The sequence below is a fragment of the Scardinius erythrophthalmus genome, assembly GCF_964197995.2.
Source record: "Scardinius erythrophthalmus genome assembly, chromosome: 9".
Lineage (NCBI taxonomy): Eukaryota > Metazoa > Chordata > Actinopteri > Cypriniformes > Leuciscidae > Scardinius > Scardinius erythrophthalmus.
The window spans coordinates 16,346,038-16,418,126 of record NC_138229.1 but is presented as its reverse complement, the minus strand read 5'-3'; the positions used below and the strand labels follow the sequence as shown (position 1 = coordinate 16,418,126).

The following is a 72,089-nucleotide window of genomic DNA, read 5'->3' as shown; positions in this document are numbered from 1 at the left end:
CAACATTCCCTTTCCACTGCATTGATATTTATTGAGAGTTAATCTCCTGTGATGAGCGTTCACACATGTTTAAGACATCCCACTCTCAGATATTTTACACTTTCATAAGTTTTATGCACAAAGGTATGATGCAAATGAAGAAATGCACTAACAATGCACAATATTTTGACCCAAGAAAGAAAGTACTCTTTTAGCAGCTGCTTCTATCCAAAGTGATTTCAGCATATAGTGGGGTGCAAAAATTTTATTTTGTATTTTTCTAATTTAATACACCAAATTATAATATCAACATGACAATTTGGTCAAAACTTTACAATTTGAAACTGATAAAAGAAACACCTTTTTTAAGGTTGTCGTGGATTTCTTGGATCAAATTAAGTATCTGTGCTGGGAAAAATGTCTGTCCAAAAAAAAAAAAAAAACCTTCAAGGCATTTGATACGACAAAACTTCAGAGACCATTTTAAACTTTTTAAAATATTTTTTCTATTTATGCATTTATGAAAGAATTTTAGACAGATTTAGACTGATACTTTTTTTTTATTTAAATTATACATTTAATGAGACTGTGATATGAGAACAATCTAAGGAAATATTTATTTTCATATTTCTCTTAAAATTTCATCATGTAATTGAGACATATTGAGAAAGTCAATAATTGATCAATTAAAATAAAACTACACTTTTTTTATTTTTATGAAATTCCCAATGTACTAACAATCCTATTCAAAGGTTTTGGGTCAGAAAGATTTTTTAAAAGATATTAATACTTTTATTCAGCAAGGATGAATTAAATTGATCAAAAGTAACAACAAATAAGTAATAATGTCACAAAAGATTTCCATTTTGAACCCTGAAAAAAAATATCATGATTTCCACAAATATATTAAGCAGCACAACTAATAATAAGAACTGCTTCTTGAGCACCAAATCAGAATGATTTCTGAAGGATCATGCGACACTTAGGAATGGAGTAATGACGCTGAAAATTCAGCTTTGCCATTGCTGGAACAAGTTACATATTACATACAACATATTAAAATACATTAAATAGAAAACAGTTTGTTTTAAATTCTAAGAATATTTCAAATAAATGCAGCATTGGCAAGCATAAACTTCTTTCAACAAAAGAAAAATCTTACTGACCCCAAACTTTTGTGTGTAACTGAAATTAATCCATTTAAATAATTTAGTGTTGCAATGAAAGTTAAAATAATGTCACATCAACTGTCCAAGTATTTCTGCTTCATTTTATTGTAAATGCTTCATCTAAATAAATAAAAATCTAAATCCAAAAACTTCCAGGTTTAAATGGAAATTTCTGATTTTAAATGTGGTCTCAGACATCTATTCTCCAGTGTACTTATTATATTATAGGGTACAATATTGAAAGCTCATGGATCGCCCCTTGTTGGGTTTGATCCTACAGCCTACTGGTTACTAGCCTAGATCTTTAACCTCTAAATTACACCACACCTAGGAAAAGCAAATACAGTTTCTGTGACTAGTTTCGAACTACATTTAACCCAATAGTGATCACAAAAAAACACACACAAAAAAAGGATGTTATTCAACTTACCGCCCCATTCCATCTACACAACAACTCTCACACATGTCCCTTAGCAGGCCCATGAATGCCAGTTAGGGTTGAAAAAGGGTTCTGACATCATGTGTTTGTGGAGTTAGTGGTCTCTGGCCACTGGGCTTTCAGCAGGAGAAATGAGGCACTCTGTGGAGTTGGACCCATCAGTGCGGGGCAGCACGGATCAAAGATCCCCCTGTGGAACACAGCATCTGCCCCTCACATCATTCCACTGACCCCAGGCAAGCTCACAGGGGAGACAGGTGAGGCGGTGTACACTTGCCAGGCTTTTACACGCTTCTGGGTACACGCTCATGCTTACATGGACTTGCATGCCCATGCTGCAATTATGTTTCTTCCATTTAGTCACCGTGCTATGCTCTGAGCATAATGATTTACAGTGATGAAAATTCATCACATCATTGTGTTGCTAACTCTTTTATGACCCTCCTTCATCACTGAGCACTCCTCAACATGTCAAATCAGTTGCTACATCAGTACTGGCTACAAACCAGATTACAAATATTATCTAGGCAGTTCTTTGAAGCAGTAACATGCTAAATTTCATCAGTAGATAATATCTTTATAACGTTCAACATTGTTTTACAGTCTAAATATAAGGTATAAATTATGATCACAACAAGGAACAAAATAGCTTTCCAGAGCTTTCACACTCACTGTCCCATGATGGTGGAACAATCTTTTAAAATACAAACCTGAAAAGTTCTCACAATCTTCCAGAAACACCTTAGGGTGTAGAGTGCCTTGAAAAGGGAATTTCACTGCTGGCTAGATGGGCTTTTATATAACTTGGCTGTCTATGCAGTAGATAAGCGAAACATTTATTGAAACAGTGCTAGATGACTAGAGAAAACAAGAGAAAAAGGGCTATGGTGTTCCCTTTTGCCAAAAACGTCAACACCGTTAATGCACTTTTGATTTTGGCACCGCCCCCGTTGATCTGACTGTACATGGGCAGGAATACAAAAATATGGATGTTCGATCTGCAGTTTTAACAAAAGCTCTGGAGCTGTCAAATAAACAGGGATATCTGGGTGCAGGTAACATGGTGAAAGAGTATACATTGTTAATTTACATCGACTTCTGACATTGTAACAATACAAAGCTGGTTGAAAATCTTATCCTTTAATTGTGCTTTCTCCAGAAAGGAAAAAAGCTCCACAATCTCAATTATACTTAAAAAATTCTAGGATCAACATCCTTGAGGATAATTCCAATCACAGGATTCCTACACACAACATATAGTATACATATTGTATACAGTATAGTATACAGTACAGTCATCTGTAAATATTTTTTTTCATTAGATTTATCACTTTGAGAAAATGCACTTAAATCATGATGAGAAACCTAAAATGCTTTATAACCTGCATATATTCACCTCTGACACATCAGTTTGATACTTTAAATGTGGTTTGATGTTGTACGATCACCAAACAGTAGGGGTGTAACGAAACCCCCATGTCATGATTCGATACACATCACGATATTCGCGATATGATGTTATTGCAATTCTCCAAGACATATGATAAAAGGTTAACAAAAAAGGTACTGTTGATTAAAATGCTAAATTTGATATTACATCCATTGTGGGTGTTAATGAATAAGCTTGGACTTGGTGCTGATAACCCAATGCACAGGACAATGGTGACACCAGAATAAAAATATTCATGATTTTGAAGCTGAAAATACAGAATTATTATGCTTGCACTCTGTCACTCACTAGATATATTTAAAATAATGTAGGCCACTTTTTACTGGTAAAATAAGACATTTGACATTATCAGGACCCACAAATATTCCCCCATTGCATTATTATACGTTATATTCAACATTATATATAGTAGTTTAATGTAGCACTGACACTAAAACTCTGAAAACGTGATTTTTTTTCTCACACAGTAATTTTTATTCTGGGTGAACTATACACAATAAATTTTGTCACTATCTACGATACATATTGTTGCATATTTGTATTGCGATATATTGTAACACGACATATTGTTACACCCCTACCAAACAGCAAAGCACAGTCTGATTTAGATGATTGTTTGCTCCTTAATCAGTTGCTGATTTAAGTAAATATTCTTTTAGTGAACAGTTTTGTATAATGAAAATAAGCGTCTTGAATTCATTAATTCATGTTCAACAATCACTAAATGATCGCTAAACTTTTTCCATGAAAACACACGCTTGTATGATACATTAATTTTTACTTAGAAATGCTTAATTTTATATTTTAGAAAACTGAATAGGTGCAATAGCCTGGAAAAACTATTTTTTCCCCCATAATTACCCAAATCTGGAAATTACTGAAAACAAATTCCAGGGATGGGCAAGAGTATTCGAGTACTCGTTTGTGACACCGACGATCGATCATGAATATGACGATAGCCCTGACTTAAAAAAAAAAAAAACTTTTTTATTCCTGATTGGTTATTGCGGCATTTGGGGCAGTTCCTGAGGTCTGATTTGTTAGCGTTATACAGCACGCCTTCCAGACCAGCAAAATAAAGTAAAAATGGATTTGAAAGTGTGCCCTGCAGTAATGCCTGGAATTGCTTTGATCACGAAATGCAGTTAAGTGAAAGATGTGGAGCGCCTATCTATCATATGCATAACATTATGAGAACACGACTGTAATAGAAAGAATGTTGTAAATTCTCTGTGCTTTAGTTTTTCAGTGCACCGTTAAAGGAAGAGCGCGTTCACGAGTTACACATCAGACTAGCACGGTAAAGTTCATGTGCGCATTTGCTTCCTTTTGTGCAGATGTAAGTTGCAAGATTTCTTTTATGTTGTCTTTATCTGATTAATCTCAAATATAAAACGCGTTTGGTTGAGTTTATAACCAGCTAGCAAAACGCTGCAGTTTACCGACAGTTCATTCACTCTTCAGTTTCTGCTCAAATGCAATGTCCAACATTACTGACTATGATTGGGTTCTTTGGGTCATATTCCATTTAGATAGGCTATTTATTTTTTTAAATCATTGATATTAATAATGCAGCCTTTTGTTCCCATTTTTTAACAGTAAAGCTGTTTTATTTAAAGTTGTTTCTCGGTATGGCTTCGAAAATGCGCAGTGATGACTGAAATCAAATTAAGTGCAAAATGTGCATCGCCAATATACACACCATATAGAATTACAATGAGAACAGGATTGTGATAGAATATTGTAAATTCTCTGTATCCTCTGCTTACTTAGCAAAATCACATAGCTTGCACTTCTCAATTTTGGAATTATGCATTGTAGCACTTCTCATGTTACTGTCTGGTGTGGAGACACGATCGCAATGACACAGTCAATGTGGAAGAATGTTTAAAACACGAATCCCATAATTTTAGTTGTGATAACGATTGGAACTTTTTAGATAATCTATCACATATGAATAACCTAGCATGAAACTTAGCTAGTTTTAAACACATTTAATGTTTATCTCCTCCCTCCCCTTTAAGAAGAAGTCTTAATCTTCTTGACTGCATCCAGTTATTGTATCCAGTTAATTCTTGCCCTATTTTCTATCCCATTTTTGGAAAGTCAATGTAATAGTCAATGTAAGAAATGTTATACCTCAGTGTTATCTTATGATATTGACACTTGACGCACCTTGATCTTTTGCTGGATGTGTCGAAGGGCATCTGCAGTGCCCATGTCAGCTTCCTCCTGAATACACACCACATCCAACCTCATCTTCACGTCCGTCTTCAGCCGTTGATCGGTGCTCAGGGCCTTTTGAACCTCTTTAGTAGTGATGACAATCACCTCTGGAAAAAAAAAAACATACCGATAACACTTAGGTGAATTAAGGATCAAATCAGAAGCATAATTCATGTTTTTTATGTACACTACTGTTGAGAAATTTGGGGTCAGACTCAGTAAGATTTTTTTTCAGCAAGAATGTTTTTGAAAACAAATCTCTTTTCAACATTGATATATATATATATATATATATATATATATATATATATATATATATATATATATATATATATATATATATATATATATATATATATATATATATATATATATATGAAATGTTTCTTGTGCTGCCTTATTGTGGAAACCATTAAAAAGAAATTCAGGATTCTTCGATGAATAGAACGTTTAAAAGAATATCATTTATTTGAAACAGAAATCTTTTGTAACAGTATGAATGCATTTACTGACTCTTTTGATCAATTTAATGCGTCCTTACTGAATAAAAAGTATTTATTTCTTTAAAAATAAAATCTTACTGACCCCAAACTTTTGATCAGTAGTGTAATTAATAAAAATTAGCTTAAAGATAATTTATTGTCATTCTAGCCGTATACAGTGTGACAAAATGTTCTTTCACTAGGAGTCAGGGCCGGATTAACAATTTCCTGTGCCCTGGGCAACAAGACTCAAGGCCCCCTGTAGTTAGGGGGGTTCGGGGGCATGCTCCCCCGAGAAAATTTGGATTTCTCTGACCTACATATGTGCAATTTAGGACTTTTGAAGGCCAAAAAATTATAAGAAATAGGCTAGCTTTAAAACCTTGTCATTAGATTATTTGTCTGCTCTCTCCTCATCTTCATATTTCTTATTCTCTCAGTATTCTTATACTGGCCTATTTCTACCTCTCCTAAAGCTGAACTTTGACTGATAGTCTTTTCATTTTCGTCTGTGTCAGTGACGAAAGTAAACATAGGCTCAACTGATATTTATACGTTTTATGAATCATTTTCTTAGACATGTTAATTTACTCAAGGCTACCAGGAAAGCTGTAGCCTAAGTCAGTATTGCCAATAGGAACCTTCTGCAAGCTTTGGGATTTGAAAACGTCTGTTTTTAAATGTTAAAAGTAATTTTAAATAATACAAATTATAGACTACGTTTAACGCAGTTGGTGGAATTGGCAGACGTTCCCTTAAGCATCGTGCGCTGTGGAAACGCGTCAAAGCATTCTCAGGTATAATTATGCAGCATTAATGCACGAATGATTTTGAACGAATATTTCATCATGTCGATATACAATGGTCACATAATGTTAAAACTAATCTTGCTATTTATATCTTTGTTAGACTACCAACCCTATAGAACAAATGTCCGACTAATATCGAAACTGAAACGAACTTTACCGCGCTCAACCAGCGGGAGTGCATTTCACGAATTAGTAATCGCTGGCGTTCAGCGGGGAGGGAGGAAAGTCACGTGAACCCGCGTAGATGCACTTTATGCAGTGAAGAAGATCGTAAAGAGTTTGATAACTTTATTAAATTTCTGTGTATTTCCTACCTGTCAGGGCCCCCTAGATGTCATGGGCCCCTGGGCAAGTGCCCAGTTGCCCTAATGGTTAATCCGGCCCTGCTAGGAGTGCAGCGCAGTTTACAAAAATGACAATAACATTATAAGGACACGGTGAGTGATACAATTACTTCACTGTAAAAAAAGCACTGTAAATGGTTTTGACATGATCATTCCATTTTGTGGGAAATGGAAGAGATCTTTTTCCTTCATGACACCATTGGTTAAGAACAGCACACATTTTACATGTGACTCCTCTGACTTGTACAAATATATTAGACAAGACACCTTCAATCGAGTCTTTGTGAGTTATTTGCCGTTACCCTGTGAGACAGACTTTCGGCCAACTGGATGAAGTTTGTCCCAGAATCCTGCTTTACTGCATAAATATTTTCTAACGAAGCAGCTTACTTACCATAGTTTGTGCTAAAACTTGTAAAAGCTAATTGCAGGGCCTTGTTGGCTGGCACTCTGGCTGTTAACAGGATAGAATGTGCCACACATAAAGGTGCATACTGTACTGCTGGGCAGGCAAAGGGCCATAGCCACAAACTCCATACCAGCTGGATCTCAAGGTTAGTCAATACAGCTAGGTGTGAACAATAAACATTTCATTATCATGAAGACATTAAACACAGATACTCAAGAAGGTACACCACCTCTACTGGCTCTCAAATGTGCTAAAGCAATGAAGTGAACAAAGGGTTCTAAGTTATCAGTTTTGGATTTATTTCCACACTAATATTTTAAGGGAATGACCCTCATCCATTCCTTTAAACTATTGAAATAAGGTTTTAACAAGGTTTTTTTTTTGTGGAAATAAATCCCAAACTGATAACTTAGAACCCTTTGTTCACTTCATTGCTTCATTTTATTTTTCTTGTATTCTAGCATAAAATTCTATAAATTCCGATATATGTGGCTTTAGGTCTATGACTGATGGAGGATCAGGACTGACACTTAATAATTCAAACATAAAAATGGAAATAAATCCCTTTCTAAATGTACAGATTAACAGACATTTAAAACTGTATAAATAAAAATAAATTGGTCAAACCTTTGATTAGGGTCCAATTCTCACTGATAACTAACTACTAACTACGACTTTTGTCTCAATAAACTTAATGATTATTAATAGTTAGTAAAGTAGTTGTTAAGTTTAGGTACTGGGTAGGGTTAAGGGATGTAGAATATGGTCATGCAGAATAAGGCATTAATATGTGCTTTATAAGTACTAATAAACAGCCAATAGCCTAGTAATATACATAATAACAAGCAACAAGTCAATAGTGAGAATTGGACTTAAAACTTGTTATTGAAATTTTTATATTCCCATTTTAAAGACACAGTATGGAATTTTTCGCCACTAGGGGTCGCTTTACAATAACAAAGGCGTAGTTTGATGACGCAACACATGCTAAGAATTATGGATGTTGTCGTCAACGTCAAGCCGACCGATCTAATAATGTTTATGGATGACTGAATACATCGATGCTTTTATCATGACTGTGATATGAAGCAGTTCGGGATTGCTAAGAGACAGCTATCAGCTCCACACGCGACGCGAGCTCCCCCGGATATAAAAGGAATGGACATTTCATTCTACCGAACTACACGCAAGAGCAGAATTACAACTCACAGGTCAGTTTATTAGACAAATTAAACTTGTGAGGTAACGCAAACGCAGCGCTGTTTCATTGGTCTAACATTAGCCTACACTATCACACTAAACTGCATTTGAATGTGTTGAAATGTATGTGTTAGTCTGTCTGTATGAGACTAGCAGTAAGCTAGATCAACATTAGAATAACATACAGATCATATTCTAACATTTTATCATTGTTGAACTATATAACATTGATTAGTTTTATGTAAATGTGCTCACCTGTTTAATAAAGTACATGTAGGAGCGATCGAAGTCTCGGACGTGGAGCTCTCGTTTATATATTGTCTATGGGAGCTCTCGGCATCTCGAAAACACCGCGCTGATATTGATTCTCGTTTTAGTTCTCCTTTTTTATCCAAAGTCTGCTTGCCATGGTCCGTAATGTTTGAACGAAACAACAACAGCGTGCAAATAGACATTGCGAACTCCACAGTTGTCTGCGTCTGTCGCTTTGGTTAATCAGAGGGCTCTGCTCATAGCTCTGGTTACCATGGCAGTACGAGCGGAAATCATAGGCGGAAACCAGGGACAACGCGGATATGACGCCATTGACTGCGACAAACCGGAAATAAAGAAACGTGCCGTGTCTAAAAATTAAATTAAAATTTCTCCTGGTTTGAAAGTTGTTGGAAACAGTCGGGATAATGTAAGTACACAACTAAAAAAAATATATAACATAGATATAGTGATTTTTGCTAATTTTAAAGCAAAAAAGTTACATATTGTGCCTTTAAATGACAAAAATGACTAGCCTAAATTACCAGTTGCCTTTCTTTGTCCATTTGGCAATTCCTTTTCATGTTGTCTAATGCTTTTCTTTCTTTCTTTGTCAATTAAACAAATGCCATTGGAGAGTTCACTTGCGGGGGGCAATCAATAATTTTCTTTCTTTTTTTTCAACGTAAAATGATTTATCAATTTATTATTTTATTATTTATACATTAAAATGAATTAAAACGTTTTAAATGTCTATTCTTTTTGTCCATTTAAAATGTGATTTATTTCCATTTTATAACTTACAAGCACTATTAAAATTGCTCCATGCTATGTTAGCCCAAAACAGTTTTATGCTGCTGAAGGTCACCTATTGCTAAGCTATGTGGAGGAAAGTACTAGGCTACAGTTGATTATTGCAGAGTTGAAATGATCCAACATTAGTTGTCTGGAGAGCATTTGACTCTGTGTAATTGTATCTTGTCATTCAGTGTCCTTCCAGCCTAAAGCAGTTGTGTAGATTGAAAAGTAACTTGGCTTAATTTCATTCGTCTTTTACCAGTTTAGTTGTATAAATAGTGTAAACTAGGCAATACATCCACGTTTACAAACAGTTTCCATTTAAGCGTATGAATTTAGGGCACATAAAACGTTAAAATTTAGGACTTATAAAACAAAATATGCTGCCAAAAAAAACCCAGGAAAATCTAATTGGTTTTATCAAGCTCCTGTCCCTGACAAAAAGAGTCTTGATACTAAAAATGAGAAGCAACATGGGCGATGGTCTGTGCGAGTGGGTGTAACGTGAAACCATGCCATTATAGTATGCCAATTTTTAAAATGGCCCTACCTTTCCCATTTAGGAAATAAGGACTTTATTAGTTCAATTAAAGCAGCTTGCGAAAATTATTACCACCTGCAGCTAAAGTGTGTAATAAGCAATTTCAGCATTTTGTTAACTTCCACCACACACACTCATCAAAACCCGCCCCAAAACATGTCATCCAATCCGATGTCAGCTAACCTATGCAAAGCAATTCACAAGCATAGAGTTACTGTTTCTGGTAAAGCAATAGTCAGTCCTTTTTCTTTCTTTTTTTTCACAGAGTCCAGGACAGTCAGGACACTGAAAGTTAATTATTATGAATTATTTAATAATTCAAAAATAATAATTAGGCTAATACTAAAATCATACTAGAAATGCAGCTCAAAATACTTTCCAATAAGAAAGTAAAATTTAAACCATGTAATAATAAAAGTAGGACTGTCAAAAGATTAATCGCGATTAATCGCATCCAAAATAAAAGTTTGTGTTTACATAATATATGAGTGTGTACTGTGTATAATTATTTTGTATATATAAATACACACACATGCATGTATATATTTAAGAAATATTTGCATACATATACTGTATATATTTATATATAATTTATATTATATATAAATATAATTTTTTTATATAAATTACACATTTTTCTTAAATATATACAAGCATGTGTGTGTATTTATATATACAAATTTAATTATACACAGCACACACTCATATATTATGTAAACACAAACTTTTATTTTGGATGCGATTAATCGCGATTAATCTTTTGACAGCCCTAAATAAAAGACAAAGTAATGTAGACCAGATACTTCAGAAACTATAGCCTACTAACTGACATCATGTATGCTATGAAACTGCATTTTGTATGATTATTTAATTAAAGATTATAGATTTTATTGTCCGTGTTACTAAGAAAACCTATTTCTACTCCCATTTGGCAATGTGGGCCTTAAATGAAATGAAATGAAATGACATACAATATCTAAAGAATTCCTTATAAAAGAAACATTTAAAGTAATTTCAAGCCACGATGTCTTATTCATTATTCTTAGCAGATCTGTCAAACAATCTTCTGCAATGTTAGAAGAATCTACCCATAAATCTCTATAACAGGAATACAGGATATATCCTAAAACTATACTAACAGATTACAATGTCACTTTAAATGAACTTTGTTTTCTGATATGACAGTATATTTACCTTCAAAGCCCACTCTCTCCAGCAGGTTGAGGGGGTACCATATGAGGGGTCTGTTTCCCACAGGTAGCAGAGGTTTAGGGGTGTTATAGGTGAGATCCATCATCCTGGAGCCTCCACCTGCTGCCATCAACACCGCCTGCAGCTCCATCCCTAACACCTGCAAAACAAACAACACATTCAGTCTTCCTACAGCAGCACTCAGCAAACACTGAATCAGACTGACAGATGGAGCTTTCTTTGATTTAACATGATTTTCAAGATATTACTCCAGACATGCCTCTTGTTTCATCATCTACACTACACTACATTAACTGAGACGTTCTGCAAACAAATAACCGCTTCTGACGTTATTATTTATTGACGTTTAAAAAGGTTTAGAAACACACAGTCGACTTGCCTCTATTGGTCGTCCGAATGATTATGATTTGTAAAGTATCGAGTCCGTGCACGTGAAAATCTGCAGCACTGTAGCAGACGCTCGTGTAGAGCGGTCTGTCACCAAACTCGCTATCTTCAAACACTTACTGCTAAAACCGATATAATCGCAGTATTTTAACACAATGAATACGAATAACTAAAAATCATCTGAATATTTTATATGTAGTAGTCTACAATAACTAACGACATTTCGAGATAATGACATAAGACAACTTTTAAATAGGTCGTACAGAAACCACTACCAGAAACTTTGGTTCCGCAGAGAGATCAGTTCCTCTTTTGACAAAAAATGAGAGGAGAGCGTTTGATTTGTTGATTTTAATTTGTATATATTCAAAGATTATTTGAATTGATATTTGGATTTATATAATGATGTATTTTGTGGTTGTTGTTTTTTTATTTTATAGCCTACAGTAAATAACACTAGTCTTGTTTGCCTATATGTAAAAGCAAAAGGGCGTTTACAGCATAATATTATGGTAAAAATATTTTTGTTTTAGTGTATGCGTTATGCAATTAATGATTTTTTTTTTATTATTACATTTTTAAAAATTTTTTTTTTTTTTTTTTGCATAATTTAACCAGGTAAAGGATTTTGAGAAGTGGTAGCCTAATACGTAAATGCTATTTAGCCTATGTTTAAATTAAAAGGAAAACAATTGCTGACATTTAAAAATACGGATTATAACAATAGAATACTTTTACACATAATGCAGTAGCCTATGTCATGTTTACTATTATTTAACCATTAAATTTCCAGTTTCATAGCATCCAACACTCCTTTAAACAATTATACTGTTTATACCACTTTATATACCACTATAACAACATAAATTGTTAAAAAGAAAATTGAATGCTTTGGAGTGTTTAAATGTCAAATATTAATTTATTATGGTTTACAGCAATAACAACAACTGTAGCTATATATGTAGGCAGAATATTACAATGGTACATTTTTGTAGTAGATTTTTCCTTCCCACATCAACAATACTCCCTTTTCTTAAAGTTCACTGGGAACCTAAGTGTAGCCTATTAAGAAAACGTCCAGTTTCATAGTCAAAATTTAAAGTCTTCTCTCAAGCCCATTCCTCCACCCAGATCCCCTCAGTCAACAGACATGGCCCAAACCCCAATTCACAGACCTCCGATGTAACAGCAAATTGAACTCTGGGAATGTGGCTTAGCTTTGTTTTCTCTGGATAGGAGATGAGCTTCATTGGTCGCTGCCTGCAGAAGAAACATTGGAATAACAGGGCAGGCTGCCTCCATTAGAAAAAAAAGCAGAAAGAAAAGTTAAAGCAAAGGAAATATTGATGTTAAAGCTCTGAGTGTTTGTGTGCTGAATTCACACCTTTGCTATGTCCCCTAACACCAACTGTTTGTGATTCACACACTCCAAAAACTTTGGCCACCATATCTTTTCTTCTTTTGTAAAGTGAAGCAATATTTTTAAAGGATAACCCAAGAAATCTCATATGGATTACATGACCCAAGTTTAACATCTGGTGTACTGCCTGAACGGACCGCTGCGATTTCTGTGCGGGTCATCATGTTAAATGATCACAAACAGAGAGCTAAACAAACACTCTCATTTACATTTTTATGTCTAGCTAAACAAGCAAATCTGCTTTTTGTTTGGGCTTTGTGAGGAAAATGATATGTTGGTGATGTGCATCATTGAAACTAGATTGGTTAAAACAGATGTGTAGTACAATACAAAATAAGCAAAAATGTTCAACCATTGTTCTATATCTTCAGATGTTCTGTGGAATAAGCATATAAAATGATAGGGACAATAAAGCATTGAGTGGCTTATTGCTGATATAAAAATGGTATTAAGAAGAAGAAGAAGAAGAAGAAATAAAACAATTAAAAACCTTATTGGACATTTATTTTTATAAAATATTGATCAATCTCTAACCATACATACACTGTAAAAAATGATCGTAATTTTAACGGTAAAAGACTGTAAAAATGCTACAGTGAAAAATGTTAATTGGTTAACAGAAAGTTTCCGTACTATATACGGTAAATAACTGTGATAGATCTAACGGTACATCTAATGTAATTTTACTGTAACATACCGTTAAAGTTACAGTTTTTGAAAGTGAAAAAACAACTCATTGTATAATTTACAGTGAAAAACCGTAATTTGACATTCCCACAATTCCCTGTGACACTTCACATTTGATTTATTTTTTATTGAAATAACTATGTTTGTTTCTTCATAGTTTTCTTTGTTTTTTTCTAATCAGTTATGTACATTAGGGGTTTATGTTACATTTTGTTGTTAAATTAATGTTTATTGCATTTTTAAAATTTCATGTGTTACCATGATTGTGTTTAATGTTTGTGTGAATGACACTGCGCAGCTTCTATATATATTAGTATTAACTTTCTTGTGGAAGAACTGCTTGTGTTGAGCTTTGATTGATCATGTGACTCTCATCACTGATGTGATTGGTGGTTATCAGTGTACAAAACAGATACTAATACTTCAATAAGACGGGAAATTAACATTATATCATATTACTGAAATTTACTGTTATATTTACTGGTTTATACTGTAAAATTGACATGTTGTTCAGAATAGCACGTACATTTTACAGTTTAAACCAGTAAATATAACAGAACTCCAGTGTGTTATATGCTGGTTTAAACTGTAAAATGTACATGTTATTCGGTAAAAGCAATTACTGTTTTGTTGTATATTTTACGGAATTGTTCTGGTAACCCCAGCTGCCAGTTTTTTTCCGTAAAAACTACGGGATTTTTTTTACAGTGTACATATGAAATTTCAAAAACATTGCTACACAAATGTTTGCTTGAATTTCAGTATTTGACCATCATTTCTCACTTCTTCAAATTTCAAAGTTAAGGTCAGGGGTGCATTTTACAGTTTTTCTCAGTCGCTTTGGTGCATTTCTCACATCACTATTTACATTTGCACAACAGTTAGTTCAACCTCCACAACATTTAGTCATTTGGGCACATCATAGTAGCATTTTCTCATTCCTTCCAACAAATTGCAAATGCTTTTGGACATGCATCAATTGCTTTCATACAACTCTCTGCTGTTTTATAACATTATCATTTGCTTATGTCATGTCAGTCAAAATTAACTATACTTGTGAATGCTGAATAGTCATTCCATATAAAACTAATAGTCCTCATTTCATTGCTTGAGTCATTACATACAAAAATGTTGAACTAGCTGTCAAAATTTGTCATTTAAAAAAAAAAAATCCTGAAAAAGTCTCCTAAATTGAACAATTTGCAATTGAGCAAGAGATGATATTCGCTGTGATGTAGATTACTGTAAATTATGTGACCAGACAGAGAGGAACGTCTGGATGTGCATGAATGATTACAGTACCATGTATGTTGTATGTTCAGTTCCAATATGTTCTGCAATATTGTGTACAGTTGTGCACAGCTCTACCCAAAGGGAGTTTATGTTTGTTGTAAATAATGGTGTATTTTTTCTTTGCACAATGCTGTGAACAAATTAGAATTGCAAAGAGCATATGCAGTAAAAATGTGAAACATACATATATTCAGTGTCTTGTACTCAGTTACCTCATAAATACAGTAATGTGTAACTTTACTGTATTTTTCAAATGGCTGTGCAAATAGTATTTAGTGCTGTATTGAGCATTTTCAGGTAGTGTCACCAAGATCTGACTTTTATCATTGGAAAACATTTACAGAGTAAACTGTCATAATGAAAACACGACTAAGCCATTTGACTATCTTGTTCATAAACGATGGTGTCAGGACTTTTTATTTTGATGACACTGACACTTTCATTGACATAAATACTTGCTTTTGAGGAATGGGCTATCCATTTTGAGCAAGTGACACGCTTTTGCAGGTTATCAACTAGGTTTTGCAGTTTGTACTATTTGTTTTGAGAACTGCATTAACTGTTGTGCAAATGTAAATAGTGTTATGAGAAATGCACCAAAGCGACTGAGAAAAACTGTAACATCCATGCAATCTGGGAACCATCATCTCTGCAATCCAGCAATAAGAGTTTTTATGTTCTAATACCTGTGATTCATCTTTATTTACAAGCTGTTGACTACATACAGATGGTAATATTTTTGTCATTACAGCAGCGGGCTCTGGTTCAAGAAAGGCAGTAAAAAAAGTCAGTCCAGGCCACTGACACTTCTCTAGTAATTATCTGCTCTTTTACAGCACTAACATTTGACCATAACAAAATATTGAGGGCTTAAGACTAAATGCAGTCACATGATAGTGCTAATGATGGCATGGAGGCTTGGGGCACAGAGAGGAAATGTGGCACAGGTGTTGCACTATGGAACAAAAGTCCTTGATGAGTGCTGGATTAGATAGATAGATAGATAGATAGATAGATAGATAGATAGATAGATAGATAGATAGATAGATAGATAGATAGATAGATAGATAGATAGATAGATAGATAGATAGATAGATAGATAGATAGATAGATAGATAGATAGATAGATAGATAGATAGATAGATAGATAGATAGATAGATAGATAGATAGATAGATAGATAGATAGATAGATAGATAGATAGATAGATAGATGTTGCACTGATTGTTGATACCAATAATAGATGGTAACAATATAAGAGGGAGAGAAGGAAGAGTAAGTGTGCTTCACAGTTTCACAGTATGCAAGTGCTGAATATACAGACATTCAATGGGCCTATACAATATCCATTACAATACTACACTTGCAATGCATATAGTATACCATTTATTCACCTTAATACTGTACGTTGTCATTACTATACTTTTTTATGTAATTGGAAAATTAGTTTACTCTGTTACAATATACTTTTTTTCCTGTAACTGCATGCTTTGGATTCAGTGTTGTCCATTTTTTTTTATGTAGTGTCTAACGAATGATCTGTAGTGTTTATTATTTTGGCTCGCTTGTTTATAAATTTCAGATCATATAATTTTATGATCTGAAAGCATTGTTTGATTTTGAGCATAGATAAAATGGTTTTGAGCCAATTGTTTGATTTTGCCAGAAGAGTCAGAGGTTCTCTGAATGTGGTTTGAAAATTTGGTGTATATAAATGTAAATGTATATATATTCCACTATTCTATGTTTAAAATGCAGCATGAATTGTAAAACTGCATGACTTATGTGGTTTAAATATGCATTCAGGTGTAAAACTGCAAATTTTGTGACAAATCCACTGAGCCTTATGTTATCAAGACAACTGAGCCAGACAATTTGCCATTGGTGCAGTCAACATAAAGACTTTCCGGCATGGGATAATGAGGCCAGATAGATAGAAGCAAAGCAGAGTCATAAGGCTACCACAGACTTGAAGCTCTGCCTCGATTTCCTCTGATTTCCTATTCCTGGCCATCGCAGCTCTTGTAAATCATTCTCAATTCCCTTAAACAAGCCAGTTGGATTAGGTTGGTTTAGATCATAAACATTTGCAGGGCCAGACCACCCAGGGAGAGAGACTCAGGCCTGACCGCTGCCTCGCTGCAAGCCACGGCCTGGCCGAAAGCACAACACGCTCAGTGTGGTTTGTGTTTGCGGCACTTCCTGGACACAGAGAAGAGAGAGAGAGAGAGAGAGAGAGAGAGAGAGAGAGAGAGAGAGAGAGAGAGAGAGAGAGAGAGAGAGAGAGAGAGAGAGAGAGTGAGAGAGAGAGAGAGAGAGAGAGAGAGAGGGCCCCATCTGCCATGGAAACAAAAACACCCCCCACCCCACCAACTTATTCACGGTCAGCCACCGATAGACTGTGACATAGATAAACACACTGGGCTCCACGGGCTCCATACTCCTCTGTCCTGTGCATTTCAGAAAGCCCTTTTTCATTCACTGCTCCTGTGGAAAAAAATAAATCTGCCATTCACAAGGCTTTACAGGATGGCTTCACAGACATAATAATGCATGTAGAAACAGAAAAGGATTCTTGTTATGACAAGTGAAGGAACATAAAAACATTTTGTGTTGTTTACAAGAGAGATTAAGGATTACATTGGTGTGGTCTTGAGTATAATGTGCAAGTGAGGCATTGCTTGACTCAAAGTATTGGGTTAAAAGAACTGAGGAATTAGCCTAGTTTGACAGAGTCTGAGCACATGGTTTTCATTAATGCACAATTGGACTCTGCTGTAGCAGGTCTCCCAGTGAGTGCTAGTTGACATGGAGGTTGAACTGTGAGAATACACATTCACAGACCCATTAGCAACTGATAATAGTGCATAAATCATGACCACACAACCGCTCGGTTAGTTCTGAACTGCAGCACTGTCTGTGAAGTTATTTATGATTGTTAATTTCTAAATAATGATTAGAAAAAATACTTATAGGTCCATATGGCATGGATGTGTTTGTGACATAAAAATCCAGGATTTAACTTAAAGTCAGCAATTTGCAGGCATTAATCTTATTTAGGCTTAGTCTATTTGTGTAGGCCTATGTGATTATTGGTGCTTGTGTGTATGTCTCAAATAGCAGCTTTTATGACCTTCCAGCTGCAAAAGGAATATGAACCCATTTTAAAAGGGATGATCTAATCTTTCACTCTTTTACACAACAGAATTACATTATTGGCAGCTTTTTAGTGTCACCTGAAGCATATCCACACAACTTTTTTTTAAATGTCTGTTACAGTTTTTCTCAGTCGCTTTGGTGCATTTCTCACATCACTATTTACATTTGCACAACAGTTAGTTCAACCTCCACAACATTTAGTCATTTGTGCACATCATAGTAGCAGTTTCTCATTCCTTCCAACAAATTGCAAATGCTTTTGGACATGCATCAATTGCTTTCATACAACTCTCTGCTGTTTTATAACATTATCATTTGCTTATGTCATGTCAGTCAAAATTAACTATACTTGTGAATGCTGAATAGTCATTCCATATAAAACTAATAGTCCTCATTTCATTGCTTGAGTCATTACATACAAAAATGTTGAACTAGTTGTCAAAATCTGTCATTTAAAAAAAAAAAAAATCCTGAAAAAGTCTCCTAAATTGAACAATTTGCAATTGAGCAAGAGATGATATTCGCTGGGATGTAGATGAAATTATGTGACTAGACAGAGAGGAACGTCTGGGTGTGCATGAATGATTACAGTCCTATGTATGTTGTATGTTCAGTTCCAATACATCATATAGGCCTTCTGCAATATTGTGTACAGTTGTGCACAGCTCTACCCAAAGGGAGTTTATGTTTGTTGTAAATAATGGTGTATTTTTTCTTTTGCACAATGCTGTGAACAAATTAGAACTGCAAAGAGCATATACAGTAAAAATGTGAAACATACATATATTCAGTGTCTTGTACTCAGTTACCTCATAAATACAGTAATGTGTAACTTTACTGTATTTTTTCAAATGGCTGTGCAAATAGTATTTAGTGCTGTATTGAGCATTTTCAGGTAGTCACTGTGTCACCAAGATCTGACTTTCATCATTGGAAAACATTTACAGAGTAAACTGTCATAATGAAAACATGACTAAGCCATTTGACTATCTTGTTCATAAACGATGGTGTCAGGACTTTTTATTTTGATGACACTGACACTTTCATTGACATAAATACTTGATTTTGAGGAATGGGCTATCCATTTTGAGCAAGTGACACGCTTTCGCAGGTTATCAACTAGGTTTTGCAGTTTGTACTAATTGTTTTGAGAACTGCATTAACTGTTGTGCAAATGTAAATAGTGTTATGAGAAATGCACCAAAGCGACTGAGAAAAACTGTAAATACCCAGCTGTTTTACAATTTTTACAATGTCTGATAGTAATAACAAGAGCTGAAAAATGTATATAAAAAGTAGCGCTTTATCTGGCAACCATGGGAATGAAAGTGCACCTTGCAGTTAAACAAGCCAACCACGTTTTTGAATTATCACAACAATAATTAACAAATAATAATTATTTGTTTCCTATTCATTCGTTCCTTCATTGTAGTTAAATCATTTAATCACAAATGTATCATCACAATTGAACTGAAATCAATGAACAAATTAATAAAACATACACGGGTTAAATTCCTAATACTTATCTATTTTCCCCTGGCTCTGTGTAATAATCGAATATCGAATAGACCTTCTGATGGAATTTCAACATTGAATCAGTCACCTTCCTATCTAACTAATGCCATTCCAAAAACATTCTGTTACACACAGTATTTGAGTAGGCTATCTATTCAAATCCAACGAATAACCGATGCCATTCCCAAAACATCCCGTTACAAATCATCCCTCACAAATCAAAGCTGGCGCTGCTGTGAATAAAGTCTATTCGAATCTAACGAATAACCGATGCCAGCCACTCCCATTTTTGTCGCATGTGTAACCCATAGGTGTAACCATAGTAGCAGTGACTAAAGTAAATTATCAAAATGGCGGCTTCCACTGACACGAGTCTAGCCAAATACAGAACGTGTTGTCCAGTGCGGTTACATTCATACAGAGGTGAGCGGAAAATGCGGTTGTGAGGAAATGTTTAATAACCGTATTCGGTGTGAAAGTAAACAACACGAATACAGGAATGTCAACTCTATTGTGCTGCTTTGCGTTCGTTAACTCAATAATTGTATAATTGTTACTGTAAAACATCCTGCACATTCTATTGCTCCAGCATGTTTAAGATGTTTTTGGAGTTATTTTGTTTAATTGAAGAAGTCTGTCCAGTAGCTCTTATAGCTGATTAGTGTTCTTTAAGGACTTCATTAATGCTGGTATCACATGCTGAAAGACTGCCCAGATAGCAATTACATATGGGCCACATGAATTTGTTGTATTTGGCTCATGCTTGGTGGAGTTATGGCAGTCCTTTGGTTCAGTTCTGGCAAAGGAGATGTGGGCCATATCTGGGCCGGCAAACACAAACTAATCTGGGCCATAGCTCAGCTGTTTATCTGGCCCACATCTGTGCCAAAGGTAATTTGCTGACTGGGTGTGCTCCCCAGAGATTTGTAATTTGTGATAACGGCACCGACAGCCATCATTAACTCGCTGGCTTTAAACACAGACTTTGCAGGGTGACACCACATAAAACCTTTCAGATTCCTTGTAAAGCTTATGTAGTCCATTCTCCACTCTGACATGGGTCCGGTTGTGGCAGTGGTAAGACACATCCCAGTTGTCCCAAGCTACAGGCCAGTCTGGAATGCTCCCTTCCAGAGCTTGGGCCCCACAAGTGCCAGGCTCCCTGTGCTAGGTGAGTGTCTGTGGCAGGGTTTTGACTGTTTTACATGCTGTCTGGGCTTGGCTTGCCTCATATCTCAGTTGGTTAATTATTGCTATAACTCCTAATTGTGGCCAGGGTCCAGGCAAAGAGTAACAGGCCAGACCTGGGTAATGAAAGGGAGGAGAAGAGGGCATAGGGAGAGACAGAGGAAAAAAAAAAACTCTAATAAAGTCATAGATTATGGGTACAAATCATAAGAATAGTGGTATAAGTAATAAAACATGGATTCATGTTGTGATATTTTCTTTTGTAAAGACTAAATCATGTTGAAATCAGTTCTGAAATGGTTTCCTCTCATTGTTCTGTAGTTTGTGGCTATTTATTTGAGAAGAATTAATCAAATATTTAGGGAAAGGACAAGCTGTAGATTTAATGTCACACAAGCATTTTCATTCTATACCCTGTATAAAAAATAATTTAATATAATACAATATTATATTATATCATATTAATAGAACTATAACGTAAACTAGGAGCATTGATATGGGTCAAATTTATTACAAGAACAGTGTTCTTCAGTAAAAAAAAAAAAATTGGTTGTAAAAAAAAAAGTTTTTTTGTTGTTGTATTTTAATTGCATTAGATTGTTTTCATAATAATAATAATAATAATTGTTATTATTATTTAATTTCAATAATTTTAAATCACCATGCTGCCCCCTTGGCTGAGCCCCCCTGGTTGAGAATCGAATTTACATGGCTTTTTTGTTAATTTTTTTTTTTTTTATGTCTTAAAGGTGCAGTCTGTAAGAATGACAGCTAGTGGTCGAAATAGGTACTTAAGTCCAAATTCAAAATATTGGAGATCCCCCGCCCCCTCCTCCTCAGACTCAACGCTCACACGGGTTGCCAGTTTGAGGACACGCAGCAGGAAGGAGCGCAATTGACAATGAAAGCCGAGGAGACTTACATGATGATGAGTTGATTTATCCGCGTTTTAATATGCTCTCGTTCATAGAGATTTTTAGATGGATACCGAAGCTTTTTAGGTTGGGTAGCCTAGAATCTGCCATCTCTGACCCAGTTTGTTTGCTGGCTGCAATACGCTGTGTTGCCTGCAAACTGGCATCCCAGGGTGTCGAAATACTATTGGGTGAATTGGCAGTGGGTGAGATCACCCAGACCAAAACCAAAACAGACATTCCAACACGGAAAGCACATTTCAAAGTAAAATAACTGTCTGTAGGAAGTGTTTTTCAGAGAAACGAGTATGTGAACTCTGCATGTTTCCTAAATATCTGCAAACATATTATGGTATTTGCATGCTTTAGTAGAGTGAAAAAGTTACATACAGCACCTTTAAAATGTCACTTTTTTTTTAATTAATTCAAATGTAAAAAAAAAAAATAATTATACAATGTTGAAAACTCTACGGGAATACTCATGAGGCAAACACTCTCATCTTTTATTTGACGCTACCTTATCCTGCACATTAAGTAGCCTACTTAATTTTTTAAAACAAAATGTAAATCTTTATAATTTGTTTTCAATATTATTTATTAAATCTAAAAGTACTGTTTTTCACTGCACACAGTGCACATCAGTCCACCCGGTTCCTGTGATCTCTGTGTGTGTCTGCCTTGCCTGTGTCCACCCTAAACCCATCGGTCTGTGAGGTCTGTGACCACACATGCTCCCCACGCCGCTTCAAACATCCCCGCTGTCTCCAACGCCGTGCCCACACTATCTCTCTGCACGTGGGGAGCCTGCCTCCAGGCACCGAACACCGGGACTTTCTTGAGAAAAATGAGCGTCATATCTTGCAGTGGCTCATTTCGGTTGGGGAATTTTCTTTTAATTATGAACGAGGCACATCTAAGCAGTGTTTAATCACTATTTTATGGCCAACTTGGCATAGTTGCGGCATCCTGTGATATCTTCCTCCCACAGTGGCTGATGAGACAGTCGCTGTTCATTGGTGGTTGACTCGCGTTAATGCATAATTGTGCCTGTTTTATCCAGCTGGACTCTATCCATCTTTTAGACTGGGCTATATCTGGAAGAAAGAAATCTATAAAGCTTTGAGCAGATTTATAAAGGTTTGATTTATCCTTGGATGACAAGACAGGGAATAGCTTGCAGATTCCACGCCAAACACAACGGACATAATACTAGTGTGGTTTTGTGATGAATTTTCGATGTGTGGTTTGAGTTTTGTTGTATCAATAGAGCATCTTTCACCTGCCTGAATATTACTCTAATGTGTCTGTAATGAATTACTCAACATGCTTGGATCTGAACGTAGAAGATGAATGAGGGAAGACACTGTGTAATGATGACAGGTATAATGACGCCCCTCAACGACAATAATTATAGATTTGCTGTTCTGTATTTTTCAATGTCTAGTGCCCCCGGGCAAAACGCTGGTGTTTTGTCCCAAACACACTGAAGGGCTTTTGATTCTCTCTCGTCGTAATTAGACCGATGATTGTCAGAGAAGTCCTCAGTGTCTCGTTGTGGTTTAATGGAGATTTCTTCTGCGGGCACTGTGAGCGAGCTGTCAGACTCAGACACCCAGCTGGCTGTCCTGAGAAATTTACTCTGTGGCCTCTGAGCTGATATCTGGCAGCATCTCCTCCATTCTCAGAGAATTCCTCATTCTCCCTGTAGCGGCTGCCAGGCTCGGAACACTGTCGGAAACGCTGCGGCTTTGGCTGAGCGCTGTGTGAGGTCCACCTTCACTGTGTGAGCAGCCTGCTGGCAGAACAAATATGGGTGGGACTTCTTGCCACACACACACACGCACACACAAACACACATCCCACACACACACAGAGGCTTTCTCAAATCACACTTTAGGATTTCATTTACTAGGCTAATGAGGCCAGGGCTCAGACTGAGTCACGGTTAAACCATCTCCTTTTCTGCACTCCGCTGTGAACCAAACGCTTCTCTTATTACCGTTGAACGTGTTCAATCCTTCTTTTGGTTGTGGATTCGGATGTATGTCACAATCCAGAAGAAATTTCATTGCAGCTTTAAGGCACCCATATTGTCAGTTACTGGTCATTTACATTTATATTTATCAGACTTTTTTTTAAATCAAAACTTTTTTAAAACTTGCATTCATCTGAAATAACCTTCCGATTAGCCTACATATAGCATATCTGCATATGTGATGGACATCGGATTTGTACATCTTTGCTCGCTCCTTCGAAGGTATCTTGAGTAAAATGACTCTATTTAACAAAGCTCATACAAAAGACAACCTGTTTTACAGAATACTGAAGTTTGTTACGCATAATCACCAGCTGCCTACACTCAGACAATGTGATTAGACAATGTTAACGAATAGCCAGATAGCTAATGATTACCATTAGCATTCAGTTCTAGCTCCATTCTGACAAATAGCTGCCACTTTTCACAATCCATTGAATTCTAATGTCCCACTGTACATCATTATTTTTCAATCAAATAATCTTTCCATTATTTTTTCCAACAAGACCATAGATATCGAAAACAAACTGATTTTTAAGGCCTGTTCACACAAAGGATGATACCTATAAAGGTAACGATTAACATAGGTCTAAAAATCGTTCGTAATATTAAAGAATAGTAGAGGTCACACCACAGCTATAACGATAACGGCACAGAGAAACGATATCGTTGGAATCACTTTCAGAACGATTTTATCTAGCTGATGAACGATAAAAACATTGATAGCCAATCAGAATCCATCCTGCTGTAATGAGCTTGAGCATTTAAAGTGACAGACAAGAATAGACAGAATGATATCATCAGCTGGTGTGGATGCTAATAGTTCTAACTCTTTATTATACATATACCTGAGCAAACATTAGATTCAGTGTCTATTTTTATGCAACTTCTCCTTTAGTGTAAACGCACAGGGTGATGTTTGAAAAGCATCTCAGGATGACGCACGTCTTAAAATAATCATACCCAAACTGTAGTAAAGCCACCCAAGCAATGTTTTCATGTTTTCACTGTGGTCGTGCACCTTTGTGTTTATTATTGAGTTCAGGTGAAGTAAGATGGCCCCGGAAGACTATTTGAGATGGAACCATTTAGGTTTCTGTTGAAATAAATGTTTACAGCATTCCAAACATTTTGTGTGAGACAGTATGTGTGGTCCTGTCGGCACCTAGTGAGAGGTGATGTCTTGTAAAGGTGTGTTTCTGTGCGCCTGCTTGTTTTACCTGTGTGTGGTTACTCATATGTATTCGGGAGAGAGAGAGAACTATGTCTGAGTCTGTGTGTGTGGGAGGATGTCTGCACATGTGAGTCTCATAACTTTTTAACCAAAGTTTACACACACACACACGCAATTAAAAAAAGGGGGACAAAACATCTGTTTTAGCACTTACTGTACAATTGTGCACTTACATTTTTTTTTTGAGATTTTAAATACTCAGTTTTATAAGAAGACTGTGCTTTTTTTTCGTTGAGAACCTTTAATTTTTGGAAGAATATTTTTTTATATATTCATTTGGTGTCTATTTATTCATACAAACACATGTGCTTGCATGTATGGAAAAGTAAGAAGGTTCCATTGAGACTGTAAAAGCAACACCATAAAATGTGGGGAAGCAATTGTGTGAATTAGGAGACTTTTATTATACAAAAAAGAGAAAAAATTGCCAAGTTCCAATGAAGCATCTTGTACAACTTTGCTTCTGTAGCAATTTTGATATTTTCTTTTTGCACAGCGCCACTTTGTGGTGGGTTTGCGTATTGCATGAGAAGCAGACGGGTTGCGATTTGCATCAGTCTGCCTGCATAGGGGCCTAGGGGCCTGGGGACTGAGGAGGGCCCAATGAGGAGGGTCCGGGGATGAGAATTCCTGCCTGCTGTGGCTGGTAGCAGCTTCCGCTCACTCTGGGAAATCTGTTTAACTGGAGCCATCCTGTGAATCCCCACGCGGAAATAAATCATTTTTAACTAGCCCCCTCGCACACCATACTGCGGCACAGAATCAGGCATGTGTTTCAGCCCTCTTGGTGTGTGTATGTGTGTGTATGTGTGTGTGTGTGTGTGAATGTGCACATATGTTCTGGGTCTACACATGTAGCAGTGTCTGTGAGTGTAGGTGTGTACGCAGATGGATCTGTCTTTTATTCCACTCCCTGGAATAATGGTTCTCTCCTACGCATGGGGTGCTTTATGCTGTCTCTGAATGAACACTCTGTGCAAACGATAGCCTACTGTATGTCTGACAGCTTCTACCCCACATAGTATTTTTTTCCATCTGTCTTGGGCCTAAAAGAAGGTAGTGCAATACACTTATAAATAACACATGCATGACAGTTGTGAGGACACTTTTAGTAGCTTTCATAAGCATGCGGTCATTCGCAAAGTTCCTACCGAGCCGTATTTAAAAGTCTCTTAGTCAATGACAAGCACACATGGAAACCTGTAGGGTCTGATTTTAGATATAGTTCACTTAATAATGAAAACTATTTACCCGCCCTCACGTCTTTCCAAACCTGTATGACTTTCTTTCTTTTTGCCGAACAAAATGATATTTTGAAAGAAGACAGTAACCACAAATTTTTGGTTACCATTTACTTTCATTGTATTCACAATAGAGTGAGACTTTTCTTAAAACATGTCCTTCATGTTCCACAGAAGAAAGAAAGTCATATGGTTTGGATCGTCATGAAGTTGATGTGGAATGATGACAGAATTTAAATTTTTTGGGGGAACTCTTCATTTAACCTTTTACCTCAATATGATCTTATTACCTGATTAAACAAAAACAAAAAATCCAGTCATAATCCAAAATTTATGATAAAGTGTGTAATTTTTGTGTTTATAGAGTCACTAAACGGAAATGTTTTCAGACAGGTTTCCTTAGCTTTCTCTGCTTGGATCTGTGAAAACCCTTGTCTGGACTGTCTGTCCATCTCTGCCTTGCTTTTTGTCTCTGTCTCTCTCTCTGTCTTGAATGTACGCATGGGAATGAGACAAGAGCAGGGTGCAGTGGGTTTGCTTGGCAGCTGGCATGCCACCTCGCCGACTTAATGCCAGTGGGAGTGAGACAAAGACCACCCCAATTCAGTGCACCACCCCTGTGCTCATCGACCCACTGGACTATAGTACCAAACCAATGAAACTGAAACAATGGTAGATTGACTACAACTCCAAACTTTTGAACAGTTATATATAATAGCAAATATTAAAATAAAAGTATTGGGGTTAGTATTAAAATGTAAAATCAAATATAAAAATGTTTTTAAAAACACACACACACACACACACACACACACACACACACACACACACACACACACACATTTAAATATTTGCTCTGCTGAGAAATGCCAAGTTTTAGGCAGTATAAACACCAGAGTGAGTCTGTAAAATATATTATTTGCTTTAACTGACCACATTTACAATTCACAAATCATCCCCAAGAGAAAGATATGTGGTATCATATATGCATGTTATTGTCCACCTAGGACTGAGTTTATATTTTTGTACAAGTTAAATATACTTTTTGTGGGTTACTAAATGGTTCCTGATAATTCAACGCATCTTGACCAGTTTCCTTTTTCAAACTGGAGCAACAGATAGAGCTTTCACTGCTTATGCTCAGACTGAGGGCTGTCATTAGTGGAAACGGTCAGCCAATCAATGGCTCAAATGTGGTCAGTTCAGGAAGGTGGATTTGCTCGGAGTGAGTGAAGCGGTTGGGACTTTCCAGACCTGACCATACTGATGCTGCTCCCTCTCTGCCTGACCATATATTTGGCTTATTAAAAGTAATTTTATTCAGAATTAAAGGCAAGTTATTATGTTGTGATTCTACAGCCTGGTTGTCGACATAAGGTCATACTACTATGTGGATTACAAAATATGTTAACAGTTATTGATTATACATATATACACTACTACTCAAAAGTCTGGGGTCAGTAAAATATATATAAAAAAAGAAAATAATACTTCCATGTAGCAAGAATGCATTCAACTGATCAAAGATGACAGTGAAGACATTTATAATGTTACAGAAGAGTTCTATTTAAAAAAAATTTATCAGTTCCATAAAAATACTAAGCAGCACAACTGTTTTCAACACTGATAATAAGAAATGTTTCTTTAGCTGCAAATATTCGAATGATTTCTGAAGGATCATGTGTAAAGGCTGCTGAAAATTCAGCTTTGCCATCACAGAAATAGATGACATTTTAATATAGCTTTGAAGCTTGAAGATCCTGCCTTTCAGCATAATGAGCCTGGTTTCACACATCTGTGACTCCTGATTAATGATTGCCCTCTGGTGGGAGACTCAGACGATGCTTTCAGTAGCTTCATTCATATGATGCCTTAAAAGAAACGATAATCTCTTTTCTCTGTTATGATCTACAGTAAACTCAGGGTTTTCAACCAAAGTCCAGGGAAATGCATGGGGACATATCTATAACATTTCTGTAACACATTTCATGACATTTTAACTATTTGTATGAACATTATGTAGTGATGTGATATAAGTGTTAATGTAATATAATTTATTTGTTTAGGCTAGTTTTAATTTTAAACTATTTATTAATTTAACATTTATTGTTTTTTAACATCTCTGGCTCCTATTTCTATAGTCTTATACACACACTACCATTTGTAAGTTTTTAAATGCACCAGGGCTGCATTTATTTGATCACATATACAATAAAAGCAAGCAGTATTATTGTGAAAAAAATAAAAGATTTAAATTAAAATAACTTTTCTATTTTAATACAATTTTAAATGTAATTTATTCCTGGGATGGCAAAGCTGAATTTTCAGCGTCATTAGTCTTCAGTGTCACTTGATCCTTCAGAAAACATTCTAATATGGTGAGAAATATTTATTATTATTGTTAATGTTGAAAACAGTTGTGCTGCTTAATATTTTATGGAAACCGTGGTACATTTTTAAGATTTTTTTTTTTTTTAGGATTCTTTAATAAATAGAAAATTCAAAAGACCAGCATTTATTTGAAGTGGACATATTTTGTTACGTTATAAACTTTTGATCAATTTAATGCATCCTTCCTAAATAAAAGTATTAATTTCTTTCAAAAAGAGAGAGAAAAAAAAAATATCCCTGAACCCAAACTTTTGAACAGTAAATGTCTTATTTCTTTGATATCTTGAATTCGCCACTTATTGTAACGTAGCTGTAGCATATAGTGGAACAACCTGGTAAGAATAAGTCCTTTGCCCAATTATAACTCAGCCCTTACGTCCTCTCAAGAGTGGGCCCTCCAGGTCCAGTGGCCCCTCCCCCCCACCCAAACCTCAGCTGCCCCACCTCCTCCTCCCGCTCACCCTCATGCTCTTTTCTCCTGGTTGCCTGGGCAATGCCTAACAAAGCCATCATTTCACCAATTTCCACAGAAACAGGTGCTGGTACAATGGCCGCTTCCTTCTGCACTGAAAGAGAAGGTTAGTGAGGTTCATGGGAACTCGGGCGGACAATCTCAGGGCTGTCCAAGTGTCGTCCTTAGGCTCTGACATAAAAGAAGGCTAATTTGTTGTCGCTGTTTTCCCAGGAGGGGGGGAAAGGAGGGGGACACACATTTTTTGGAGAAACAGACCTTGTGATATCAATCTCAGAGTAGCCGAGAGCTCTTTTTCTGATGTGCTTGACGTCCAGTGTTTTGCCTATGTAGAATGACACATGTTTTATGTGTATGGTTGTAAGTCAAAGAAGCCAGGACAAAAGCAGAAGTGATGTCATTGCTATGAGATGTTTCGTTGGCTATTTGACGCTGGGATCCACCTGCATTGCACACTATTCCTGGTCTCTTCTGCCTTCCTCACACCTCAGAACTGAAATCCAGGCTGCACTGCAAAGTCTGGATATTTGGGGAAGGGGAGGATCCTTTCTGCGTAGTCTTAAATTATGATTTGTGGAAACCATTTCAGAAAACTTTCACAACTGTATGAGACAATATTTGAAATACTTCTCTCTCTCTCTTTTTTCAGCAGTTGAAAGGCCCTTCAGGTAAAAGTGAAAATATTAATTAAACTTATTTTGCAATATGAAGATTCAAATGAATCACATTTTATTGTATTATAAAAAATATATTATGAACTCTATTTGTTTTATAAACATAAATCTTGCAGAAAATGTATGTATTATAAAACTCTCGTGACTGTAATAAAAAAATCAGTTTAATTTTCATCATGAACATTAAGTTTGTTTTGTTTAACAATGTTTTGATTGATTGTTTGATTGTCTTATGAAATTCAGGCATAGTAACATCTCTTCTGTTCATTTATGGCATTTGCAGAGTTCAGGCTGATTAATGCAGTGTCTATTGAGAAGGTCTTGTTTACCTCTATTAGTGGTGTTGTTTCCCCCCACATCAGGCTCCAAAGCACTGCCTCCTATGGTTCAACTTGGGGGCCACCAATGCACAAAGTAAAACACACTACAAAAGAGTATAATAAAACATGCCACTGAACAGAAACGGGGAGAGAAAGAGAGAGACTGCAGGAGAGAGAAGCGAAGGGAGGGGAGAAGTCGAGCGAGTGTGTGTGATAGAAAGAGAGCGAGAGAGAGAGAGAGAGAGAGAGAGAGAGAGAGAGAGAGAGAGAGAGAGAGAGAGAGACAGACTTGTAAACCTGTCTGAAAACATTCCAATAAACTGGAAGAATGTAAGCTTATTTGAGTCTTGCCTAGAATATCTTTCTACACACCTTAAAGACAGACAGACACAAACAAAGTGTAGCAAATGCTTAAAAGGCAAACATCAAGTGCAAGTTGAAAACAAAAAAACAACCCATGATCTTATAATGCCATAACACAGTTTAAAAGATGTTTCAGATTTAAATGTAAAAATGTCCTTTAACACAGCAACAACAGGAATTTCAAAAGTAAGTGTAGCAACAAAAATAACTGCACTGAACAAAATTATGTTGAATTTACTTAAAATATAAATGCACAATTTTTGCAACACGCTTTTTAAGTAAAGCCAACTTGGACCAATTTTAGTTCAAATTAACAAGAAACCATTTGTTATATGTACTTAAATAAATGATTGCACTCAACATTCTTACACAATAGAATATACTAAGTAATTGCAAGTTGTATTAACTTAACATTTAAGGTCATTTACATTAAAAAAAGACAATTGAGTTGAACCAACATAAAATTGAGCTATAGAATAAAACTAGTCTTGAAATGTGATTTTGCATTGACATCAATGTCATTTGTGTGACATTGTAAAATTATTTAGCTTATTCAAGTAGATAAAAATGAAGAATAAATATATTTTTTAAATGAACTATAGGGAATCAATCTACCCAAAAAGCCACTTATATGTCAAATAGCCACATAAAGAGAAAAAGTGTGATTTTACTGCAAACATTTGAATGTGCAACTAATATAATGTGAAATTTGCTGAACCAAGCTCTGAAAACATTACACGTGAAGCAGTGTTATTCTATTATTATTACTCTATACTATTATGATATTTATTAATATTTGTATTATCTTATTTCAGTTAGTTTGCCAAGTTAATATTTATGTTTTATTTCAGTTAACAAAAATATTGACGTGATGAACATTCCCAAACAACTCCCAAAACCTAAAACTCTGTTTACATCAAAAATCTACTGTAACTGCATATATACAATAGATAGCTTTTTATTTGCTGTTTTGATATGGCTGGTAACAGGAGATTACGATTTTTTTTTTTTTTTTTTTTTTTTACAAAAAAAGTAAATTATCCAGTTGAAGTATTTGTAAATATTATATAAATATACAGGTGCAAATATCCCTATAAAGATAAAAAAGTACCGCAGTCGTGGGACAGGGTACTTGTATTTTAAAAAGCTTATTTCCGGTCTTGTCAGGAAACTCTCAGTCCTCGGGAAAATAAAAAAATAAAAGTGGATGGTGTCCCGTAAACCGAGCGGTTGTCTTGATATTATCTGGTTAAATCTCGACGACTTAAAATTCAACCTGGACCGATTAAATGGACAAATAAGGTGAGGGAATTACGCATCTTTTGACATAGTCCCTACAATGAGTATCGCCACCTTTGAAAAGCTACAAAAACAAAACAAATCCAGCACTTCGATAAAGCTAAGCTAGAGCTAAGGGACACTCCGTTAACCAGTGTGTAAACAGTGAGTCTCTCTCACAGATATACTCAAAACTTTGACGTTATGTGTATTAAAGCTGTACAGTTATTTTCTTGGCTCTGCCTAAAGGAGATCTGCTAGTGCGTAAGGTCTGTATAAGGGATACTCTGGGCCCTGTCAAATTGGTTATCATTATCAACACCACGAGAGCAATATTTCGTACTTTTAAAATGTCATTCCAACGTCCATAACATCGAGTTAGTTTGTGTATATATTTGCCTGATTGAAGTCACATTTCTATTTTGCTGCATTGTCTTAATTCAGCATTTCATTCTTCAGATCAACTATTTAACTCGCACGAGTAGAAGTTGTGTTTTGATTAAACTTAATTAAATAGGTTTTACACGGAAAACACTGCGGTTAAATGTCAATATATAACACGTCTACTCATATATTTTATTGTTAAGGAATGTTCATCACATTCCGATAGAGTCAGTGAATTAATACATTTGTGATGTATGCTATGGCGTGTGTTGCTGTCATATTTGCTTTTCGTGCTGTTTTCAAACTTGTTTGCATAGAGTCCAAACTGCTTGATCTCTAGATAATAATTTTTAGGTAACAACATTTTTGGTGCAATGTTCAGATTGCTCATGCTTGCAATCATGTTGGCATGCTTTGAATGTATTTTTAAGTAAGGGTTTTATTAGGCAAGTATTTAAAGTCACCATGAAATCAAAATGGACAATTCATATTTTTTATGGAATTTTGCAGTATTTATTAACTGAATGATTTATCCATGCTCTTCCCCTCTCTCTTGTAATGACATTTCTTCTCTGATGATGTGTTTACTGGCGTGAGGGCGAACACATGAGATCACCACAACAATCCAATCAATTCCCGCCCTATGTTTTTTCTTGTTTGAAAAGCAGTTACTTTTGGATGTACATCACAATAGTTTGTTTTCATTTAGCAGATACTTCTGTTTAAATTGACTTATTACAGCTTGTGAGTATCAAATTAGCATAAAAAATAAATAAAATTTGTTCCTAAGGGGTACCAGTGCACGCCTAGATACCACAGGTATGGATATCACAAGTCGTTGCACCCTGGGTGACCCCAACAAGCTCCCAGAGGGAGTGCCTCAGCCTGCCCGGATGCCCTACATCTCGGACAAGCACCCTCGGCAGACCTTGGAAGTCATCAACCTGCTCCGCAAGCATCGAGAGCTGTGCGATGTGGTTTTGGTGGTGGGAGCCAAGAAGATTTATGCACACCGTGTGATCCTGTCCGCCTGCAGCCCCTATTTCAGAGCCATGTTCACGGGGGAACTGGCTGAGAGCCGGCAGACGGAAGTTGTCATCCGGGATATTGATGAACGAGCCATGGAGCTGCTCATCGACTTTGCCTATACCTCCCAGGTATGCATTTCTATTGCTGTATTGTAAATTTTTATATCAAGGTCCAGTGCTTGTATTGAAGTTCAATATTAAACTTTAAACCAGCTGTTTTAAATTGTGTGGTGGGCTGCAGGTGACTGTGGAGGAGGGAAATGTGCAGACTTTGCTGCCCGCTGCTTGCTTGTTGCAGCTGGCAGAGATTCAGGAAGCCTGCTGTGAATTCCTCAAGCGCCAACTTGACCCCTCCAACTGCTTAGGCATCAGGGCCTTCGCCGACACTCACTCCTGCAGAGAGCTGCTGCGTATTGCTGATAAGTTCACCCAGCATAACTTTCAGGAGGTAATGACTGACCTCCACACACCCTCTATTGTGTTGACACTGAATGTACCATGACTTTGAACTTGACTCTTTTTGTTTTCTTTTCTCATTTGTTTTTGCTGTCTTTGGTTGTGCAGCACAGGTCTTAATGTCCTCTCTCTATTGATCATGAATGCAATGACAATGTAGGTAACACTTTACTAGGGTTGTGCCGATGGACGACCGACATCACAATGGAGAGCCACCATTGTGATGCCACGCCCCCCCACCCTGTCAGACCAGCCTAGTCTCACGGCAGTTCGTGAAATGGTCACGTAATTTAATCTATTGATTCGTGTATCACATTTTTTTTGCGATGGTCAGCACGATTCCGTAGCATTAAGAGCGACTACGGTAGCGAGTAGTATGAAAGCCCGAAATCCGGTTGGTTGGGGTGGTGGATGGGTCAAACAACACAGGACTTTCACCCAGGAGACCGGGGATCTTGTCCCGCGTGTCAAGTTTCCTTAACACAACCGTCCTGTTCTTTTTTTCCTAAACCCAACTGTCCCATTCTTCTTTTCCTAAACCCAACCGTCCCGTTGTTGTCCCGCGTGTCACGGAAATGTAAGCCCACCCACAACCTTTTCCTTAACTTAAGGGGCCGTGTTCATTTCACGGAATTCTTCCGTGGGCCCATCACAGAATTTTCGGCGATTCTTGCAAAGCTGTATACAGCTTCTCTGCTGCAGCCCGACTGGCAGAAAGAATCGGGATACTTTTTTTTCCCCCTTACGTGCAACCTATTGGAAAGCCCGGATGAGTAATTAGTTGGGTTAGTAAAATAACGAAATTATAGTTTTTAAGTAGAAAAAAAAATGTATGTAAAGAGATATAGTAAAATAAAATGTGCATTTATAATATTACAAAAATATATTTCAAATAATTGCTGGTCATTTAAACTTTGTGTTCATCAAAGTATCTTGTATAAAAAAATACATATTAACATATTAAAATAGAAAACGGTTATTTTTAGACACACACACACATATATATATATATATATATATATAAATATATAATATAACTTTTGTTAGAATTAATTGCGATTAATCAATTTGACAGCACTAGTTATTTTAAATAGAATTTTTTTCCCCACAATATTGCTGTATTTTTGATAAAAAAAATACAACCTTGGCGAGCATTAGAGGATTCTTTCTAAAACATTTAAAAAAGTGTACCGACCTCATACTGTTGATGTTATAAATGTTGTGTAAGTATTGTCCTTGTTAGGTCATGATAGCTAGTGTTTGAACTGAAGTTAATGAAGCCTTAATGTACATTGATCTTGCATGGTTTTGTTTAAAAAAGAAAGCTAGATTCAAGAAGTAGTTCTGGTTGTAATCATAAGGATTGTCACAATCCTGGAAAACCTGTACATTTCAGACAATTTAGAAAAAAAGTTGATTTTCAGGCTTGGAGAAGTCATCGATATAAACAGTACTAATATTTCTTCGGTTTTTACTTTGAAAATTACACTGATTAGAAAGAACCCTGTATGTGCCAAGTGTGACTTCCCTGTTACTAATTTTAACCATGGACTTAACCTTTCCTTCTACTAGTTTAGGGTTTCCCTGATGGCCGTTTAACCCTGTTATTTTTGACTCATGGGAAGAACACCCATTGCTGGTATCAAATGAACACCCTCCTTATTTCTTTATTTAGTTTAAAAGGGTCATATTCACTGCTGGTGTTATGGGTTCAATTCCCAGGAAAAATATAAACTTTATATGTGTGAAACTGTGAATGTGTTTTACAAATAATTGTGATCTGCTTCTTGAAAGGATTTGATACCTGTCACATGGCCTGTTCATGTTTTTAATAATTTCTACCTTTTAGGTGATGGAGAGTGAAGAGTTCATGCTGCTGCCAGCCAACCAGCTGATAGACATCATCTCCAGTGATGAGCTCAATGTTCGGAGTGAGGAGCAGGTGTTTAATGCTGTAATGGCCTGGGTTAAATACAGCATTCAGGAGCGCAGGCCTCAGCTGCCACAGGTCAGATATAAGCATATGAATCACTATAGACATACTGCTTGTTGTAAACATAATTTGGAAGAAAATTCAACTCAAGTACTTTTGTATATGTAGTATATATCAATACATCTATATATATATATATATATATATATATATATATATATATATATATATATATATATATATATATATATATATATATATATATATATATATATAATATCAATATATCTAGCAGTTAAGAAAACAAAACTGCACGCATTTTTTAGAAGAACATTGTTTTGGTTGTGCTTCGGCTCTGCGTGACTCTACGGATGAATATGGCTCTTCCTTATAGCTAAAAAAAGAGAAGAATATTATCCTACTGCAGATATTTACTACTAGGCTTAAGAGATGTAACCAGTGAGTTTAGATGGAAAGGATCTCAAGCTGACTAGCTGAAGATGTTACTATATCTATACCCATTAATAGTCACGGGCTACAACCACCACAATGAAATGACCCTTCACGATAGATAATGCTTTACAATGAACTCTGTAAAAGAGCTACATATTGCAATTTATATAATATAAAATACCCTACTACCTGTTGAGTAATAAAGACGCCATCTCTTCATCGTTATTTCAAATCCCTCAGTTCTCGCCATCTCTGAAAAGCCAAGCCAATGTAGATTCTGGTTTTATTACGAGCGGTCGCATTCATTTTTGCCAGCAGACTCTCCTCTGGTCTGCGTTTTTTTAAAAACATGTGATTCCCCAGAGATTCGAGATTTAGCTAACCTATGCCACTCCCTCACCATACATGCATCATAGTAGCCAGAGCGACTTTTTTCTATATTTATGGATATGAGGAGACAGGCGAGTGATGTATGCATGTATGCAATTTCCTGCGAAAATCATCCCGCTAGGTCTAAAATATAAACACTCTTAATAGGCCATAGTAAATCAGGGTAAGACAGAAACACAATTTGGAAGAAAGATTGATGATGTATTGACTTATGTAATTTTTTTTCATTTTGAACAAAAAATGGTTACATAGTGTACAAATTCTTCTCTTTTACATGTATATTATGTTATTATTTAGACTTAGAATAATTCATGAGACATCTCATTCGTTTTTGTCATGGCAACAGGTTCTGCAACATGTGCGTCTTCCCCTCTTGAGCCCGAAGTTTCTGGTTGGGACAGTGGGTTCGGATCCTCTGATCAAGAGTGATGAGGAGTGTAGGTACGTGTGAACAACAGTGCTATAAATTACTTCAATAATTGTACTATTGTAGTATTTACCTTATAATCTACACTGGCCACTACAGATTACATGTATGACTTTATGCCTCTTTTGCCAGAATCCAATATCTAATAAAGAGCATAATTGAATGAACTGATTGTTTTAACTGCTATAGGTCTCTTTACTTGTCAGTTCATTCTTATGAAAAAGTTTTTAATGTAGTGAGACCAGACTTTTCAAAGACAAACTTTGAGAACCTTATGTTAATACTTAATACGATAGCTATTTTGACATAATTGTGTGTGTATTTGATATTCAAGCGCAATAAGCCATGAAAGACAACTGAACTGTCTGGGTTTATATAAACTGAATATTATATTCAATAAATAGTATTTAAAACCTTTTCAGGCCCTTGAAAAGTTCATGTTTTATATGTCATTTTGACGTAAATCTTTCCTATTAAAATAGAATGTCTTACTGAGTTAACAGCCATTTGCAATCAATCTGAACCATTAAAAATATATATATATATTTTTTATTCTCTATAAAACTTTAAATGTAACATTTCCATTCCAGTCTCTAAATTGTGTCAACACATATTAATCAACACTTCTTGCCCTTATAGGGACTTGGTCGATGAAGCAAAGAACTACCTTCTGTTACCCCAAGAGCGCCCCCTAATGCAGGGACCTAGAACCCGGCCCAGAAAGCCTATTCGTTGTGGAGAAGTACTGTTTGCTGGTGAGTGTTTTAGCAAACAGATCTTAGTTCTTATTCCACTGATTGATTTTTGTTCACTTTCCAAGATTTTCCCCTGCCACATCTGACTCAAGCAGTCGTGTGATGCGAGTTCTGTTTGTGTGATTGTTGTCCTCTCTGCCAGTGGGAGGTTGGTGCAGTGGTGACGCCATCTCAAGCGTTGAGCGCTACGACCCCCAGACCAACGAGTGGAGGATGGTGGCATCCATGAGCAAACGGCGCTGTGGAGTTGGTGTCAGTGTTCTGGATGATCTGTTGTATGCTGTTGGCGGACATGACGGCTCGTCTTATCTCAATAGTGTGGAAAGGTGCTGCTTGAATTATACAAATGAATCAGCATTTATCTAGAATCTAATGAATAAATCCTCACAGAATGAAATAAATGACATTTTTATGGATAAATACGAACTCTACATTTCCGCCCTCTGCTGGCTCTGTCAGGTATGACCCAAAGACTAACCAGTGGAGTAGTGATGTCGCCCCTACTAGCACCTGCAGGACCAGTGTGGGTGTTGCTGTATTAGGGGGTTACCTGTATGCTGTGGGAGGTCAGGATGGCGTTTCCTGTCTCAACATTGTAGAAAGGTTAGTATTAAAATAATTAGATGATTATTATCTAAATATCTCCATGGCATGGCTTGCATTTTCCTTTGGTAGGGGATATAATGAGATATGTACTTTTTTCCAGGTATGATCCGAAAGAGAATAAGTGGACTCGTGTTGCCTCAATGAGTACCAGACGGTTGGGTGTGGCTGTAGCCGTATTAGGAGGTTTTCTTTACGCAGTGGGCGGCTCAGATGGCACATCCCCACTAAATACAGGTAAATACAGGAAGATGTAGAGGCAAAACTCAGTAACATTGGAGTCAGACCAAAGTGATCAGATATTGCTATGATTGCAATTAATATTTGATGTGTCTTCTGTACTTCTAAGAATAAATGCAGCTGAGGAAGGTTTTGACAGTTTCATGTTGGCAGTATCAGATGCAATCCAATAAAAGACAATTACTAAGTTTGAACTTGTCAGTTCAGGTAAATGTGTTATTGTTTAAAGTTGCAGTAGTTGTCTAGACGATACCAGTACCAAATATGATATGAATATAAAATCAATATGTAATTTCTCATTACAGATAAATTAATAAGCTATTGAATACAGTCCCTTTTTAAGTCAAATAGGAACATAAATATTTATTATTTTCAAGAATAGCTCAAGTAAAAATTGCTTCAAGTTTTTTCAAATAATTAAACAGTTATTAATAAAATAAGAAGCAAATTAATGAATTATGAGAGGCGAGTGGTTTTCCCTTTTTTTGTCAATATTGCTCGATTAATATTAACATGGTAATAGACCGGTTCATAAATGACTGTAATTACATTTAACGGGATAGTTCACCCAAAAATGAAAATGATGTCATTTACTCACCCTCAAGCTGTTCCAAACCTGTATGAGTTTCTTTCTTCTGTTGAACACAAAAGAAGATATTTTGAAGAATATGGGTTACCAAACAGTTGGGGAAAAAACACTATGGAAGTCAAAGGGGCCCATCAACTGTTTGATTACCCATATTGTTCAAAATATCTTTTAAGAAAGAAATGCATACATGTTTGGAACATGAGAGTGAGTAAATTATGAATTTTCATTTTTGGATGAACTGTCCCTTTAATACCTCTCCAAGTTGATTTTATTTTTTTCCGTTTAGTATCAAATTGATAAAATGCTAGTATTTTTGTGCTGACTTTTTTTTTTTTTTTATACAAAAACTGCTCAAATGTTTGTATTGAGTATTATTTTTTTTAATTATAAAATAAATCAATGCTTTTATTCAGCAAGAATAAGGTGACAGTAATTAATAATGTTACAAAGGATTTCTATTTTAAATAAATGTTGTTCCTTTGACCTTTCTATTTATGAAAGAATCTTGAAGAGAACAAAAATATTAAAGAGATTTCAACATTGATAATAATAAAATATGTTTCTGGCTGCTGAAAATTCAGCTTTACCATCACAAGAATAAATTAAATTACATTTTTAAATAGTAACTGTTTTCTAGTTTATTATATTTTAAAATGTAATAATGTTTCACAAAAGTACAGTCTTTATTGTATATTTCATCAAGTAAATGCTGCCTTGGTGAGCATGAGAAACTTTCAGAAACATTTAAAGATTCTGACTGATCCTAAACATTTGAACAGCAGTGCTGATTGCTGAATTTCAGGTATTCTAAAGGAAATGCAGAATGTTTATTAACAGTTATTTTGTTGGCAGTGGAGCGGTATAACCCGCAAGAGAACCGCTGGCATACGGTGGCACCCATGGGGACCCGTCGGAAACACCTGGGCTGTGCAGTGTACCAGGACATGATCTACTCTGTGGGCGGCAGAGACGATACCACAGAACTGAGCAGCGCTGAGCGATACAATCCCAGAACCAATCAGTGGTCCCCTGTGGTCGCCATGACGTCCAGAAGAAGCGGGGTATGTGATTCTTTGATTTCGTTTCAGCCTCTTATAAAAGAATTGCCCAACAAACAAATTCTCTCTTTTGTTCTAGGTTGGTTTAGCAGTAGTAAATGGCCAGTTGATGGCAGTTGGAGGTTTTGATGGTACCACATACCTGAAAACTATAGAAGTCTATGACCCTGATGCCAACACGTGGAGGTAAATATGCAGAGCACCCTTGTTTATTCAACAAGGACGCATTAAATTGATCAAAAGTCATAGTAAAAACCTTTATGTTGTTATTTTTTTACTTTCTATTCATCAAAGGATCCTGAAAAAAATCTGTCAGCAATGTCACGTGACATTGACAAATGGATTAATGGCTGCTGAAAATTCAGCTTTGCCATCACAGAAATAAAATACATTTTTAAATATATTAAAGTAGCAAACAGTTATTGAAAATTTTAATAATATTTCACAAAATCACAGTTTTACTGTATTTTTGATCAAATAAATGCAGCCTTGGTGAACATAAGAGACATTCAAAACCATAAAGACCCTAAATGTTTGAACTTGAATCACATCATATGTGGTTTGCCAGTCACTAATTGTTTTTTCCCACTCCTTTTAGGCTCTATGGTGGAATGAACTACAGGAGGTTGGGAGGTGGCGTTGGTGTAATAAAAATGACTCATTGTGAATCACATATATGGTAACAGCTACAGTATCCATCTCACAGATGCCTCACCATAGCTCGTTCCTCATAGAGACATTGTGCATCATGCAAGAGGAAATCCTGGTTAAAAACTATTTGAGTATTGTCTCCAGTTACTGAGATGGCAAACCAATGGTATACCATCTCTGGAAGCTGCTCTGAGGAGACTCACCTGTACGGCCATAGAGCATTCACTCCATCTTGTTTTTACATTTGGTTTCTCTTTCATACTTGAGCATAGCCAAAGGCAACTATTTGAAGAGAGAAACAGCAGCCGGAAAAAAAGCATCAGCCAGTGCGTTTGTTTTATTGGATGGAGCTAGGCTTCTGTCGGTCTGTTTGACTGCATTGAAGAATGACAGTAACCTGAAACACATTACTGGGGATTGGTGTGAATTATGCTTGTGTTTCCCTGAATTGGATGCACTGTGATTTCTTTTTTTATGAGTTGTACACTGAGCATTATCTGTTTCTGCATTCTTACCAGATGTAAGCAGATTAGTTGATCTTTTGTTTCAATCCTTGGTGTACTGAAAATGCAGTTCCTCCCTGAAACATTGCAATTTAACGAAGGCTGTTGCAGAAGAAAAGAAGTTATTTTTGAAGCAGTCAAAAACAGGTTTGACGTATTATCAATTTGTTTACTTTTATACAACCGAATGAATCAATGAATCAGTCCATGCACTTTAATCCACTAAGATTTTTTCTATTGAAGTCTGTATTTTTTTTTCTTTAAAATATAGTTGGATGTATTGCAGGGTTCCTCAAATCCAACCCTGGAGGGCCAGTCATGCAGAGGTTAGATCGAACTCGCCTACCTGCAATTTTCTAGTAACTCTGAAGACCTTGACTAGCTTGTTCAGGTCTGTTTGATTAGGGTTGGAACTCAACTCTGCAGGGCAGTGGCTCTGCGGGACCGGATTTGAAGAACCTTGATGTATTGTTTTATGCAAGTTTGAGGACTAAGGTAAAAAAAAAAGTTTCTGAAATTTCAGAACAAACAGGTTTCGAGTTTTAGCAGCCTGCACGTATGGTCAGAAATGTAATGTTAAACTTGTTACTGAATATGACATGAATCTTTTTGAAATGTACAACTGGCCTTTCAAGGTTTTTTTTTTTTTTTAACGAACACTCATTTTCCCACAGGACAGTAATGCGTTCTATTTTGGTGTTGAAATACGGTTACAGAAAGTATATCTTCCATGATCTTACCTTATTTAATTTTAAAGTTGTTAAACTGTCTATACATTTCAAAACTTTTAAAAGTTGAAATAAAACAGGAAAAAAATATTAAAATGCTTTCGGTCGATTCTGAAATTAACAACTGATCAACCTATTTAATGAGGTTTAGATCAGTGGTTCTCAACCTTATTGACTCTGACGTATCTCATTGTATTTGGAGACCAAAATATTAAAATATACTAGGAGTGACAATTTAATTAAAAAATATTAAAAAAGGAATATCTTTAAAAATAAATGTCAGAATATTTGTTGATCTGTTTACAGGTTAGACATTTAACATGTTTATAGTGTTTTTTAACTTAACATAAATTATTTGAAGTTAACTTTAGGTTGAGAACTACTGGTTTAGATTCTTCTAGATTAGTAAAATGTGTTAATTTAAACCAAAAATGTGTTTCTCCTCATACAAATTGGGGATTTGTTAAAATATAAATAAAAAAATTCAACTTTAGATCTGTGCTTTATTGTAAGACAAGGTTGCTCAATTCAAAAACATTTTGTTATGCACATCCTAGGTCATTTTCTGATGTAAATGTTTAAATGAAGGATGTGTCTTGAGTGCAGATGAATCAAAGTAATATCCAACAACAAAAACAATTAAATTTAAAATCCAAAATAACTTTTAACTAGCCTTCCAACAAAAAATCTGCTTGCAAGTTCTACCTACATACTTTGTAAAACATTATACATTTCGACTGTTAGATGCTGACATTGTTGGCACTGAAAACAAAACTTAATAGGATAATTGCAGAAACCATGAATCCTGTCAAAACAAACATCCAAAAATCAATCCAGCCGCAACTCATTACTAAAAGATGACAGCTGTCAAAGTAAGTGATTTACATATTAAGGGTACAAAATGTTTGTATTAAATATCAACATATGTTACAATATACTAATTACAGATATTAACACATTTGTGTGAACTATTTATAAGCACCTATACATATAGTAGTGATACATTTACAAAGTTGACAATCAAATTTATTTGTGATAAATGAGTTGTATCGCATTAATATTAGCCTTATGGACTTATGTGTCTTGATAAACAGTCTTAGGAAAGAAAACCGGGATTCAAAAGCAGAATAAAAACAAGTTCAATTTTAAAAGCTGGAAAACAGACAGACATATTTTACAGCACAAAAAAATAAATATGAGACGATAAGCCTTAAAAGAGATAAAAGTAAACAAAAAAACAAAACAAAAAAATATATATTTACAAATCTAAAATAGAAAGATTTTAGGTTAGCATTTTAAGAAGAGCACATTCTGTCAGGAGGGTAAGTAATGTGGTGATGTAGTCACTGTTTCCGATCTAAAAAAAGAGAAAAATAGTTTAAAAAAATCGTAACAATGAAAAGATATAACAAATGCTAAATATACAATGAACAGATAGGACACATAGCAATTACCTTGATTTTCCCATCAAGCTGTGCTGATCCCAGAGCGGTAGATACTTTTACAAGCGTACCAGCAGACAGGTAGATCTTGAAGTGTCTGAAAAAATGAGTCTCCAGCCCGTTCATGAGAGACTGGACCTCTTTAATGTCGATCCGGTCATCTGTACTCTCCTCTGAGTGAATACTGTTCCACAGCTCCCATGCATCCTGTGGATTCACCGTGTATGAGACATCCAGGGGTGGCTGTGTCGGAAGGCTCCAGGCCAGTTTCAGATACCTGATATTGCAGGTGGGATGGCAACCAGTCCACATAGCAGCCAGCCAATTGAGAGTGGTGGAGTTTAAAGCCAAAGAACCAAAGTTGCAATCAAAAGCCCTCTCGAACCAGGATTTAACCAGGGTCGTAAGAGACTCCGGTCCACTCGTGCAAAACAAAGGCAAGCTGACAAAATCTGGAGGCAGCGACCTCAGGTACTCTGGATCTCCATTGACGCACGTGAGCCAACCGCGCCAGACAACTTTCGGTGCATCTGCTGCTGCGGCAAACACCGGTTTGGACTGGATCTGAGGGAATAAGAGAAAGAAAAACAGCATGAATGCGTTGTATTTATACGCTATTGTTCAAGAGTATGTGGTTGGTGAGAAGTTGTAATGTTTTTAAAGATGTCTCATATTCATAAATGGTGCATTTAAAAGAACAAAACAGTAATCAGTAATATTGTGAATTACACATTTTCTAAAATGTAATTTATTTCCGTGATGGTAAAGATAAATTTCAGCAGTCATTATATGCTGATTTGGTGTTCAAGATTATTTTTTCTTGTTATTATTAATGCTGAAAATGGTTTTGCTGCTTAATATTTTTTATGGAAACCATAATGCACCCCCCTCCAGGATTTTTTGATGAATAGGAAGTAAAAAAAAAAAAAGCCATTTATTTGGAATTGAACTCTTTTGCAACAGTAAAAATGTCTTTACTGTCAAAAATGAAAATTCTGTCATTTACTCACCCTCAGGTTTTTCCAAACCTGTTTACATTTCTATTATAGTATATAATATATTATATTATATTATAGTATAATATATGTTCTGGTGAACACAAAAGAAGATATTTTGAAGAATGTGGGAAAGAAAGTTCTAGGGCACCATTGACTTCCATAGTATTTTTTTCCTACTATGGAAGTCATTGGTGCCCCAAAGCGGCCTGGTTACAACCTCTCTTCAAAATATCTTCCTTTGTGTTCAGTAGAACAAAGAAGTTTATACAGGTTTGGAACAACTTAAGGGTAAGTAAATGACAATTTTCATTTTTGGGTGAACTATCCCTTACATTTTTTTTTAAAACAACAACAAAATGTTATTCTGTTAGACTTACCTGAATGAAAACAGTCTCAGCATCCTCATCTGTCTCAGCCAGTCCAAGAACTGCAGTAAATGTGACCTTAAATCCCGCCTCTAACCCGACTTCAACTGCAACTCCTTGCTGTTTCTCTGCTACGATGAAGGCTGAGAGATGCTTGGAATATGATTTCAGCTGTGTATGTCTGAAGCAATGCAAAGGAGTGACATAGGACAGCTTCCACTCATTTTTCACCAGAAGAGCAATATGTTCAGGGTCAACCTTATTCTGTAGAAAAAAATGAAGATATCACTCAAGCTACTCTATGTCAGAAACAGAATTTTTAGATGGAGTCATTTCCATGGTCTCTTACAGTGATGATTTGTGATTTGGCAGCCCCTCTACTGGTTGGGATCTTCAAGACTGTTAAATGTCCTGGTGTTTGCCAGAAATATGAGGGTGCTTCCACACAGCTCCGGCCATAACTTTTGCTTCTACGAGTTACAGGTCTGCTGGCAGGTGTACCGACGGCACTGCATGGGTAAAAGATGCAACCGAAATGGGTTATTAACACAGACTCTACTACTACTAATGGGACATACAAAGTTCAATCCCTTCAGTGTTATTTAATAAAATGTTAATGGGCTGGTTTCACAGACAGGGCTTAGATTAAGTCAGGACCTTAGTTCAGTTAAGAGGTTTGTTCTCACGCGTCAAGCAGGTTCGGTTGAGCTTCTGTTTATGTTCGCTGATCGATGTTTATATGTGAACAAAAGCCTAAATTCAATCCGTTCATCATTATATAAAGTGACCGAGTCTCTTCAGAGAATTTCGACTAAATCACTCAATTCTTATGGATTAGTTTTACAATCTCTTTATGAACTTTTTGAAGCGTTAATTGCGTAGCTGTCCATAAACATGGACAGAAAGCTCTCAGATTTAATTAAAAAGAGCTTGATTTGTGTTCCGAAGATGAACGAAAGTCTTACGGGTTTGGAACGACATGAGGGTAAGTTAGGCTAATTAATGACAGAATTTTTTTTTTGGTTGAACTAACTCATTAAGTGGCTTTTATAAACGTGCCTTAGAAAAAAATAAACATTACTGATGTGCATCTTGAGACAAAATAATGGCACCGAGATATTTTAAGATATGTCAGTGCGAGTTGCTTTCAGTTAAAACAGCTCAAACATGCACTTTAGTCTGGGACTAGGCTTAAGCCTTGTCTGTGAAACCGGGGCTAACTTAACTTATGTCGTAACTATACGTTCAAAACATAGCCTACTTAAAATGTCATTTTGAGGTTTAAAGCATTTAATCAAACACAACTTGATCAGAAAACAAAAGACAACCGCGACTATTAGCAGTTCGCTTCCACCACTAACTACTAACGTTAGATCCATTTTCATCGTATTAAGTAAATTGCTAAAACGTGTTGTGTTTTAAATAAATCATTCTGCGTGGCAACATTTATTTTTAAGACAAACTAAAACTTGAATCCGCCGTACCTGCCTCTCCCCTCCATGATGAACAAAAACACACCGAGCCAAAAAAAAACCAGGAAGAGGATTTGAACATCCCGCTTTCCCATCGTGCAACGGGGCGGCGCAGGACCACTAATCGATTGCTGCTAGCAAGGGAAAATGTGTATCATGTGTTTCTACATTTAGTTGACTTTAGACTATATTTATTAAGATCAGTAATTGGCGGTGATCAAAGTAAAAACATGACACATAAATGTAATATAAGTAACTAGTTGCCATGTTACAATCGATTAGATCTTGTTTGATTAGTCGTGTCAAAGTATTACATGCGCCTGGCTTCATGTAACACACGGATACACTTCGCGACTGTCATGATTCAGAATGTCATTCAATATTCAACAGGATTTATTTTGATACACTTATTGTTATACGCCATATTATCCTACTATTATATGTATTTTGTAGATTGTCGTATGTACAAGATTAACGAAAGGAAAGAAAAACAAAGGTGACCGTCAGTTTCATTAACTGCAAAAATGTACGTTAACTGGGTTTATAGAACTACAACCGCGTACACAAAGAAGACATGTTCAAAACATGTACACAGTCAAGTGGAATAACAGCTCTGAAATGAATATTTTCATTTGTTAAAGAGAATAAAGGTTAAATGTAGCCAGAGACACTAAGACATCTCATAACGGACAATGGCAAACAAATACAGATTATTTTTTCTTAGATCAGCCCAGCAGGTGTTGAGGTGTGTGTACAGCACGAGATCAGTACCTTCCATAAATCATATTTACTCCACAAAACCATCTCTTCCTCCAAACTCTTTGGCATGGGCTTGTGAATTCTCCAGAACCTGCTCTACTTACACTTCAGGTAATGTGACCTTGAACAAGACTTTGTATTTGTTATTGCCTTTAAAAAAAAAAAACTGTTTTCTTCTTCTTCTTGTAGGTCAAAGCAGTTTTTCACAGAGAAGCCACACATGTGGAGAACTGTGCTCCAGTCAAATAGATGAAGAAGTTACTTTATGTGGCTGGATTCAGTACTTGAGGTTTGTATGGACGCTCGTTTCCATCACAGAATAGAAAAAAGGTAGTTGTGACGTTTTATCTCAAATTCTGACTTTTTTCCTCACAATTGCGAGATTATAGCTCAACTCAGACACGTTTTGTCCACAATTTTTAGAAAAAGCATCAGAAGCATATAAATAGACTTGTGACAAAAAAGTGAGAATTGTGAAATGCATTACAATTTTAGCTTTAAACAAAGCAGCAAAATTGCGAGATGTAAACTCACAATTTTGAGGGGAAAAAGTCAGTGAGATAGATAGTCACAATTACCATTTAATTTTTTTGTTCTATGGCAGAAACAATCTTCCATAGGTTTGAGACACAAAGCTTAGTCTTTTCGAATATCACTGGGCCACATCACTATAACACATTCTCTGTTCTTGACTTATTAGGCAAGATCTTTTTGTGATCTTGAGAGACTTCAGTGGATTGGTGCAAATTCTTATCCCACAGGATGAGGTAGCAAACCAATTCTCTTTCTTGTTTTGTGTTTTATAAACTAATTCTGATGCTGTGCACATGTTGGTTTATTTGTTGGTGTTTTCACCATAACATTTTTCTTTTGACACTTTAATTTTTTTTAGTCTAAATCTGAACTGAAGAATGCTTTTCTTGGCCTCACGGTGGAGTCGGTCATCATGGTCAAAGGACGGGTCAGGCGTAGACCAGAGGGACAGGAGAATAAGGTTGTTATGCCTGTTCAATTGCACATAAAGAGAAAAGTCTGACACTGTACTGTTTATTGTGAAATGTGTGTAAAATTATCCTTTTTATTCAATATTAGACAATGTCCACTGGAGAAATTGAGGTCTGTGCTGAGAGCATGAAAGTGCTGAATACCTGCCGAAAGCTGCCGTTTGAGATTAAAGAATTTGTCAAAGTAAGTAAATATGATAAAACAAAGTGTTGCATGCATTACTTTTTTAAATTAAATTTTGCCTGAAATATTTCTAGGGTGAATCTCACGAAGAACAACATATCATTCAGAAGGAAAAATGATGTGCATCACCATTCAAAAATGTTGGTTCCTTCAAAAACATTATTTTAATCTTTTTGAAAGAAGGCTCTTATGCTTACCTATTCTTCAATTATTTGATCAAAAACACAGGAAAAACAGTAATATTGTGGATTATTATTACAATTTACAATAACTGTTTTCTATTTTAATATGTTTTAAAACGTAAGTTATTCCTGAGCTGAATGTTCAGCAGCCATTCTTCCAGTCTTCATTGTCAAATGATCCTTCAGAAATCATTCTAATATGCTGATTTGGTTCTCAAGAAACATTTCTTTCTATTGTCAATGTTAAAAACAGTTATGCTGAGTTATGATTTTTTTCATTTTCTTTATAACAATATCAAATATATATATATATATTTTGTATCAATTTAATGCATCCTTAATGAATAAAATTAAAGGAGAACTCCGGTCAATTTTAACATTGAGCTCATTTTTTTGTACATTTGGAGTGCTGTCAATACAGAGAACAACGACAAAAATCGGTGTTGCCTACACCGAGTTATTCTATTTTTAAAATTTGCACCCTGTTGACTTCAATGGGGCAAGTACTAAACCTGCTTTTAGCCTCTTAACATCCTTGATGTGTCATTACAAGTGCACAGAAAATGTGAGTGATTCCTTCAGAGTGAACACGAGTGAATCTGACTGCAGTAGATGTGAAAGATATGTATAAAAATGATGTTATTTCAGCCAGCGCAAATACCTGTGTTTACATCCTGTTTTCGGTTTAAGTTCAAAGTAATCGATTGCCGAGTTCACGTGCGTGATCATAGGTACTAAACCTATGCGCGTGAACTTGGCAATCGACTACTTCTATCTTACTACTACTAAAATCTTACTGACCCCAAATTGTAGTATATGTTTTGCTGACAAAAAATCATATTCAATCAAAAACATATTTTTAGGATTTTTTGTTGTTGTCATTTTTATAACCATTAAACAAATGTATATTGTAATACAGTAATTGTGTCTTGTCTGGAGACAGTGTATTAATTTGTATTGCTATTATTAAAATTAGTGTTAATTAAAGGCTGGACATATAGTGCAATCTTTTTGTTTCTATTGGCTTTAGCTAAGGCTTCAGCCTACACCATTTTCAGTTATTATGTATATTTTGTCATTTATCATGAAAAATTGTCTATGAGGACCGAAAATATTTTTTGTTGAATTGAAAAAATGTAATTAAATATGGCCCTGGAGTGTTTCTTGAGTGTTTGATAGTCACTCTCTGTCATTTGCTGTGGAATAGCCAATGCATTTAATTTCAGATGGATATTATTTTTATTATATGAGGTTCATTGACCTCAGTGTTTGTGATCCAGACAAAAATTGTTGTCCAAGTAGCATAAAAAAATCCATTAATTCTTTTTTTGTTTGCCTTGAAGAAATCAGAATCCCTCAGGATGCAGTATCGTTATCTTGATCTTCGGTCACCCGGGATGCAGTACAATTTAAGACTGAGATCACAAATGGTGATGAAAATGAGGGAGTACCTTTGCAATTTGCATGGTGAGGATTAACAGTGGAATTTTCAAACTTGTGCATACAGTACATTTGCTTAGTTAATGTACCCCAATACTCACTGAGCATTACCTGTCTTTTCCCAAGGATTTGTGGATGTGGAAACACCAACGTTGTTTAAAAGAACACCTGGGGTAGGTATTTTTTACGGTATGAAACAGTTTAATTCGTATAACCAAAACCAAAGACTTTAGATATACAAAGACGGTACATTTATAAAACTTACGAATGGGACAAAGTACAAAGTGCAATATGGTGGGATAAGTCCCATCCTCTAAATAAAGAGTCAATCAGTATTGGTAAAGTCATCGAGTCACTGCTGCTGCTGTTAGAAGTTTCGGCATAGAAACAGTCAGTGTTCTGAGACTGCTAAGGACTGCACTGCACATGCGCATTGGCTGGTCTAGCATGAAAAATAGGCTTTTTGAGAAACATTTATGTGACAGTCCATGTCAGATGTTGTTTCTGATTTGAAATATGTTATTTAAATGTGGCAGTTTTTGAGATTTCAGGATTCCCCTATTCAAATAGATAGGATGCCTGAAATAGCTGCCCAGAGGCATTGCAAATAGGGCTGCCAAGTGAACAGACTTTCCTTGAAAGGGACTTTGCCAAAACTTAAGACCATTTGCTAATTCAGATACACAGTATTTTGTATTTCATAGGAATCTATGCTGTGCTACTCTGCACATTGTTTCAGTATGGAAATGTTCAGAAAATTATACATACAAGTTACAACAGCTGTGCTTTTGATTCGGTTGAACTCCAAGTGATTTCAGGAATTAAAAAACGTGGCCATGAACACTAAGAATCTAAGAGTGTTTATTTATTTCTTAACTTCCAACATTGTAAATTGCACTTGTAATCAAATAACACAAAAACAAATATAATAGTTACTGAGCTAAATCCAAAAAATGAAAGAGAAAGTATTGTGCAAAATGTAGCTTGACATACTAAGCATAAAAACATTTGTAAGTGCAGAAATGTTTCATTCATGAGAACTTATTTTACAATGCTTCTATGGTGACTCATGCTTCTGTTTCTTGTTTCCTGCAAGACACCCCTGTAAGGCTTGCCCAAACAACAAACTACAGCTGGTGTAAAATATTGCCAGATCATTACCCGAAATTTTGTGAGCAATCACATCACATAGGGGTGGGATGGCGCAGTGGATAAGACACATGCCTTTGGTGTGAGAGACCCGGGTTCGAATCCACTGTGAGACACCATGTGTCACTGAGCAAGACACTTAACCCCTAGTTGCTCCAGAGGCGTGCGACCTCTGACATGTATAGCAATTGTAAGTCGCTTTGGATAAAAGCGTCAGCTAAATGAATAAATGTAAATGTAAATCACTCTGGCTTCCTGCCTCGGGCTTTGTTGTGCTAAGAACTTATACATCTGTTTCAAAGTTTTATAACTTTTAAAGCTTTGACACATATGTATGATCGTTTGAATGCTACCCACTTTATCCGGTGTTACTGGAAACTTTAGGTTGTGGAATAAATGAATCATGGCTGAGTGAGAATAGTGAGTGAATTTATACAATGGCATCGGTACTAAAAGCATTTAATTTTTCTAGCTTTTTTTACTTTTACGCATAATGTGTAACATGATCGACACGCTTAAAAACGATTGCATATTCCAACATTGAGATATGCATAACTACAGTGTTTTTTTCTGTACTGTTGTCACTTTCATTTCAGTGCATCACAAGAAAGCTTAGATAGATAGATAGATAGATAGACAGATAGATAGATAGATAGATAGATAGATAGATAGATAGATAGATAGATAGATAGATAGATAGATAGATAGATAGATAGATAGATAGATAGATAGATAGATAGATAGATAGATAGATAGATAGATAGATAGATAGATAGATAGATAGATAGATAGATCATTAACCCTCTGGTGCTCCACATTTGGGTGTAGCACCTGTTATCTTCGTGGTCAGGAGTAACTACCCCAGTAAAACCAATGTACCGGTAATGTATTTTTGTCCAATAATATTTTTTCTTTTGTATTTTGAGAGGATTTGATGGTACTTATTAATATTTATGCAATAATTATGGTAAATTTTTTGCCATTTGAAAATAAAAAAATATTTTTTCAATTAATGCAGTATTTGAAGTCAGATTAGCGCCATCTGTTGAGAGCAAATAAAATAAAACATGTAATTTCATGGTGAAACCACTAGATGCCTGTACAGCTCTCTATGAAGAGGCTTGTGAATTCTCTAGTAGTTTTTGGACAAAATTACTTAGTTTTAAGATGTGGATTTGAATGTATTTTTTAGAAATCCTCAAATAATACTTTTTGTCAAGGTTTATAAAAAAAGAATAGTCATTTTGATGTGAAGTGTATATGTTTTTGCATTAGGCTATTATTACTACAGTCAACCCTGAATACAGAGAAAGCATTTTGTTACACGTAACATTAAAATTCAATAAAAAATGTACACAAATAAACAGGAATGCATTATCACAGCTTAATCCATCTGGATTCGATCTCATTTCAACCTCTTATTTCAGTCTTCTGACTCAATTATGCTGTAATTGACCAGTTCATTTGTGTTTATAATTGTGTATGTGTGTGCTTGTGTGTGTGTGTGAGTGGGTGGGTCTGTTTTGCACTATTGATGTTTTAGAGTTTCACCTCTTCATTGCTGAGCACTTTTTTTCTGCATCGTGGCCAATTTGTAGATTGTACATTTTTGTCGATTGCCCATTCATTTCCAATGGTCGGTCATTTTTGACCAAAGAGCACAAGTGTGACTATTTGTTTTACGACCACTTAGCCTGCTCGAATCATGCCCTAATTTTTTTGTCTGTGTTCACATTTCAAATGCCAAAAAAGTCACCAAGTTTCGGACCATTCCGATGAAGCTGTGATTTTTTGAAATTCAAAACAGAAAATGTTTCAGTCAGAAATGACCGAAGAGCACCTTAAAACACTTTTAAAAATATTTTTCCATGCTTTTTCTCACCCTGTGCTACATTATTTTTGCTTCTCTTTTATATTTCATAATGTGACTTTCATTTATCAGATTGGCTTGGGATATTCTGGCTGATTTAGTTCTCAGTCAGAGGCAGGAATACACACTGTTTATTCAAGTGTAACTGTGTTTTTCAGGGTGCCAAAGAGTTTGTGGTGCCATCTGGAGACCCTGGGAAGTTCTACTCTCTTCCACAAAGCCCACAGCAGTTCAAACAGCTTCTTATGGTGGCTGGCATAGACCGGTAAAATTTTCACAATTTCTTGCCTTTTTCTAATTCCTTTTATATTCATAGATTTTTGTCAGATGCTTGGCATATTCACTAAACTGCTTTCGCTGAATGACAGCCCCTTGAAAACAACTTTTGGCCAATATACTCTTGGAATCAGATGGTATTATTCGTAGCTTTTAGCAGCTCTGGAATTTTCAGGACTGCATTTGTTCCAATGCTGTATGAAATACCAAAACAGTGACATGTATGCGGCATGTACAGTGTGATATGCTTTAGAATGCAAGGACACGTTCATTTTAAACTCAAATGACGCTTCGCAGTCCAGCCAGTGAAACTCTAAATAAGATGTTGGAGCCCAACAAGTGTACTCAAATATGTAAATTGTTGTAATGAGCATAAGAAGAATGTTTGATCATCTAAAAAAATACACAGTGATTGTAAAAATTCTGTTTGATATAAGCAATATTTTTTTTCTAAATAAAAGATAAAACTGAAAATTTAAATCAATGTTTTTTATCAATATATTGCTACAATATATTTACTAGAGAAATGCTAAAGAGTATTTATATATAAATAAGTTATTATTGTTTTTTATAATTTGTTTTTTTATATAAAATTTCAATAAATTAAGATAGTGAGATGATGCAAATGTAATATGAATGTAAATTTGTAGGTTCATCTTTTATGATTTCTCCTTTTATTTGTAATTTTTTTATTATATATATACACTACTATTCAAAAGTTTAATTTGATCAAAAGAGACTGAACAATGTTACAGAAAGTTACTTTGAAAAGTAATAAAAAATAACTATTTGTGTTACTTAGTTTCTTTTTTACTTTTTACTTCTGGGCTGGGCTTGCTTGTTTATTTTTTAATAAAAAAATGAATTCTATTGAAAATTATTCTATTTATTCTATTTTTTTGCTAATGTATCAGGCTAAAGGCCCCAATATACCCACAGCGAAGTTCTTTTTCTTTCTGAAGTTGATGTAAATGTATCATGGCTTACAACATTTTCTAACATTGACAATAGTAAATGTTAATATTAGAATGATTTCTGAAGGCTCATGTGACACTTAAGACTGGAAGAATGGCTGCTGAAAATTCAGCTTTCCATCACAGGAATAAATTACATTTAGCAATATACTGATTTTTTTTTTTTTTTTTTTGTAATAATAATAGCATAATTTTACTGTATTTTCGGCCAAATAAATGAGCTGTGGAGAGCATAAGAGACTTAAATCTTACTAACTCCAAACATTTGAATGGTAGTGTAAATTATTTATGAATTTATTATAAATATTAAATTATTTTTCTGAGTGCACCTTTTAAATACTTCAAAAGTTCTTAGTGAAATAAAGTTGGAGTGAAATCAGGCGAACAAAAGTGCGAGAGGGTGGCAACCACCCAGAACACACTAGCATTGTGTTAACATTTTTATACAGGCAAGCAACTCTGTCATTGTCAAATCAGAAAATGCAAAATCTAGTTTCTATTAGATTTTGAAAAATGATAATGACCACAATAGAACCATTTTCATTTAAATTTTGGCAGCACGTCTCTTTGAATTAATAGTTGCGCTAAGCCAGGACTGCAGGCTAGTTCTATGAAAAGTCTGTCAAAGGAAAATGATATGCTATGCATGATTTAAAAATGTCATTCAATATTTGGCCCACAGTCACTTACGTGCTGGTTATCTCCTGCAATCTCAGGTACTTTCAGCTCGCTCGCTGCTACAGAGACGAGGGCTCCAAGCCTGACAGACAGCCTGAATTCACACAGGTAATGATGTGCTAAAGGTTGGGAGGAAACATGTAGCACATCTGACGATATCTGTGAAGCTGGGGCTCGCTTCTGATGTAGATGAATATTGAGTGTTTTAATGACGTGACTTGCTCTAATTCATGAGGGTTAGAGCCGCTAATAGGCTCACTCAGACTAAAAGTCATGAAACACAAAAGACCATTTTGGTTTTGTTCAGACAGGCAGCAAAAATCAGATTTTTTCATTTGTTGGTGCATTCAAGTCAAATCCGATTAGTTGTTGATGATCTGAATTGCAAAAAAAAAAAACACATAATGTCTTAAACCCAATCCAAACTGCATTCAAAAGTAAAATCAGGTTTTTATACACTGTCTGAGCAAAATAATTAGATTTGAAAAACAAATCAGATTCATTTGCAGTGTGAACAAAGCATTTTGGCTTATTTCTCTCTTCTGTGTTGACACATCTCTTAGGTGGATATTGAGATATCCTTTGTAGACCAGGCTGGAGTCATGAGTTTGATTGAAGGCTTGGTCCAGTACTCCTGGCCAGAGGACAAAGGACAGATTAATGTTCCCTTTCCCTCCATGACTTACGAGGAAGCCATGAGAGACTACGGAGTTGACAAACCAGACACTAGATTTGGGATGAAGGTGACCGCACTTTCTTTCTTTGTACACATCATGCTAGATTGGACGTAAGACATCAATGAGGTTGTTTGCATGCTGGCCGTCCTTGGCGTCACGCTGTGCTGGCATCCTGTTTCCCCACACATCACAGATTTTCACGCGGTGCTCAACAATTAAAAATGAATCTCTCGTGATGCGTTCTCTTGGACCGTTGCGCGTCCTGAATGCATTCAGTTCTGCTTGTAGATTTAGAGCCCTTTGCTGATTCTGTGATGTTTTAGCATTTAGAAAAATAAGAGATGAATATTAAATACACTACTGTTAAAAAGTTTGGAATGAATAAAAAGAAATGAATATTTTTATTCAGCAGGATGCTTTCAATTGATTAAAATTGAGCGTGACATTTATAACATAACATTTTTCCCGAGAAATAAAGTATTACAGGTTTCAAGTAGATTTTAAACAACTCAATAGTTTTTGGTTTTTACATAAATTTGAAACAGCTCAACAGTTTTCAACATTGATTTTTGTAAGAAATATTTTTTGAATACCAAATCAATTTATTAGAATGATTTCTTAAGGATCATGTGTCACTGAAAACTGGAGTAATGGCTGCTGAAAATTCAACTTTGCCATCTTATAATTAAATTACTTTTTAAAATATATTAAAATAGAAAACAGTTATTTTAATAGTAATAATATTAAACATTATTACTGTGTTTCTGTATTTTTGATTCTGCATATAAATGCAGCCTTGGTGAGCATAAGAGACTTCTTTCACCCCAAACTTTTGAATGGTAGTGTATGTATTTTAACTACATTTTCTTTTATATTTTTACTTTTCTATTTGTTTGTTATATTTTGATTTTTAAAATACATCTATCTTTATTTCTTAAGATATTATTAAAGTACTAAATTTACAAGTAAATTTTAAATGTTTAAGTAAATTTGCACAAATTATCTTGTTAATACAAGTCTTAATACAAATCTCTTTGTGTATTGCCTTCTTAAGGCTGATGTAATAGTTGTGGCCTGAGTTAATTCTGATGTGTTTTCTTGTATTCAGCTTGTGGATGTCACCACAGCATTCCAGGGAACGCAAATCGAGTTCATCAAAGATGCACTTCTTGAACCTGGTGGCTGCATTCAGGCTATCTGTGTCCCAGAGGGAATGGTAAGTATAGAATCCGGAGATTCTGTTACTGATGCCCCAACACTGAATCAACACCATTTAATCGACAGCACAGTGTAGTCTGATTTCCAATCAAAATAATCTTTTGAGTTTATTTCAGTGATTCAAAACTGACAGTGCAATTAGTGTAGCCTGGTTTACGAACAAACAATTATTATCATAGGCATATGTAAATTCCTTCCTGTAAAAATTGGGAAGGCACCACACCAGAAATGTCTTCCTTTTAATTCGTATTATACTGGAAATCAATGTACATAATCATTAATATAAATCACATTATTGTATTTAGTCACTTATAAGATTACATTCTTTAAAAAGTTGTTACTGAATGTGTTGAGGATCACAATTTCTGCCATTCATATTTCTATGAGAGGCCGATCTCTTCCCCCTTATGCTGTCTCTGGAACAGGTGAAGCTAACTGTGTGTGACATTTCTTCCACAGAAACACCTGAAGGGCAAAGACTTAGAGTTGCTCAAACAAGCAGCGAAGGCACAGTATGGTCAGGTGAGTTTTGTGTCTGTTTGCTGATGGATCACTATCAGCATTCAGTGTGTGCACATCATGGGAGGTCTCCTGAAATATTTATCTGAAAGTAATCAATAAGTCAGGATGATTTGGTGGTAAAACAGTCAAATGTAACAGACTCCATACTTACCCTGAGGCAAGTATCGACCTCACTAGAGGGTCATGTGTTGAACGTGTGTTGTAGGCCGTCCATGGAGTCTTATAAAAGGAATGTTAGATGTATTTTTTTCCTCCACCGCAAAGGTAGTACATTCACAATTTTTAGCTTGTAATGATTTATATAATATAAAATGGTTTGATCAAATTTTCATGTTAATTCATGTTAAATACTTTGTACTGAGATAAAAATTAATACTAATTTGCATTTTGTCTCATTCTGCTCTTGTTAGTGATGATGCTAAGCCAAGAATTGCTATTGCTCATCCCCTATGAGCCATTTCAAGTGGATACAAAACATATCACACAACCAGTGTAGCCTAACCTATTCCCAAATGACTGACTATTATGATTTGTTTCTATTTGGTGAATCAAAACCATGAAATGTGATCAGTGTAGTTCAAATGAAACCCAGATGATTGACTCATGAGTCAACCTCATGATGCCATTTTTTTGTAGTGGATAAAAACGTTTAGCACAACCAGTGTAGCCCGACTCCCAAACGACTGACTCTTATGAGTTCTTTTTAGTAAATCAAAACCATAAAGAACAACCAGTGTAGTTGACTGACTACCTGGATGAATGACTCTGATGATCTGGTACTTTTTAGTAAATCAAACAATTTGCAAGCTGCAAACTGCAACTTCCTGTGTAATATACTTAAGGCTTGTGAGACTTAAATCAGTGTAGTTTTGCCAGTAGTATTAAATTATTGATAAAATATGTTGCCTTATTTTTTGTTTGTTTAGTATTATTTAACATAACCCCAAACTTAAAGTGTATAGTAATATAGTACATTTAATTTAAAGGGTTAGGTCACCCAAAAATGAAAAAACAAATCATCTTTTACTCACTCTCATGTCGTTCCAAAACCGTAAGCCTTTTGTTCATCTTCAAAACAGAATTGAAGATGTTTGAATGAAATCTGAGAGCTTTCTGTCCCTCCGTGTACAGCTACGCAACTACCACTTTGACTTTTTAAAAGTTCCTAAAGAGATCTTAAAACTAATCCATATGAATCGAGCTGTTTAGTCCAAATTTTCTGAAGAGACACTATCGCATTATATGATGAACAGATTGAATTTAGTTTTTATTCACATATAAACACTCATCATCAAACATAAACAGAAGCTCAACTGTTCTTGCTTGACGCACAAGGACTAACCTCATTGGTTCTTGCAGCTCTTGAAGCTCAAACATGCTGCGTAACACTCGAGAATGAACCTCATTGGTTCTCGCACTTCAAGCAAGCGCGCTTCAGCTTCCATTTACCATAACTGATGTGACATGACATGACTTGAAGGCCAAGTATGGTAACTCTGTATTTTACCCAGTGAGTAGTGAACACACACACCACACTGCAAACCGTGGACACACACCCGGAGCAGCGGTAACCTTCGAGTTGCCAGTCTTACACTCTCTGACTCGGTCTGTGCATTTATCAATGTTTATATGTGAATAAAAGCCTAAATTCAATCTGTTCAGCAGAGAAAGCAATTGTGTCTCTTAAGAAAATTTGGATTGACCCACTCAATTAATATGGATTCATTTTATGATTTCTTTATGATCAAAGTGATAGATGCGTAGCTGTCAGTGGAGGGACAGAAATCTCTTAAATTTCATTGAAATATCTTCATTTGTATTCTAAAGATGAACAAACTTCTTACGGGGTTTGGAATGACATGAGGGTGAGTAAATGACAGAATTTTCATTTTTGGGTAAACTAACCCTTTAATATCCTTCCTAAAACCCTTGCTAAAAAGTACATCTTTATATTTTTTTTACTGAATAAACTTAAATCTAATTCCTGTCAAAAGAGGAACGTTGTGTTAATAATAGTCTTCTATAAAAGTCAAGAGTAATGATGAGGGACTTAACTTTTTAATGTTTAATGTGGACACCACTTTGGGTGACTCAAGTTCGATTTTTGGCTCGTTTTACTTTTTACTATGATGCCATACTTCTCTCTCTCTCTCTCTTTGCTTCCTGTCAAGTCTCTTCTATCCAATAAAATAAAGGCAACTTACCAAAAATAAATAATAAAAAAAGAAAAAAGTTTTTTAAAACTCCCACTGAAAACACTTTATAATTGCTTCTGTCTGTATGTATAAATGTAAAGTGAACTTTGAGCTAGTGTTCTTGGCTTGAACTAAATGGCATCGTCAAAGGTGATTCTCCATTGCTATCCATTTTAGTTCAGGTCTTGGCTTGGTTTGTGTCTGGGAAACCAGCCCGCAGAGTTCTCGAGGCTGATGATTGCTCAAGAGTTTGTGCCCTATGCTGTCAATGGCAATTGAATATGGTCCGGTGGAGGAAATGGATGATCATTGCTGTGCTTGCGCCGTGTGTCGTACAGGAGGTGAGCGTGGCTCCAGTAAGGGCAGATGGTTCACTGAAATCCCCTCTCAGCCGGCTGCTCTCGGACACGGCCAAACAGCAGCTGCTCCAGATGGCCCAGGCCAATGCTGGAGACCTGATCTTCATCACGGCCGGACCCCGGGAGGACGTGGTGCGTACCATTTTGTTCCCTGTCTTCACAGATTGATATAACCATGTTGATTCAGTTTCATAGATGCATCATGAGAGCTCAGCGAGCATATATTTAAATAAAACTACAGTTGGACTACAAGTACATCAAGACATTTTGCATTGGAGTAAATAATTCAATGATCAGCATCCCTATTTATGGTCCTCAAGTACCTTCCCATCAGTATTTGTGCCCTAAAGTGATTGATGACTAGGGGTTTTTAGAAAATATGGCTTCAGAGGAATGCTGACATGATCTAATCACTTTTAAAAGAATAGTCATCTTTTCCATGCCTCAGCTCTCGCTCGGGGCTGGTGCAGATGGTGAGCTTGGCACAAAGTGAGACACTGTTTAGTCACAAAGCAGAGAAGTGGGAGATGGCTAGGGATAACTGGCGAGCTTTGTGTGCTGAGGTTGTGGGATGAATGGTGATGCTAGCTCAGAAAGCAAGAGAAATGAGAGCTGAGGGAGATCTTTCTCCTCAAATATAGTTTTAGAGAACTTGGCATTCATTAACATGTACCTGCCCCAATTATTTTTTTTTTTATCATTTCCTCAACAACATATTGTTCCAAACCTGTATGACTTACTTTCTTATGTAAAACACAAAAGAAGTTAGTATGAAGAATGTTTCAACTGTTTTTGTTCATACTATGAAAGTCAACGGGCTCCAAAATAACACTGGATCCCTTTGACTTTCATTGTATGGACAAAACATGTTATAAACTAAAACTATTAATTTCAGTTTTCAGTAATTAAAATAATGCTGAAATAAAATATGAATATTAGATGAAAAACTTAAACTTAGGAAACTTACATGAAAATTAGACATGTTGTCAACTATCTGAAATAAAGTTACTAATTACTAAAACTAAAATAAAAATAAACCTATATATAAATATATAGACAAAAATAAAATGCAAAAAATAAGACAAAAATAAAATGCCAAAAGCATGTAAAATTACTAAAACTTAATCTAAAATGAAAATGAAAATTGAAAATATAAAAATAAAAGCTAATTCATGTCGGTGATGCAGGTTCGAGTCCAGCCTGCAACATGTCCTGAACCTATTACCTCTTTCTGATAATTTCTTGTCACTGTTGACTGTTGTGTTTAGCTATAAAGTAAAAAATGTAAATTAATTTTGTCATGTTGTAGCGTCCTCTGCTGGGCAAGCTGAGACTGCAGTGCGCTGAGCTGCTTGAGCACTACGGCGTGCCTGTTCGTGACCCCTCTGTCTTTCACTTCTTGTGGGTGGTGGACTTTCCCCTCTTCTTACCCAAAGAGGATGATCCAGAGATGCTTGAGTCTGCCCACCATCCCTTCACGGCTCCAGTCCCCGAGGACGTCCATCTGCTCTACACCCAGCCCCACAACGTGTGTAGTGTCACATCACAGATAGTGGATCATCACTGATTGTCTTTTTTAACCTTACAGAATCATAGCATTGCATTTTCATGGAAACAGGACAGAACAGGACGTGACATCTTGACAGTCATGAAGATTAAAATAGTAAATAATATACACTATTATTAAAATTATTCTTCTGATAGCAAAGCTGAATTTTCAGCGGCCATCAGTGTCACGTGATCCTTCAGATATCATTGAAATATGATTTGGTGCTAAAGAAACAGCTGAAAACAGCTGCTATACATATATGTGAAAACAGTCATGCATTATGTTCAGGATTCACTGACATTGATGAATAGAAATTTTAAAAAGAACAGCATTTACTTTAAATAACTTTATAAATGGTTTCACTGTCACATTTAATACATTTAATGCGATGCTCAATGGCGTTTAAGCCCCCAATGGCTCCTTAGAGGCAGCTAACCCTACCCTCAACCTTAAACCTACCCATCCCCTCGCTGCCTGGAAGGCGCCGTTGGGGGCTTAAAACACCAAACACCTAATGCGATCTTATATGGTTTCCTTTAAAAAACACTTTTTTTTTCTAGTTTTGCTGTTCTCTAAAATTTGCTCATAGTGATGATGATTGTCTGATATATGAGTAAATCAATCTTTGGAGTCATTTTATTCCAATGAATTAGTCAAATTGGTCTAAATTACTCATTAGCGAGTTAGTCTGAATCAAAACAATTTAAAAAAATCCTTATCCAGTATTCACAATAATCACAAAAGGGTTGATTGGTTTTGTAACCAACCAATCAAATGAACCGACCTCTGACATCAAATGAAGTTTCAGATGTGATTAGCATGATATCATCATTGTTCGCAATGTATTGAATCGTGACATACAGTAGGTTCCAAAAGACATTAAAAATTTGATATTTTAAAAAATGAACATTTAGACGAAAATACATGTAGCATTAGATAACATAACATATGGTAGAATTTGTAATGAAAATTTGTGTATTAACTGAAAAGAACAATACAAAATAGAAGCCTTTTTACTAGTGGTCTCAGGCATTTAGACCCCACTATGTATTTTGATGTGCATTGTACCGTGAGGTTGTTAGTGACACCTAGCACTAATCTATGCTTTTATCACTTTGTAAGTCTACAGTCATGAGCCAAGTTTATCATAGAGGAAATGTATGATCTCGTTCTGAATTCCACACGCTTCCCCTACCTGTTTATCTGCTTTCTCAGGTGCGTGGCCAGCATTATGACTTGGTGCTGAATGGCTGTGAGATCGGAGGAGGTTCAATTCGTATCCACAATGCCTCTCAGCAGCTGTATATCCTGGACACGATTCTCAAGGTAATGGAACAAGAGTGAAAAATTACATAGCAAGCGAAGTGCATCATTTAATGCTACTTTGACAGCGAGTTAAAGCACCTGTAATAGATGTGTCCAGATACCCGACGACTGCACCATTTTCTTATTTGTGACTCTTACTTAACACCCCCGCACCATCGACAACCTGTTCGGTCGCTGTGGCAACCCATTAAGCTATATTTAACCGTCTTTTAAGAGCACAGATGCTTTGGATCTTAAGAGCCAGGGAGAAGAAACATCACATTAGGGTGTTTTTACCCAAGTTGAGTGTGCTATCATAAGATTTATATCAACAAAGCAAATCTTTTTGAAGGTCCATTTACTCTCTTGGCACTAAAGCAGATGTATGGATCTGTACGATTTATACATACTGAGACTATGAACAATTCCCTTTCAAGCTGAAAAGGCTGTGAACAAGGTCCACTGTGTCTTTTTTCCATGCTGTCTGTGTTAAAGGAAGACCCATCACTTCTTTCTCATCTATTGGAGGCTCTGGACTCCGGGGCCCCTCCTCACGGTGGAATCGCGTTAGGTGAGTGAGCATTCAATACATGCTACCTTGGACTTTCGCAAGGTTGTTGGGTACCACTGTGACGAAAGGCCTTGTTGATTACATTCTCCTGTTGGTTAAAGTGGAACGGTCATGCTCAGAAACTGAAATTGCTTGCCCAGCCAAGAAATTTTGGCAGCTTTGTTTCAGTTTGAGACTGTAAACTGAAGCATGAAGTGCCCTTGATCATTCGAGAACTTCTGTTTGGGTTTATTTCTGTGTATGGCAGAACTAGAGCTGTTTTTACAGCTTGTATAACCTCTGATACACAAAATTACCATGTTCTTGTTTACATTATAAAGATTAAAGAGTATAAAATATGTCTTTAACATCTGAGAGAAATATGTATAATTATTAGGGATACACTGATTTTAAAATTTGAATTATGTGATGGCCAATAATGGTTCAATGGCAGATATTATAATGATATACTACTTTGTTCCAAAAAATCAATTGTACAATTAAATACAATTAATTGTTTTAAATGCTACAAGTGAATTTAGGCATCACAATATTATAATGTACAGTATGACAAATGGATATTCATTTTGAGATTTGCTAAATATTACATTTACAGTGTTGTTTTAAAGATTAAGTTAAAGTGAGCATTTGTTGTCAGCAAATGTCATTTAAATGTAAAAATACAGGAAATGAGCATGCATGAATAAATTAATTAAATATATATGATTAAATATTGTAATATAAATACACTACCATTCAAAGTTTTGTGCTCCATATGATTATTTTTTTAAAGAATTTATGATTTTTATCGATGCATTCAATTGAACAAAAGTAAAAATAAAGATATTTATAATGTTACAAAAAACTTTTGTAAAAAAACTTTCTATTCAGCAAAGTATCCTGAACAAATATATCATGGTTTCCATAAAAATATTAAAACAGCACAACTGTTTTCAACGTTGATAATAAGAAATTGTTCTTGAGCTCCAAATCAGCATATTGGAATATTCTGGATCATGTGACACCGAAGACAAGTAATGGGTGTTGAAGATTCAGCTAATTTTTCACCAATTTTAATTTTTTTACTTTGATCAAATAAATGCAGCCTTGGTGAGCAGAAGAGACTTCTTTCAAAAATATTTAACATTCTCACCAACCCCAAACTTTTGACCGTTAGTGTATATTAATTATATGAAAAAATGACACATAAAAAATCACTATGCATAATCAATAATGTAACCGAAAAGTTGTGCATTCCTAATAATTATAAAATTGCTATTTTTCTTCTGAACAGGGCTGGATCGACTGGTGTCCATCATTGTAGGAGCTCCCAGTATCAGAGACGTCATAGCTTTTCCAAAATCCTTCAGGGGTCATGACCTCATGAGTCACGCTCCAGACTTCGTCTCTGAAGAAGATCTAAAGCCGTACCATATTTCTGTGGTCTGGCCAAGCACAGATACAGGGGGTCAGCAGGACAACTCAATGTAAGCACTAATATGTGTATTAAATTCAGTGTTGCCATCTGTGCCCACGCTGGTGATGGACTTCAGAGCAGAAGCAGCAGGATCACTTCCTGTCCTGAGAGAATTGAGCACCATCTTCAGAGTGAAGGCCACGTCTGTGTCCTCTACATCACGAAACTCTTCTCATCTGCTGCTTGAACAGATCAGTCATGTATTTTCTTATCATATACATGCTCTGTGATTAGTGTTTTCAACTGTACATTTTTTAATTAAATATGTTTTTGTGAAAAAACAGAGAGAGCATGGCTGAATATTTCAGTAGGGGGCAGTGTTGTTCCATTCCATCTGTTTACATTGCTTCTCCCCCCTCTCCACATGCCCTGTGTTGAAGTCAGCATGCATCATATCCTAAATTTTTTTCCCCCACCACCAGACATACCAAATAAAGCTACATTTCAGTTTTTTTTAGCGATGCCTTATCTGCAAAAGCAGATGCTCATTTTTCATGCCCAGGTACAGCTACTCATTACAGCCAGTGTTGTTTTAAAACAGACCTGTGAGCTGGCCGCCATGCTGTGAACACAGTTCTTTGTGTATGACATGCTGTTTTTGCTGCTCTTCCAATGACTTTTCCTTAAGTACCCACTCTATTTACATTACCATGTTTACCTGGAAGTACCTTCCCACGTTCGGTACGTTTCTATTAGTGCTTTAGAGACAATTTCAGTACCGAAGCTCAGCTGTTTGATATAGAGCTCTTCGTCTAGGACCGGGATCTGAACTACTGGACTATTGACCCTCAAAACAATTTTAACATTCTGGTTTGCCCTTTTAACCTGTAGTCCTCTTAAAGGGGGATAGTTTAATTCTTATCATTTACTTAAGGTTCTTAACCTGTTTGATTTTCTTTCTCATGTGGAACACAAAAGAAGATATTTTCAAAAACATTTCAAGTTAGTGATGCATCAAAATTTCAGCAACCAAAAATACTCGCCTGAAACGGCACAAAAATGAATTTTCAATTTCAGCCAAAAAAAGATTTGGAGGGCTGAAATCAGCGCTTCTCAGATGACACATTGTGACATCTTCTATTTTATGCACCCAGCATGCATAAGTTACATTACGTAAACATGTTAGCAGTGTGTACCCACTTCATTGTGCCTAAAAATAACGCTAGAGTTGCAATAAGTGAAATTTGTTCAGCTGAAATTTAGAGTTGCTGAAGAATTTTTCTACGACTGGTTTAATTTATTATCTGAAAACATGACACTCTGAACTGCACACAGAGTTTAGTTCCCCAAATTTAATCACCAAATCATTGGCTAACTAATAAAATAAAAAATAAACAATTGGTGGATTACTACAGGTTTGGAGCAACATAAAAGTGAGTAAATGATGAGCATTTTGGGTGTTCGCTACGTGGCGCAATGATTTATATTTCACAAATAAAACGAGGATGTAAATATGCAGCTGTAGCCTTTTTTGGTTATCCTAAGTTTGGTTACGGTTGCAACTCAAAACTGCAGCGCTTGCATTATAATCAACAGGCTTGTCTACACCGTTAACTGATGGCCTATTTCTATTTTTAAACACACTGCTGCAGCTACTCAAGCTATTTTATTTTGCTGTCCAAAATAAAATGATTTACAAATTAAATGTTTGAATTGCTTGTGTATTGATTGTGTTAAATCTTCACAAACAGCGCTTTAATCTTTCAATCTTTATTTATGTTCAAGTAACTTGACCTTTACATCAAAGAAAGTGTGATTTTCTGATCTCTTAATAGAGCTGCTACTTCCCTGATCTGCAAGAAGAAAATTGCAGCTTTCAAAGAATGCGATCTCAGGCATCATTACTCCACTCAGCATGCGGTGCAGTCTGTTAGGTATGAGTCTGAGATGAGCTGCTCAACTCCAAAATGATCTAACCATGCATCATTAATTGTATATAGTTAAAATCCATAGTTGTAAAACCCTGTTGCCTGGTTTCACAGACAAGGCTTAAGCTAGTCCCAAAATAAAGTGTATGTTTGAACTCTAACCTGAAAGCAACTTGCAACTTGCACAAAGGCAAAAGGCAACTTCATTTTTGGTCAAAAAAAAAAAAAAGGGACATACTGGGACATTCAAGACCTCCTTTATCATGTGGATAAGTATCTTGAGTCAAATTCTTTCTTTTTTTTTTTGAGAAAATAATGTGTTGTCTTAAAAGTGCATTGCGCAAGTCTTTGCGTTTTTGCAGAACTATGCCCCCTCTGGTGACAAGCGAAACTGCAACCAGAGGTGTGCACACTCATTCCGTCCCGAATCCCTCTTATTTATTTTACTGTATAGGATTATAGAGGCAATCGCAGTGATCAGAGAAGGGCTCATTCATCCCATCAGGCAATTGTTTAAGCATGTATGGGTTAGAAAAACGGGTATTTTTAACATGAAATGTTGCGCATTGCACCTTTAACAGTAACTTCTAAAACAGGAGAAACCAAGGCAGAACACCATAACACCAGTTACCCCTCTTTGCCTTTTTTTTTTTTTTTTTGAATGCTCAAATTGAGTTAGGATACTCTGCTATGTTTTGCCTTTGTTTAGAAGTCACTGTGCCATCCTGGATTTATGGTATTCTGCCTTTGATTTACTGTCCATTATAGTTTGCTGCATTTAAATTACGGTGTAGCCTGTGTCATAAATTTTTTCACTGAAGCACTTCTGACACACACGATACCTGAATAAAAGTGTATAGGTAAAGCAAATAGTTGAGTAGTTGTTTTTTACTAATAGCGTTTAAGTAAGGCCCATTGCTCTTGAAGGGAAATTATAGTTGAGATGGCTTTGAAACGCAGACATCAAGGTCAATGTAAGAAATTGTGTAACACAAAAGATGCATTAGATAAACAAATTAGATAGATCGCACTCTTCTTCATTTAGGTGCACTTTTTGCAGACAATACAAAGGTAGAGTACAGTAACTTCTTAAAAGTGATCAAAAGTCAAGTTTGAGCTCAATATTTTTTTGTGTAGATAATTTTCATTACTAAACCATCTAATTGCCAGATTTCCAGTGTCCTACCTATAATTAATGTGGCTGGACAACAAAAAATTGGACATCGGCAGACAGGCATGATTACGGACATCGGCACAGACACCGACACGAAATCCAGCACGGACACCGGCACGGACTTGGACATAGGCATGACGAGACTCTGGTGTAGCGACCACAATGTGAGAGGACTCTGGCTTGGTTGGTACTGCAGGTCTGCAGGGTTCCTCAATTGCTTCTCCCACAAAATGGGTTTTTCCCCTTGGCATCCCAGAGCGAATGGGTTCATGGACACAGACACACCCAAAATGTATAAGTATAAATAGCATCTAACTACTATTTACATTGCAAAGAAAATATTGCTTTTTTTTTATACAGTAAATTTTTTTTATCTATTGCTATTTTCCCTCCGTGTAAATAGTTGCTACTTACACTTAAACAAATAACCGCTGCATTAAAAACATATACGCACAAGAGAGAAGAAAGCTGCCTTATGAATGGGCCAGAATGGCAGTGGTGGGCCTGGCACGCACAACTGAACGGACACCGGCACAGACATTGGACACCGGACACATTTTGGAGGCCTGTCTGAGCAATGCTGCACTGAATTGAATGCCTAAGAAACCTCCCTGATCACTATCAATAGAATTAACTGGCTATCTCCGGTCAACTCCATTCTTATCTTTTTTTTCAGGTATGCAACGCATCTACTTCTCTGGTCTGTCTCTAATTGGCCTACATAACCAAGAAATGGCCCGTGTTTGTGGATGATATACACAGCAAACATAAAAGTCAAATAAAGGACAATGAAAATTTCTTCTGGATAAGCCATGTTGTTTTGTAGTACATGACTTTCAATGACGGAAAGGTAATTATAATGTATTCCACCACAAGACACTTTTAGGCCTCCCTAATTTGTTTCTTTATAATTCTTCCTGTTTTGTAATCTCGAGGGATAGTGCTCTGTGGAGAATAAACCAAGCGATTTGACGGGAAGACCCTTTAGGTAACTTGCTAACATGGTGGGGGATAATGAGCTCACTGGCTTTATACCTTTTGTTCCAATTTTTTTTTTTTCTAAGCACTCAGACAAAGGAAATAATTGGCTTGTTCTTGAATCTGTTCATCAAAAAAGGAACATAGGTTGCCTTGCCAGTGAGATTCACAATATTTGTTTCTGAAAATGTGTGACACAGATTTTTTGGTATTTTTGTTGTTATCAACCAACAAACTATTAGCGATTGTTCATGTTTTGGTCTGCAGTGTAAATGGAGTAGCATGTAGGCTATTCAACATATAGGCCCCGTTTCACAGACAGGGCTTAGATAAAGCCAGGATTAGACCTTTTTCAATTAGGGCATTTAAAGGCACAATATGTAACTTTTTTGCTTTAAAAATCGCAAAAATCACTATATCTATGTTATATATTTTTTTTAGTTGTGTACTTACATTATCCCGACTGTTTCCAACAACTTTCAAACCAGGAGAAATTAGTAATTTAATTCGAGAAACGTCCCGTTTCTTTATTTCCGTTTTGTCGCCGCCAATGGCGTCATATCCGCGTTGTCCCTGGTTTCCGCTCGTGCTGCCATGGCAACCAGAGCTATGAACCAGAGCCGTCTGATAGTAACCAAAGCGACTGACGCGGACAACTTTGTAGTTCGCAATGTCTATTTGCACGCTGTTGTTGTTTCGTTCAAACATTATGGACCATGGCAAGCAGACTTTGGATAAAAAAAGGAGAACTAAAACGAGAATCAATATCAGCGCGGTGTTTTCGAGATGCCGAGAGCCACTCAATTGACATCTGCCCATTTTGGATTTAGATTCATTTTCTGTAGCTGGTAAAAAAAATGACACATTTGCGCGTACTTGTTGTGGACCAACTCAACTCTGACAGATTGGGGAGGGAGGGGGGGAGTGATAGTGGTCATATAATCTTTATTTATTTATAATTTATTATTATTGTTAAATTAGTGTTCATAAACGAGTTATGTATGGTCTTTCAAGAATTTTAAGTTAATAATATAACAATTTACGAAAAATATTTTTAAAGCTTGTGTCATGTGGTGCCCCCCTAGTGGTTGTGAATGGTTGGTGCCCCTGGGCACTGGCCCAATTGCCTTTATGGATAATCCGGCTCTGGCTATGACATTAGGCTATGCTTTCTATTTGATTGGTTGCTGTTCATTCCCAGTGGTGCCGAAAGTCTGCATTATTTAAATAAGTAGAAACTTTTAACTGCGCTATGCTGTCTTTCAAATAATAAGTTTCAGATTATTGTATTATTGTCATTGTGTCTGATTATTGTAGTGTGACTGCCCGAATTAGTCAGGAGATAGCCTGGGTCGAATATTAATTATTTTATTGTCAACTAGAAATGAGAGAGAAATGAGAAAGATCACAGCCACCTATTGTGTTGAGACGTTCAATGTCCTGTAATAACTAGATGTACCGCATTGCGGTACAAAATATGACCGCCGCTCAGGCCTGCACTGGCTTTCCACAAAAATAAATGACGTGGAGTAATTTGGCTGTATTGCGTGTTTATGTATATACCTAAAAAAAGTAATAGTATGTGCATGTCTGTCTGTGTGTGTGTGTGTGTGTGTGTGTGTGTATGTGTGTGTGTGTTTGTGTATGTGTGTGTCTGTGTGTGTGTGTGTGTGTGTGTGTGTGTGTGTGTGTGTGTGTCTGTGCGTGTATGTATGTGTGCATACATGTGTGCACGTGTGTGTTTGTGTGTGTGTGTCTGTGCATGTGGATTTGTATGTGTGTGTATGGGTGTGTGTCTGTGCGTGTGGATGTCAGTGTGTGTGCATGCTTGCGTTTCTTTGTATTCCTGCATGTGTGTGTGTGACAGTATCATCCTAAACCAGCAACCCTTCGCTCAACAGCACCATCTACAGGCCGATGAGTGTACAGTCACTAAATGTGCACATAAATTAATTTATTTTATACCCCCCCATGGATGAAATTCTACAAAACTTAGCAGAGGATACCCCCAGAGGATGTCAAGTTAATCATACACATGAAATATGGTGCAGTTCTGAACATCTCCACTGAAGATAGGGGTGATTAAAGCAGAATAATATTGCATTTTCATTTTTTATGGGAGGGGCGCAAATCACAAATGAGTGATTATGGGCTAGGTTGATGTGGGCCCTTAAGAGCAACATACCATAAAAATTTCTTCATCCTCGTTGCCACGGTTCAGGTAGTTATTTAGGAAAAACTGCATTTTTTTGGGTTTGGGGGGGCCCAGCGCGGGGGGGGGGAGTGGCCCCCGGGGACCAAACGAAATTTTTCCTTAGAAGTCTAGTGGGGCTACATGCCCACCAAATTTCATGTTCCCCGGTGCTTCGGTGTCCCTGGTATCGTTGACGAAAAATTTACGGGGGCCCCAGCGCGGGGGGGGAAGTGGCCCCCGGGGACCAAACGAAATTTTTCTGTAAAAGTCTAGTAGACCAACATACCATAAAAATTTCTTCATCCTCGGTGCCACGGTTCAGGTAGTTATTTAGGAAAAACTGCATTGTTTTGGGTTTGGGGGGGCCCAGCGCGGGGGGGGGGGGGGGAGTGGCCCCCGGGGACCAAACGAAATTTTTCCTTAGAAGTCTAGTGGGGCTACATGCCCACCAAATTTCATGTTCCCCGGTGCTTCGGTGTCCCTGGTATCGTTGCCGAAAAATTTACGGGGCCCCAGCGCGGGGGGGGAAGTGGCCCCCGGGGACCAAATGAAATTTTTCCGTAAAAGTCTAGTAGACCAACATACCATAAAAATTTCTTCATCCTCGGTGCCACGGTTCAGGTAGTTATTTAGGAAAAACTGAATTTTTTGGGGTTTGGGGGGGCCCAGCGCGGGGGGGGGGAGTGGCCCCCGGGGACCAAACTAAATTTTTCCTTAGAAGTCTAGTGGGGCTACATGCCCACCAAATTTCATGTTCCCCGGTGCTTCGGTGTCCCTGGTATCGTTGACGAAAAATTTACGGGGGCCCCAGCGCGGGGGGGGAAGTGGCCCCCGGGGACCAAACGAAATTTTTCTGTAAAAGTCTAGTAGACCAACATACCATAAACATTTCTTCATCCTCGGTGCCACGGTTCAGGTAGTTATTTAGGAAAAACTGCATTTTTTGGGTTTGGGGGGGGCCCAGCGCGGGGGGGGAGTGGCCCCCGGGGACCAAACGAAATTTTTCCTTAGAAGTCTAGTGGGGCTACATGCCCACCAAATTTCATGTTCCCAGGTGCTTCGGTGTCCCTGGTATCGTTGACGAAAAATTTACAGGGGCCCCAGCGCGGGGGGGGGAAGTGGCCCCCGGGGACCAAATTAAATTTTTCCGTA

The 72,089-nt window shown here is 36.3% G+C and overlaps 4 protein-coding genes across 6 annotated transcripts in view; 2 read left to right on the top strand and 2 right to left on the bottom strand.

Moving 5' to 3' along the window:
- eif2b3 (eukaryotic translation initiation factor 2B, subunit 3 gamma) overlaps positions 1 to 11,985 on the bottom strand; it is a 45,631-nt gene extending 33,646 nt beyond the window's left edge. The window contains exons 1-3 of the mRNA XM_081373444.1: positions 11,690 to 11,985; positions 11,293 to 11,449; positions 5,213 to 5,370 (exon numbers count right to left, since the gene is read on the bottom strand). Coding sequence (XP_081229570.1) covers positions 5,213 to 5,370; positions 11,293 to 11,440 — 306 coding nt within the window. The 5' untranslated portion in view covers positions 11,441 to 11,449; positions 11,690 to 11,985. The remainder of the gene's footprint in view (positions 1 to 5,212; positions 5,371 to 11,292; positions 11,450 to 11,689) is intronic.
- Positions 11,986 to 31,722: 19,737 nt separating this feature from the next.
- On the top strand, positions 31,723 to 41,592 carry klhl20 (kelch-like family member 20). The gene is made up of 12 exons (XM_081373545.1): positions 31,723 to 31,904; positions 33,055 to 33,421; positions 33,534 to 33,740; positions 35,598 to 35,756; positions 36,871 to 36,965; positions 37,591 to 37,706; positions 37,849 to 38,032; positions 38,166 to 38,309; positions 38,413 to 38,546; positions 39,991 to 40,199; positions 40,276 to 40,382; positions 40,795 to 41,592. The coding sequence occupies exons 1-12, from the start codon at positions 31,810 to 31,812 to the stop codon at positions 40,877 to 40,879; spliced, it is 1,902 nt and encodes a 633-aa protein (XP_081229671.1). The 5' UTR covers positions 31,723 to 31,809; the 3' UTR covers positions 40,880 to 41,592.
- A 728-nt stretch (positions 41,593 to 42,320) lies between these two features.
- On the bottom strand, positions 42,321 to 46,500 carry cenpl (centromere protein L). Its single transcript, XM_081373546.1, has 5 exons — positions 46,368 to 46,500; positions 45,233 to 45,392; positions 44,896 to 45,147; positions 43,533 to 44,084; positions 42,321 to 43,435 (listed from the first exon to the last, which is right to left on the bottom strand). The coding sequence occupies exons 1-5, from the start codon at positions 46,448 to 46,450 to the stop codon at positions 43,361 to 43,363; spliced, it is 1,122 nt and encodes a 373-aa protein (XP_081229672.1). The 5' UTR covers positions 46,451 to 46,500; the 3' UTR covers positions 42,321 to 43,360.
- A 225-nt stretch (positions 46,501 to 46,725) lies between these two features.
- On the top strand, positions 46,726 to 66,374 carry dars2 (aspartyl-tRNA synthetase 2, mitochondrial). 3 transcript variants are annotated; one of them, XM_081373543.1, is made up of 18 exons: positions 46,726 to 46,851; positions 47,080 to 47,225; positions 47,304 to 47,403; positions 47,815 to 47,881; positions 48,007 to 48,108; positions 48,207 to 48,302; positions 49,828 to 49,951; positions 50,051 to 50,097; positions 53,102 to 53,208; positions 54,910 to 54,979; positions 55,435 to 55,614; positions 56,657 to 56,764; positions 57,226 to 57,288; positions 59,822 to 59,974; positions 61,152 to 61,370; positions 62,607 to 62,717; positions 63,192 to 63,267; positions 64,541 to 66,374. In XM_081373543.1, the coding sequence occupies exons 1-18, from the start codon at positions 46,796 to 46,798 to the stop codon at positions 64,735 to 64,737; spliced, it is 2,022 nt and encodes a 673-aa protein (XP_081229669.1). In that variant the 5' UTR covers positions 46,726 to 46,795; the 3' UTR covers positions 64,738 to 66,374. The 3 variants fall into 3 exon arrangements, with proteins under 3 accessions (XP_081229669.1, XP_081229667.1, XP_081229668.1); XM_081373541.1 differs by having other exon boundaries at positions 47,080 to 47,403; XM_081373542.1 differs by lacking the exon at positions 46,726 to 46,851 and having other exon boundaries at positions 46,912 to 47,403.
- Positions 66,375 to 72,089: the final 5,715 nt, after the last annotated feature.

Coding starts and splice junctions, on each gene's coding strand:
- klhl20 (XM_081373545.1), top strand. CDS start 31,810: ATGGTGTCCCGTAAACCGAGCGGTTGTCTTGATATTATCTGGTTAAAT. Junction 33,422..33,533: donor ACTTTGCCTATACCTCCCAG/GTATGCATTTCT, acceptor GGTGGGCTGCAG/GTGACTGTGGAGGAGGGAAA. Junction 38,547..39,990: donor CACATCCCCACTAAATACAG/GTAAATACAGGA, acceptor TTTTGTTGGCAG/TGGAGCGGTATAACCCGCAA.
- cenpl (XM_081373546.1), bottom strand. CDS start 46,450: ATGGGAAAGCGGGATGTTCAAATCCTCTTCCTGGTTTTTTTTTGGCTC. Junction 45,148..45,232: donor CCAAATCACAAATCATCACT/GTAAGAGACCAT, acceptor TTTTTTCTACAG/AATAAGGTTGACCCTGAACA. Junction 43,436..43,532: donor AGCTTGATGGGAAAATCAAG/GTAATTGCTATG, acceptor CTCTTTTTTTAG/ATCGGAAACAGTGACTACAT.
- dars2 (XM_081373541.1), top strand. CDS start 46,796: ATGTATTTTGTAGATTGTCGTATGTACAAGATTAACGAAAGGAAAGAA. Junction 47,882..48,006: donor TTCTTATCCCACAGGATGAG/GTAGCAAACCAA, acceptor AATTTTTTTTAG/TCTAAATCTGAACTGAAGAA. Junction 59,975..61,151: donor CCGGACCCCGGGAGGACGTG/GTGCGTACCATT, acceptor GTCATGTTGTAG/CGTCCTCTGCTGGGCAAGCT.